The 69,919-nt window shown below is 45.7% G+C and overlaps 3 protein-coding genes and 2 pseudogenes across 6 annotated transcripts; 2 read left to right on the top strand and 3 right to left on the bottom strand.

Annotated features, from left to right (window-relative positions):
- Positions 1-9,297: 9,297 nt before the first annotated feature.
- Positions 9,298-16,025, bottom strand: LOC109434212 (F-actin-capping protein subunit alpha-1; annotated as a pseudogene).
- A 142-nt stretch (positions 16,026-16,167) lies between these two features.
- Positions 16,168-18,643, bottom strand: LOC109434255 (transmembrane emp24 domain-containing protein 9). 2 transcript variants are annotated; one of them, XM_019711052.2, is made up of 5 exons: positions 18,373-18,643; positions 17,872-17,972; positions 17,427-17,552; positions 16,743-16,889; positions 16,168-16,643 (listed from the first exon to the last, which is right to left on the bottom strand). In XM_019711052.2, the coding sequence occupies exons 1-5, from the start codon at positions 18,524-18,526 to the stop codon at positions 16,494-16,496; spliced, it is 678 nt and encodes a 225-aa protein (XP_019566611.1). In that variant the 5' UTR covers positions 18,527-18,643; the 3' UTR covers positions 16,168-16,493. The 2 variants fall into 2 exon arrangements, with proteins under 2 accessions (XP_019566611.1, XP_019566610.1); XM_019711051.2 differs by having other exon boundaries at positions 17,872-17,987; positions 18,373-18,639.
- Positions 18,644-26,490: 7,847 nt separating this feature from the next.
- On the bottom strand, positions 26,491-27,437 carry LOC109433926 (homeobox protein NANOG; annotated as a pseudogene).
- A 9,562-nt stretch (positions 27,438-36,999) lies between these two features.
- On the top strand, positions 37,000-40,685 carry LOC109434252 (transmembrane emp24 domain-containing protein 9). The gene is made up of 5 exons (XM_019711049.2): positions 37,000-37,236; positions 37,407-37,507; positions 38,268-38,393; positions 38,738-38,884; positions 39,832-40,685. The coding sequence occupies exons 1-5, from the start codon at positions 37,053-37,055 to the stop codon at positions 39,979-39,981; spliced, it is 708 nt and encodes a 235-aa protein (XP_019566608.2). The 5' UTR covers positions 37,000-37,052; the 3' UTR covers positions 39,982-40,685.
- Positions 40,686-43,396: 2,711 nt separating this feature from the next.
- Positions 43,397-53,179, top strand: B4GALT7 (beta-1,4-galactosyltransferase 7). 3 transcript variants are annotated; one of them, XM_074313389.1, is made up of 6 exons: positions 43,397-43,555; positions 47,293-47,655; positions 50,310-50,535; positions 51,561-51,644; positions 51,896-51,984; positions 52,470-53,179. In XM_074313389.1, the coding sequence occupies exons 1-6, from the start codon at positions 43,506-43,508 to the stop codon at positions 52,501-52,503; spliced, it is 846 nt and encodes a 281-aa protein (XP_074169490.1). In that variant the 5' UTR covers positions 43,397-43,505; the 3' UTR covers positions 52,504-53,179. The 3 variants fall into 3 exon arrangements, with proteins under 3 accessions (XP_074169490.1, XP_019566605.2, XP_019566606.2); XM_019711046.2 differs by having other exon boundaries at positions 51,880-51,984; XM_019711047.2 differs by having other exon boundaries at positions 43,541-43,673; positions 51,880-51,984.
- Positions 53,180-69,919: the final 16,740 nt, after the last annotated feature.

The following is a 69,919-nucleotide window of genomic DNA, read 5'->3' as shown; positions in this document are numbered from 1 at the left end:
TTTTTAAGTGTACCATTTAGTAGTGTTAAGTGTATTCACATTGTTGTGCAACTGAGCTCTAGAACTTTTCATCTTGCAAAACTGAAATTCTGCATCCACTACACAATTCCCCATTTCCCCCTCCCCTAGTCCCTGGCAACCACCATTCTCCTTTCTGTGTCTATGAATTTGACTACCCTTAGCTACTTTATGTAAGAGGTATCACACAGTATTTGTCTTTTTTGTGACTGGCTTACTTCACTTAGCACAATGTCCTCAATGTTTATCCATGTTGTAGCATATGACATGATTTCCTTCCTTTTTAAAGTTGAATAATATTCCATTGTATGTATATACCACATTTTATTAATCCATTCATTCCTCAACGGACACTTGGGTTGCTTCTACTTCTTGGCCATGGTGAATAAAGCTGCTATGAACATGGATATGTGAATGTCTTTTTGAGAGTCTGCTTTCAATACTTTTTCATGTATAACCAGTAAGTAGGATTGCCAGATCATATGGTAATTCTAATTTTAGTTTCTGAGGAACTGCCATACTATTTTCCATAGTGTTGTACCATTTTACATTTCCACCAACAATGCCCAGGGGATGTTTTAGGTTCACAGCAAAATTGAGCAAAAAGTGCAGAGAGTTTCTATAAACCCTCTGCCCTCATAGATGCACAGCCACATCCACTTTTAACAGCTCATACCAAAGAGATACATTTGTTACAGTCGATGAACCTGTGCTGACATATCATTATCACCCAAAGTCCATAGTTTATATTAAGGCTCACTTTTAGTGTTACATGTTCTATGGGTTTCGACAAATGTGTAATGACATGTACCCATCATTATAGTAGCATACAGAGTAATTTCACTGCCCTAAATATCCTCTGTGCTCTGCCTATTCATCCCTCCCTTCTTCCTCCTCCTACCCTCTGGCAACCACTGATCTTTTTACTGTCTCCATAATTTGCCTTTTCCAGAATGTCATATAGTTGAAACCATACAGTATGTAGCCTTTTCAGGTTGGCTTCTTTCAGTTAGTAATGTGCATTCAAGTTTCCTCCATGTCCTTTTATGGTTTGACAGCTTCTTTCTTTTTAGCACTGAATAATATTCCATTTTCTGATGTATCAAAGTTGACTTATCCATCCACTTACTGAAGGACATCTTGGTTACTTCCAAGTTTTGGTAATTATGAATCAAGCCACTATAAACATCTTGTGCACGTTTTTGTGTGGACATAAGCTTTCAACTCATTTGGTAAATACCAAGGAGCATGCTTGCTGGATCTTATGGCAAGAGTATGTTTAATTTTGTTAGAAACCGCCAAATGGTCTTCCAATGGCTGCACTGTTTTGCGTCCCTGCAGCAGTGAGTGAGAGCTCCTGCCGCTGCACACCCTCCCAGCACCTAGTGTTGTCAGAGTTCTGGATTTGGGCCATTCTAATAGGTGGGTGGTGGGATCTCATTTCTGTTTTAATTTGCATTTCCCTGATGGCATGATCTGGAGCATCATGGAGCATGTGCTTTTTGCCATCCGTATATCTTCTTTGATGAGGTCTTATTCAGGTCTTTTGCCATGTTTTAATTGATGTTCATTTTCTTATTGTTGAGTTCTAAGAGTTCTTTATATATTTTGGATAACAATCCCTTATCAAATATGGCTTTTGCAAACACAGGAACACCTTGGAGATATTGAGGGTTTGGTTCCAGACCACCACAATAAAACGAATATCACACTAAGCAATTCACATTAATTTTTTGGTTTCCAAATACATATAAAAATTATGCTTACACTACACTGTAGTCTATTAAGTGTGCATTGGCATTACATCTGAAAAAAACAATGTACATACCTTAATTAAAAACTACTTTATTGGTATAAAATACTAACCATCATCTGAGCCTTCAGTGAATTGTAACAGGCAAAAGGGTTAGTATTCAGCCTGTCTTGGCTTTTGACATGCTTTCCTCACTAAACTTAATTATTTCTAGCTTTTGATTTAAGGTGAGAGACATGCGGCTCTTCCTTTCACTTGAACACTTAGAGGACATTGTAGGGTTATTAACTGCTCTAATTTTAATATTGTTGTGTCTCAGGGAATAGAAAGGCCTGGGGAGAGGGAGAGTCAGTGGAGCAGTTAGAACACACACACATTTATCAATTAAGTTTGCTGTCTTAAATGGGTGCAGTTCATGGCACCCCAAAACAATTACAATAGTAACATCAAAGATCACTAATCACAGATCTCCGAAACAAATATAATAATAATGAAAAAGTTTGAAATATTTTGAGAATTGCCAAAATGTGACATAGGGATACGAAGTGAGCAAATGCTGTTGGGAAAACGGCACCAATAGATTTGCTCGAAGCGGGGTTGCCACAAACCTTCAATTTGTTAAAAAAAACAAACAACACAACACAACAGTACCTGCAAAGTGCAATAAAGCAATGCTGCAACGAAGATGGGGGTGCAGATATCTCTTCAAGATAGTGATTTCATCCTCTTCAAAGATATATCCAGAAGTGGGATTACTGGGTCATGTGGTAGTTCTATTTTCAATTTTTTGAGGAATCTCCAAACTGTTTTAAGTAGTGGCTGTACCAGTTTACATTCCCACCAACAGTGCACAAGGATTCTCTTTTCTCCGCATCCTCTCCAACACTTGTTATCTTTTGTCTTTTTTTTGTTTTTAATTTATTTCTTTTGTCTTTTTGATAACAGCTATTCTAACAAGCGTGAGGTGATATCTCATTGTGGTTTTGATTTGCATTTCCTGGATGATTAGTGATGTTGTGGTCATTTGTATGGTTGTCTGTTCATCCATTTTGAAATCATCTTGTTTTTTGCTGTTGAGTTGTATGAGTTCCTTATATATTTTGGATATTTACTCCTTATTAGGTACATAATTTGCATTTTTTCCCCATTCCGTAGGTTGCCTTTGCATTTTGTTGTTTCTTATGCTGTGCAGGAGATTTTTAGTTTAATATAGTCCCACTTATCTACATTTGCTTTTGTTTCATGTGCTTTTGGTGTCATATCTAAATAAATTCTCGCCAAGATTAATGTGAAAGGGGTTTTCCCGTTATCTTCTAGAAGTTTTACAGTTTTAGTTCTTATGTTTAAGTCTTTAACCCATTTCAAGTTAATTTTTGTGAGGGTATAAAATAGGGATCTTATTTCATTGTTCTGCTTGTGATTATTCAGTTTTCCCATCAATTTATTGAAGAGACTACCCTTTTCATATTGAGTATTCTTGGCTCTCCTGTCAAATGTTAGTTGACTGTATATATGAGAGTTTATATCTGAGCTCTTAATTATGCTCCATTGGTCTATGTGTCTGTGCCAGTACCATACTATTTTTATTACTATAGCTTTGTAGTATAGTTTGAAATCAGGAAGTATGATGTCTCCAGCTTTGTTTCTCTTTCTCAGGATTGCTTTTGGTTATTCAGGGTCTTTTGTAGCTCCATATGAATTTTAGGATTTTCTTCTTTTTCTTCAAAATGCCATTGGAATTTTGATAGACATTGCATTGAATCTATAGATGGCTTTGAGTAGTATGGATATTTTAACAAGATTAATTATTCTAATCCATGAACTTAGGATATTTTCTCATTTATTTGTGTCTTCTTCAATTTCTTTCATCAAAGTCTTACAGTTTTTCAGTGTACAGATCTTTCACCACCTTGGTTAAATTCATTCTCAAGTATTTTGTTGTTTTTGATATTATTGTGAATGAGATTGTATTATTTCTTTTTTCTTTTTTAAGATTTTTATTGGGGGAGGAGAACAGGACTTTACTGGGGAACAGTGTGTACTTCCAGGACGTTTTTCCAAGTCAAGTTTTTGTCCTTTCAATCTTAGTTGTGGAGGGTGCCATTCAGCTTCAAGTTGTTGTCCTTTCAGTCTTAGTTGTGGAGGGCGAAGCTCAGCTCCAGGTCCAGTTGCCCTTGCTACTTGCAGGGGGCGCAGCCCACCATCCCTTGCGGGAGTCGAATGGGCAACCTTGTGGTTGAAAGGATGCACTCCAACCAACTGAGCCATCCGGGAGCTCAGTGGCAGTTCAGCTCAAGGTGCCATGTTCAATTTTAGTTGCAGGGGGCGCTGCCCACCATCCCTTGCAACACTCAAGGAATTGAACTGGCAGCCTTGTGGTTGAGAGCCCACTGGCCCATGTGGGAATCAAAATGCCAGCCTTCGGAGTTAGGAGCGTGGAGCTCTAACCACCTGAGCCACCGGGCCAGCCCCTGTATTATTTCTTTTTATAGATATTTCATTGTTAGTGTATAGAAACACAAATGATTTCTGTATGTGGATTTTTTTTTTACTGGGGTAGGGGAACAGTGTGTATTTCCAGGACTTTACTGGGAAACAGTGTGTTTTTCCCGGAACCCATCACCTCCAAGTCAAGTTGTTTTCCTTTAATCTTAGCTGTGGAAGGTGCAGCTCAGCTCCAGGTCAGTCACCGTTTTCAATCTTGTTGCAGCAGGGCACAGCCCACCATCCCATGCAGAAGTCAAACCAGCAACCCTGTTGTTAAGAGCTCGCACTCTAACCAACTGAGCCATCTGGCTGCCCCTCGGCAGCTCAGCGGCAGCTCAGCTCAGGTTGTTGCCTTCAATGTAGTTGCGGGGGCCTCAGCTCACTGGCCCATGTGGGAATCGAACCAGCAACCCTGCTGCTCAGAGTTCTCACTGTAACCAACTGAGCCATCCGGCCGTCACATGCATGTGGATTTTGTATTCTGCAATTTTCCTGAAATTCTTGATTAGTTCTAACAGGTTTTTGATGGAGTCTTTAGCATTTTCTACATATAAGATCAAATCATCTGCAAACAAAGGCAACTTTACTTCTTCCTTTTCAATTTGAATGCCTTTCATTTCATTTTCTTGCCTAATTGCTTTGGCTAAGACTTCCAGTACTATGTTGAATAGGAGTGTTGTGCCAGGGCACCCTTGTCTTGCTATTGATCCTAGAGAAAAAGCTTTCAATCTTTCACTGCTGAGTATGATGTTAGCTGTAGGCTTGTCTTATATGGGTTTTATTATGTTGATGTATCTTCCTCCTATACTTAACTTATTGAGTATTTTTATCACGGAAGGATGTTGTATTTTGTTAAATGCTTTTTCTGCATCTATTGGGGTGATCATATGATTCTTTTCTTTCAGTCTATTAATGTGTATCACATTTATTGATTTGTGTATGTTGAATCATCCTTGCATCCCAGGGGTAAATCCCATTGTATGCTCCTGTTAATGTTCTGTTGAATTCAACTTGCTAATATTATGTTGAGAATTTTTGCACCTATATTCATCAGGGATATTGGTCTATAGTTTTTTGGGGTTTTTGTTTGTTTGTTTTTTGCTTGTTTGCTTGCTTTTCTTCAGTGTCTTTATCTGGCTTTGGTATCAGGGTAATGCTGGCTTCATAAAATGAGTTTGGGAGTGTTTCCTCCTCTTCATTTTTTGGAAGAGTCTAAGAACGATTGGTGTTAAGTCTCCTCTGAATGGTAGAATTCACCATGGAAAACATCTGGTCCTGGACTTTTCTTTGTTGGGAGATTTTTATTACTGATTCAGTCCCCTTAATTGTTATTGGTCTGTTCAAATTTCCTATTTTTTCGTAACTCAATCTTGATAGGTTGTATGTTTCTGGGAATTTATCCATTTCTCCTAGATTATCCATTTTGGGGGCATATAATTATTCATAGTAGTCTCTTATGATCTCTGTATTTCTGTGGTATCAGTTGTAATGTCTCCTTTTTCATTACTGATTTCATTTATTTGAGTTTTCTTTCTTTTTTTCTTAGTCTAGCTAACAGTTTATTAATTTTATCTTTAAAAAAAAAAAAAAGACAGCTCTTAGTTCCATTGATCTTTTCTATTGTTTTCCTGGTCTCTACTTCATTTATTTCTGCTCGGATCATGTTATTTCCTTCCTTCTGTTAACCTTGGGCTTAGTTTATTTTTATTCTAATTCTGTGAGGTGTAAAGTTAGGTTGTTTATTTGAAATCTTCCTTTTCTTTTTCTTAATGTAGGTGTTTATCACTATAAACTTCCCTCTTAAAATTGATTTTGCTGCATCCCATAAGTTTAGGTATATTTTGCTTCCATTTTTGCTCAAGATATATTTTTAAATTTCCCTTTTGATTTCTTCTTTGATCCATTGATTTTTCAGGTATATGTTGATTCCTTTCCACCCTCTTGTGAATTTTCTAGTTTTCCTCCTGTTATTGATTTCTAGTTTCATACAATTGTGATCAGAAACAATTCTTGGTATGATTTCAATCTTCTTAAATTTGCTAAGGCTTGTATTGTGACCTATCATGATCTATCCTGGAGAATGTTCTTGAGATCATTCTTGTGTGGTTGATGTGTAGAACATACACAAGAATGTGTATTCTGCTCTTTTAGATGCAATGTTGTTTATATGTCTTTTAGGTTAATTTGGTCTAATATATAGTTCAAGTCCAACGTTTATTGATTTTCTGTCTGGATGATCTAGTCATTGTTGAAAGTGGGGCACTGAAGTCCCCTACTATTTTTGTATTGTTGTCTATGTCTCCCTTCAGATCTCTTAGTATTTATTTGCTTAATGTACTTAAGTGCTCCAGTATTGGGTGCATATATATTTATGATTGTTATATGTTCTTGATAAGTTGACACCTTTATCATTATATAATGATGTTTTTCTTTTATTATAGTTTTGGTTTAAAGTCCCTTTTGTTTGCTATAAGTATAGTTTCCACTGCTGTGTTTTGGTTACTACTTGCATGGAGTATCTTTTTCCATTCCTTCACTTTGAGCCTATGTGTGTCCTTAAAGCTGAAGTGATTCTCTTGTAGGCAACATATAGTTGGGTCTCATTTTGTAATCCATCCAGCCAATCAATTCCTTTTGATTGGAAAATTTAGTCTATTTACATTTAGAGTAATTTTTGATAGGTAAGGACACTCTAATGCCATCTTATTTTCTGGATGTTTTGTACATACTTTGTTCCTTTCTTACATTCTTGCTGCTTTCCTTTATGAAATGATTAATGTCTGTAGTGGTATGCTTTGATTTCCTTCTGTTTATCTTTTGGGTATCTACTATAGGGTTTTACTTTGTTGTTACCACTAGCCTTTCATAAAACATCTTAGAAATATAAATCTATTTTATGCTGATAACTTCAATAACATACAAAAATTCTGCTCTTTTCCTCCCCTTTGTATGTTTTTGATGTAACAATTTACCTCTTTTTATACTGTGTACTCAATTAACAAATTATTGTAGCTGTAGTAATTTTAATACTTTTGTCCATTAATCTGTGTAGTAAAGTGATTAATATGCCACCATATTACAGTATTGGAGTATTCTGAATTTGACTACATACTCACCTTTATCAGTATGATGTATATTTTCATACATTTTCATGTTGCTAAGTAGCGTCCTTTCATTTCAGCTTGAAGAACTCCTTTCAGCATTTTTTGTAAGGCAGGTCTAGTGGTGATAAACTCCTTCAGCTTTTGTTTGTCTGGGAAAGTCCTTATCACTCCATTTCTGAAGAACAGCTTTGCCAGATGTTCTTGTTTGACAGTTTTTTCCTTTCAGCTCTTTGAATATATCATCCCCCTCTTACCTGGCCTGTAAGGGTTATTTTTGCTAACTGAGATATTTGCTAATAGTCTTCCTTTGTAAGTTACAAGCTTCTTTTTTCTTGCTGCTTTTAAGATTCTCTTTGTCTTTGATTTTTGACAATTTTATTAAAAAGATCTTCTCCAGGACACATTATAAGTTGAGTTTGTTTGATGACTAATGATGAACTTCATGAATGCGGATAACCAAATCTCTCTCCTGATTTGGGAAGCTCTCAGCCATTATTTCTTTAAATATACTTTCTGCCCTCTTTCCCTCTCTTCTGAGATTCTAATAATTTACAGATTGTTTCTTCTGATGTTATCCCATAGATCACATAGGCTTTCTTCACTCTTTTTCATTATTTTTAGTTTGTTCTCCTCTGACTGGATAATTTTAAAAGTCCTGTAATCTAATTCAGATTCTTTCTTCTGCTTAATCCATTCTGATGTTGATGCTTTCTATTGCATTTTCATTTCATTCACTGTATTTATTCCTTAGCTCTAGAATTTTGGTTTGGTTATTTTTTATCATCTCTCTCTCTTTGTTAAACTTCTCATTTATTTGTGTATTGTTTTCCTGACGTGGTTCAAATATCTTTCTGTTTTCTTGTAGGTCATTGAGATTCCTTAAAGGAGATATTGTAACTTCTTTTTTTAAATTTTTATTGAGGAACAGTGTGTTTTTCCAGGGCCCATCAACTCCAAGTGGTTGTCCTTCAATCTAGTTGTGGAGGGCGTTTTCAATCTTCAGTTGCAGGGGGCGCAGCCCACCATCCCATGTGGGAATTGAACTGACAACCTTGTTGTTGAGAGCTTGCGCTCTAATGCTCTAACCAACTGAGCCATCAGGCTGCCCCTCCGGAAGCTCAGCAGCAGCTCATTGTCTTCAATCTAGTTGTGGAGGGTGCAGCTCACTGGCCCATGTGGGAATCGAACTGGCAACCCTGTTGTTCAGAGCTTGTGCTCTAAACAACTGAGCCATCTGCCACCCCTGTAACCTCTTTATTAGGTAAATCACAGATCTCCATGTCTTGGCATTAGTTACCAGAAAATTATTGTGATCCTTTGGTGGTGTCATATTTCCTTGATTTTTCATGTTCCTTGAAGTCTTGTGTTGCTATCCTGACATTTGAAATAGCAGTTACCTCCTGCAGGCTTTACTCTTTGATTTCAGAAGAAAATTACCTTCCATCAGCCCTGCTAGTGGTTCTGAGGCTCTCTCAGACCTTCTGTGGATATGCCTGCTCTGCATTTCTTGATCCATCTTGTGGCAGAACTCTTAAGCTCGTATGCCTTCTCTCAATCCTGCAATGCATCAGGACAGATACTGATAGCCTCCCTTTTACTTTTCCAAGGGTGGAATTAAAGCTCAGGTTTGTGGTCTCTCCCCTGGCTGGCAGATTTAGGCCAGCTTTCTGCACATGCACACTAGCTGTCTGCCAAATCTTTCTCTCTTGCCATCGGGAGCACACACAGTGTGCTAGCCACAGGGTGGGTGTATGTGTGGGTGAGGCACACAGAGCACTGGCAGTGCCTGTGGGCCATTTGGGGGGACAGGTCCACAGGCACAGTGACAGGTGACAGCTCATGGGTAGGCTTTTTTTTTTTTTTTAGAACAGAACAGGTATAATTCTATTGGACTACCTGTACAGAGGATAGTGTGGTATGAATGGATACCAGGAATGACAAGTAATACTAATATGTTTTATTTGAAATAACACAAATGCTTACACAGTTCAGCAGGTCACTTGGAAACAAACTCTTGCTTGACTGCATTATTGAGCAAAAACAAAACCGAAGCACAAACACCCTTCTTTTTTGACATGTATATAGAGATAGGTAGGAAGACACAGCTTGGTTTTTAAAAAAACTGACTTTCACGGGTGGCCGGTTAACTCAGTTGGTTAGAGCGTGGTGCTGGTAGCACCAAGGTTGCCAGTTCGATCCCTGCATGGGCCACTGTGAGCTTGCCCTCCTTAAATTAAAAAAAAAAAAAAAAAAAAATTTGACCTTTCCTTAAGGCCTGGTCATAGGATGGTAAGCAGTGTAAATGAATCCACCATTTTAGTTGTCATATCATATCCATGTCACCTGTGTATTCCTTTTTTTTTTACTGGGGAACAGTAGTGTGTTTTTCCCAGGACTCATCAGTTCCATCCAAGTCAAGTTGTTGTCCTTTCAATCTTAGTTGTGGAGGACACAGCTCAGCTCCAGTTCCAGTTGCCATTGTTAGTTGCAGGGGGCGCAGCCCACCATCCCATGAAGGGATCGAACCGGCAATCTTGTGGCTGAGAGCTTGCGCTCCAACTAACTGAGCCATCTGGCCACGCAGGAGCTCAGCGGCAGCTCTTTGACTTCATTCTAGTTGTGGAGGGCGCAGCTTGCTGACCCATGTGGGAATCGAACCTGCAGCCCTGTTGCCCAGAGCTCACGCTCTAACCAACTGAGCTACCCATCTGCCCTCACCTGTGTATTCTGAGATCACACATACACCTGCCAATATTCCTGGGAAGTGTTATTATATCACAGTTACATTTGATTCTTGGCAGGTAGGACTGAGAAAAAGTAATTTGGAACAAGTTTATATCCTATTTAGAATAAATCACTAATATTCCCTTAAATAACAGGTTAGAATACATAGATACTTTTTGGAAATTATCCTTTTCACTTTGGTTCATTTTTAGGTTTTGTTTATGATTTATGTAGTTGTTTGATTAATTTGCTTATAGTACAATCCTGCTACAAAGTATTACAGCACAAGATACCTATTATTTCTTCAACATCTGCATTTTTCAAATTTGATACTCTACTATATCCCTGGTATGTTAGCAGTTCTTAAATATTGAAAAATAATAATAAGTGGGTAAAACTTTGCTAAAAATATAGATGTCTGTAACTATAATGATGCTAGATGAGAAGGAGACAATGAGGGAAGGGGGGAAAGCAGACACGTTCATGTGCAGGGAATGTGGTTCAAGTCTCTGGATTTAAAAATAACTTCCTAGAGAAGCTGCCTATAAGGGAATTTCCAGAAACCTTCTTTTTCCCTCAAAAGGACCTGAAAAGCCCCAAATCAAACTTTTGAAAACTACAGTTATGCGATGCTATAAATGATCAAAGCATTAGAAGGAGAAGGATGAATGTGTCTCCATTCAGCTACAGTTGGTGGTGTAGCCTCTTTAGCTGTTGGTGAATCAGTAGAAACCATGGAAGTACCAGGAGTATTTTGAAGGACAGGGGTAGAAAAGTGCTGAACATATTACCTGTCTATATCACTAACAAGGCTTCATGGCTAGGAAAATTTTCTAAACAGTAAAATGACTCCAGGATACATCCCTCTCTCCATCATTAAATGTGGCAGAATTAAAGAAAAAAAAAAGACACAGTAGATCTAGTGAAAACAGAAAATTAGAAGGCACAGAAAATAAAAGTATCAAGACAATGCCATAGGATCAATAGTATTCCCTGAGGCAGAAAACCTGTGAACTTTGAAAGCCATAGCAAAAGATCACTCTTATTTATAAGTCACTTACTTATCAAGCACCACATGTTGAATCCTTTCTTTACACAGAAGAATCCTACATTCAGCCTTTTAAGCCTTCTTCATTTCTTTGCCAATCTTGTACTTGAGTATCTTGTGCCAGTTGATTGCAGTGCGGGGACTGGAAGCTGCCAGCACAAGGCACTGAATGTGGTGTCTGACATTGTCTGATAGTTTTCACTAATTGCTGTCTGATACTCATTTTCTGCACACACTGATTTTCATAAATGCCTTGGCAGTTTGGACTTCATTCCAAACAGTTACTGAATCCTGTATATCTTTATGACTAACCAACTGAACACTGTCATCTTCATAGCAGTGAACCTAAATCTTAAGTACTCGAGCCACCTGGGCTGTGATGGTGAACTCTCATTCTGCTCTCCAACGACCATTCCAGAAGTTTTCAGTCTGAAACTGGTGTCTTTGAATACACACAGTAATGGTCGGTTGCCCATCTATAGTTTTAGCATAAATAGTACAGAAGCCATTGGAATAATGATCTTTCACAGAAGCCTTTAAAGCACAGTCACAGGATTCTCTCCAAGACTTCAGACCTCCACCTACTTCCTCTGGCTGGGTGTGTGTGTGTGTGGGGGGTCACTTGCTTCTTTCCATAAGTGATGAAACTTAAAGGAAATTTTGCTTCTTTGATTTAAAATCTGCTATTACCGGGCCGGCCAGGTGGCTCAGGCAGTTGGAACTCTGAGCTCCTAACTCCGAAGGCTGCCGGTTCGATTCCCACATGGGCCAGTGGGCTCTCAACCATAAGGTTGCTGGTTTGCCTCCTCGACTCCCGCAAGGGATGGTGGGCTCTGCCCCCTGCAACTAACAACGACAACTGGACCTGGAGCTGAGCTGTGCCCTCCACAACCACCATTGAAAGGACAACTTGATTTGGAAAAAGTCCTGGAGGTACACACTGTTCCCCAATAAAGTCCTGTTCCCCTTCCCCAATAAAATCTTAAAAAAGAAAAAAAAAGAAAAAGAAAAAAAAGAAACCCTGGGGCTCAAAAACAAATAATAAAATAAAATAAAATCTGCTATTACCCAGGGCACCATGTTCTGTAATTAAGACCTGATCTTCATAGCCTTCTATCTTCACGGGCATGAACTGAGAGATCCATGTTATGCTGGGCAAATGCATGTGTTGCCCTTTCCCTGAGGAGATTGTCATTATTAAGTAGTAGCCGGACATCGCTGAACGCTTCATTAAATTCCCCAGAGGGTGCATGAGTGATGAATTTATCAGCGATGGTACCTTCTCCTCATCCAACACCTGATCGCTGAAGTCTTGGGCAGCTCTTGTGGGCAGGCTTAATGGAGTTCGTGATACAGTTAGTGAGATCCATGTCCCACTAATGCCCTCTAAGCATCCCATCTGTTGCTCTCCCAGCCTCTTCCCCACTCCCCAGTGCTCTGGGGGCCTCTTTGGCAGAGTGCTGCACGACTGGGGAAGCCCAGTGCTCACACACATGCTCTCACTTTGTCCCGCCGGAGAAATCCCTGGACAAGAAAGTGATTCCTTGGCACAGAGCTGTGCTGCCTTTGAGGACAGACGATGCAGGTAAGTCAACCTGTTCCTCTTCCCTTCTCCAGTGTGTTCAAATGTGTGGGTTTTTGCTTTGTTTTTTTTCTCCAACTATGTGCTGGAACTTCTCCTCTGGAAAACTGGACTTCCACAAAGTCTCTTTCATCCATGAGTGATTGTCTAAGACAGTGTTCAACAGGGCAAGGGGCTCACTCCTTCCTCATAATCTTCATCGTGCCTCCTGGATATGCACAACTGGCATTTTCCCCCATTTATATCAAGTGTTGCAAAACAGCATCAAGCTGCTTCATCCAACCAGTTTGCCTATTCAAGATTTCCTTAAATGTATACTACAAGAACTGTGGCACGATTACTGCTGGCAACTAATTTTTAAAAACTTTAAAATACTGTGCAGGGCAAACAAAATATACTACAGGCCACCAATCTGCAGCCTCTGATTACAGCCTGCTTCTGGTTGTCCAAATTGTAGTAAGTATATTAACTTCCACCCATTGTTTGATCTGACCTCTCTCCTGGCTTCATCCCATCCATGTACAATCTATTTCTTTCTTCTAAAAAGCCTCTATCTTACCATGTTATATAATTCAGGGGTGTTGAACATATTGAAATACTTTGTACATTTGCACCGCTACAGGCTCCATTTCCCCCATTCTTCATATTCAAACCCTCCCATCTTTCAATGTGCTACTCAAGTGCTGTCTCCTTTATAAAGACGTCTTTGACATCCTTTTTCCATCCGTCTGTCCATCCATCTATCCATCCATCTGAGTCTCACCCCATTCTGAATTCTGAGAGCTCTGATTACCCCATTTGTTAAGTCACTTGGTACCGTATCATAAGTACACTTCCTACTCTGTTGTGGGTTGAATGGCAGCCTCCCAAAAGATATGTTCACGTCCTAAGCCCCAGACTGTATGAATATGACCATATTTGGAAAAAGGGTCTTTGCCGATATAGCTAATTTAAGGACCTGGAGATGAGATCATTCTGGATTACTGGGTGGGTCTTAAATCCAAATGACAAGTGTCTTTATAAGACACAGAAGAGAAGAGAGACACAAGAGGAGACAATGGAGGTAGAGACAGGAATGCTTAGAGCTTACAAGAAGCTCTACAAGAGCTACAAGAAGCTTTTTTGTTTGTTTGTTTGTTTTGTTTTGTTTTTTAAGATTTTTATTGGGGAAGGGGAACAGGATTTTATTGGGGAATAGTGTGTACTTCCAAGCCTTTTTTCCAAGTCAAGTTGTTGTCCTTTCAATCTTAGTTGTGGAGGGTGCTGTTCAGCCTCAAGTTGTTGTCCTTTCAGTCTTAGTTGTGGAGGGCACAGCTCAGCTCCAGGTCCAGTTGCCGTTGCTAGTTGCAGGGAGCACAGCCCACCATCCCTTGCGGGAGTCGACCCAGCAACCTTGTGGTTGAGAGGACGCGCTCCAACCAACTGAGCCATCTGGGAGCTCAGCGGCAGCTCAGCTCAAGGTGCCGTGTTCAATCTTAGTTGCAGGTGGTGGAGCCCACCATCCCTTGCGGGACTCGAGGAATCGAACTGGCAACCTTGTGGTTGAGAGCCTACTGGCCCATGTGGGAATCGAACCAGCAGCCTTCGGAGTTAGGAGCATGGAGTGCTAACCGCCTGAGCCACCGGCCGGCCCCAAGTTTGTGGTAATTTGTTACAGCAGCCACAATAAACTACTGCTCTTCTCATGCACACTGCCAGCTCTTTAAAAACAGAGGCAGTGAGCCTTACCTCTTTGTATGGGGTCCTTCCTCTACTTCTAGAAAAGTGGCTGTGGCAGAGAACAGAATGCCAAGAATTGAGTTGAATTTGCCAGAATTTAAAATGGCCCTCCCCTTACTAGTTTGCTCTCTTTTCTAAAATGGGACATGTGTCATTTCCTCCACAGTGACTGTGAGGGCTCATAAGGAAATGCACGGGGAGACTGACACTAGGAACTCCCTCCCGCTGTGTGTGTGCAGCTGTCCCATGGCTTTGCTGTCACTCTTCTGTGACTTGTTTCCCTATGAAGTGTAGGGACAAGGTCCTAGCCCATGAGTAGAGGACAGGGTCCCTCTGAAAATGGTGGTCACTCTGGGGTTAATCACTGGGGAAGAGGCAAGTCCCAGACAGGAAATCATAATGTGAGTGGCTGGCAACAGGTGGCCTCTCTGGAGTAGGGATTTTGATACAATGGCCCTCTTTCTCTTTCCCCAAATCGCCATATTCTTTCTTGTTCTACGGCTTCTGTATGTGCTATTCCCTTTAGCCAGAACACTGTTCCCTCAGCTATCACCTATTACGAGTCTCAGTTCTTAAAAGCAGCCTTCTCTGACCAAGCCGATGAGGCCAGGACTCCCGTCATGTTGCCCTTAGCTGTGCCCTTCTCCTCACAAACATGTATCACCCTAACGTCTTGTTTAATGTCCTGCCTCATTTGGCATCAGACCACAGGTTCCATGGGGAAGAATGTGCCCATCTGGGTCACTCTGCTTCCCCTGCAGCAGAAAGCAGAGCACACTACTCCCAGCTTCAGGTGAGGCAAGTGGACCCTAAGGTCACATTCTCTGGGCAGTTCCTTCTCAGTGGTTCCCCCTCCCTCCCCAGCCTTCAGTTAAGTCTCGTACTTTCAGAGGCCAATCATGGCATGGCCAGACCCACAAGTGAACAGTGCCCCCAAGGCTTGCAGTCATCCCCTAAGAATATCTCAGGGGAGGGTGCATCTACTTCAGGGGTCAAGAGCCAGAGCTGTCACAGTTGCCTTTCCTCATGGGGAGTCTCCTTTGTTGACATCCTTGGCCTTGCTAATCTGGACTTGATTTTGTTTAGGGTGCCAACCAGTAAATTTCCTTATAACAGAAAATGTCAAATTCACATGAGGGGTGACTATATTCCAACAGGACCACCAGCATGGGGCTTGGTAAAACATGGGCTAGATCAGGCAGAAGCAACGGGAAACATGGGTGTCTGGCCATCGACACCTGTGTATATATGTGAATGTTGAGTTACGGGAGATGCTGATTAATGGAAACAGTGACTTGAAATCCTACAAAAACAAGCATCTGAAAAAAATTAATCAATTACATCATAAAGAGAGACACAGGTTCACTGAAAAATAGCAGGAAGATAGAGGTGACCATTTGACCTCCTGGAAGAATCAGCAATCCAGGTGACTAGGATGCGATAGAAGATGAGCCTGACCAGAGCCCAGAATGAGAGAGAGAGGAAGAGAGAGAGAAGCACAAGACCACCACCAGCACTCAGGTTACCAAAAAGATGGGTCCAAAATGGACTTTTCTGGAAAGGGCTCTACATGTTGCTAAAGCTCCTGGGGTACAAGCTCTCTAAACCCCTTCCATTTTGGGTTCTGCCCACCACCAATGCATGCAGGGCCTCAAATACTAACATCTGATTGGACACATATAACAGAATGAATTGTAGAGTAGGAGGCAATAAATGTTTAGATCAGAAAGTCTGCAGTCATAATTTATATTCATCTTATTCCTTATTCCTCCATCCTGGGATCTCTATCCTGTTTAACATGGGGGTTGTGGACACCCTCACCCCCTTCCTACTCAACATCACACAGCCACAAAGGAGCCTACAGCTACCCCACCTATGTGTCAGCTGGAAACCCATCCTCTCCCCAGAGGTGGCTGAGAAACCAGTTCAAAGAGGTCCTCTGTCTCGCTGCCAGTAACAAGCAAGCCCTACGTATTGGGTGGGCTGGAGGGAACCAGGAGATAGCCCAGTCAGCAGCAGGGGAGTGAGGAGGTTAGGCCTCTGGTCTCTGGGGCCCATCTACACCAGTTTCTTGGCTTTAAAGAAGTTCTTGAGGTGTTGCATCTGCCAGATGCCAGTGGCCACAAGGATGAGGGTCTGCAGAATGGACCACCACAGCACCCGTTGGTTGGTGCTCTCGCTGGTCTGCCGGAAGCGCTCCTCTCGCCACTGTGGGAGGGGAGAATGGAGAAACCGCCTGGCTAGAACTGAATCCCCTCCCCTGAGGTTACACATTGCCTGTCCCACTGGGCCGGGCCAGCCCCTCACCCGCTGGTACTCCTGCTCCTTCTGGATCTGCTCCACCTGTTCCACCAGCTGCTGTACACGCAGACGCAGCTGGGTCAGCTTGTCTTTGGCCGCAAATTCTGCATAATCATTGGTGTGTTCACCCAACTTCATGTCCAAGTGAATAGCCTGGGGACAGGGGAGCCAAGCGTGGGGGTCAGGGAACTCAGCTCCATGCACCTGCCAGAAACCCAGTTTCCACACTCCAGTCTGGGTCTGAGATTGGCAGTTCAGTTCCTTATACTCACTGACAGGAGGACTGGCCCTGCCCTGGGTGCCCAAACACCAGATCAGCACCCTGCCTGCATGGACTTTCACGTTCAAAAGATAGACGAGACAGGACAACATGTGCAGAAGCAGGTATGACTCAGTGTTTGAGACAGGCAGTTACTAGAAGTTGTGTTGGTGGAAGGTGGTAGTGGAGAGCCTGGGAGCCCTCAGACGCTGAACAGCTCGTGAATTCTCAGTATGAAGCTTGGTTTTTATCCTACAGGTGGCAGGGGGCCAGGGAGAATTTTCAGTCAGAGAGACTCCAGCCCGGTTCGCCTTTCACTCCTCAGGAGTTGTTCTCTGCATGCTTACTTTATGTTAAGTATCAGCCTTCCTCAACTGGCACCACCCTCTGCACCCCTCTCACCCAGGGGACCTCCCGCCTGCCACACTCACCAGCTTGCCATCATAGAAGAGGGAGAAGCGGATGGACTCGAGGTGCAGACAGATCTGGTGCTCTCCCGGAGACTGGGAGGTGAAGGTGAAGCTGCCCTGAGGGCCGTACTGACGGGCCAGAAGGTTCTAGAGAAAACAGCCTCCAGTGAGCACAGAGAAGCTAGCCAGGAACCTGCTTCCAGGAGAGGAACTCTGAGGCTATCCCAGTCCTGCCCCCCACAGGCCAGGCCAGAGAAGAGAGTGTGAGGGAACTGGCGTCAGTTTGGGCTGGAAAGTCTCAGATCCCAGCATCGCCAATACTCTACCTTTGGCAAACAGCGTGGCCCTCCTTGAGCTTTCCTGCCTGTGAGGAGATGGGCCCTCCTCTGAGAAATGGAGGACGAAGGAGGACTAGTCATTGACGCTGGAGGCCTGGGGGGCTGCAGGGAATCAAAGCTTGCCTCACCTTGTTCTCGGGGTCCTTGACAAACACGAACAAATTAATCCACTGCGGGGAGGGCTGGTACTTTTCCATAGCGGGATCGTATAGCTCGGTCTTGTAATTACCTAATGAAGACGAAGCTGAGACGCATTCCCATTCACACCCACTACCAAAGGCCCACCCAGGACCTCCCGCAGCCAGGAGGGTTGGGGTAGGTAGAGGAAGATCCGGGTGTCTGAGTGAGGGGCCTGACCACAGACCTCCGCCTCTCTCCTCCCCTCTCCAGCCACGGTTTTCTCTCCTCATCCCGGCCTGGATCAGATTTGCCTCCGAGAAGCCCCCAAACCCAGAACGGGCATGGGCGGGGTTGCTTTAGGCAGACTGCTGCCCACCTATTTCCCACCCATGCCCACCCCGTGCGCGGGGGAAAGGTGCGGGCCTGAGCTATGCCGCGGCGCCCTACCCCACCCCCTCTCGGGACTCTGGGTGAGAGGCGGGTAAGGCCAGGACTGGCCGCGCGCGCACCTATGACCACGGTGCCATCGGGGATCTCCTGGATGAAGCACTTCTCCTCCAGCTCGCGGACCTCAAGGTACAACGCGCCGCCGCCGCCCAGCAGCGCCAGCAGCTGCCCCAGCAGCAGCGGCAGGGACAATCCGAGCCCCCGCGCTCGGCCCATCCCCGCCCCGGGCCGGCGCTGGGTCCGGCGCCTCGCGCCTCACAAGCCCCCGCCACCTTCCCCCGCTCGTCCGCGGACCTCCGCGCCCGCCAAGCGGAGACTGCGAACTCCGCGCGGACTACAACTCCCGGCAGCCCGCGCGCGGCCCCGCCCCAGGAGCGTTTCACCACCCTACGCTGCCGAGGGGCTACGCGAGCCCCCACCTCACAGTGCATCCCTGTGGTGCGCTTCCCCTGCTCCGTCTCGTTTAATCCATGCAGGAACCCAGGGAGGCGAGGGTGCTGTTAGCTCCATTTCGCTGATGTAGTAGCTGAACCTCAGAGAGGGAAAGGGGCTTGCTCTCTGCAATTTGCGGGGCAGACGCCTGAGGTGGGCGCTGAGAGGGAGGGGATGGGGAAGAGTTTATGACCTGTACCTGAACCTCGAGGAGCTTACAATTGATGGGGGTGGCATGATGAGATAGAATGAGAAATGCAGAGAAGCCCTGTGGGTTTTAGAGGCTGAAGTAATAGTTCCGGAAGGGGAAGGAGAAATGTGGAGGCTTTCAGGGAAGGGGTAGATTTGACCCATGCCCCGAAGGATGGTTAATATCTCCTTGAGCATGGGTGCCGGGGGACAAGAGCAATTTAGGCAGAGGGACCTAGGATTGCCTTGCAACCAGTAGAGCAGTTAAGGGACTAGGGGCAGAAAGGTTATGGAAACACAGAGGGAGGAGGTAAGTGGGGCTGAAACAGCGAGGGGTAGGATCCGCCAGGCCTGCTTGCTTAGGTGGGGCTCTTAATGCGTATCCTTCCCTCTGCACGAGGGACCAAAAAGAAGAGGTTGCGGGTGAGCCTGAGGGTGCAAGAAGGGGTCAGGAATGCAACTGGAAAAGGAAAGTTGTGTACACAACTGAAAGCGGCGGGAGAGTGGGGCCAACATGACAAGATGAGGACTCAGGAAAAGCAAATCTCAAGAATTCCAAAGCTCAAGGTGCCTTGGGTACAGCAGTGTAGAATCTGACATGTCAATATAAAGCTGTGGCCCTACCCCTGTGGAGGGATGAAGTCTGGTGATAATATGCGCTCATTGGTTTACTTAGCAACGTTTAATGATGATGATGGTAATACTTTTTATTCTTCTGTGCCAAACACTGTTCTAAGTACTTTTAAGTGTATTAAGTGAATTAGTCATTTAAAAAATTATATAAGGTACACTCTAATGCTATTCCAATTTAACAGCTGGGGAAACAGTGGCAAAGAGAAGTTGAGTAATAACCTACCCAAGGTCATCCAACTGATATGTAAGTAGCAGGCATTTGCTCACACAAAACTCTGGGCCGGGCCTTATGATACGTGTTGGACAGAAAAATGTGTAAGACCCATCTCTTGCCCTATAAGAGCCCACTGAAAAGCAAAGGAGCAATGTCAATACAGAGTTTTGAGATTAATAATATGTTTTAACTACCAGGAAGTGTCCCCTCAGTTTAGTGGTGTGATTTGTTTTATCATCTCAGGGAATGTCTTTTATTCCTTCAATGGGAATGATCTTCAAACAAAAATGACAGATGCAGATGTTAACAAAAGTCGAACTCTTTAGAAAGACCAGTTAAGACAAGGGCTGATAAGCGTCTGTTGGATTTGAGCTGTTCACTAGGGGCTTTCATAAGAGCTGGGGGCAGAGGCGGAGAGGTGATGACTGTGTTCCGGAGGCGGGGTGAGGTGCTGTCCACGGTTCTGAATAGCGATTGCGTTCTAGACCAGTGTCACCACCTGTAATAAAGGACTGGTTTTGTTTTGTTTGCAATAAAATTTCCAATCCCTCATGAATCAATACTTTTAAAAAAATGATTTTATTGGGGAAAGGGAACAGGACTTTATTGGGGAACAGTGTGTACTTCCAGGAATTTTCCAAGTCAAGTTGTTGTCCTTTCAGTCTTAGTTGTGGAGGGCACAGCTCAACTCCAGGTCCAGTTGCTGTTTTTAGTTGCAGGGGGCGCAGCCCACCATCCCTTGCTCTCCAACCAACTGAGCCATCCGGGAGCTCAGCTCAGCAGCTCCGCTCATATTCAATCTTAGTTGTGGGGGCGTGCAGCCCGACCATCCCTTGCGGGATCGAGGAGTCGAACCAGCAACCTTGTGGTTGAAAGCCCGCGCTCCAACCAACTGAGCCATCTGGCCACCCAGGAGCTCAGTGGCATCTCATTGACTTCATTCTAGTTGCGGAGGGCGAAGCTCGCTGGCCCATGTGGGAATCGAACCAGCAGCCCCGTTGCCCAGAGCTTGCGCTCTAACCAACTGAGCCACCCATCCGCCCCATGAATCAATACTTTTGTAAAATACAATAAAAAAAATGAAACTGATCAAGTGCTTGATGTTACATTAATGTTAAATTTGTATACAAGTTCTTAAACAGTCCGTCAGTTTCTGTATTTATCTCATTGCAGACCTATAGCACGCACTCATGGACCAGCACTGGCATGCAGAGCACACTGTGAGTAGCAGTGTTCAACAGTAGTGGTTCAGTAGTCAGGCTGCTCATAGAAATCCCCTAAAGAGACAGACACAAGTGGAAAATTCTTATGCCCAGCAGTGACATGCATATAAGGTGACAGGGCACTAGTGATTTCACAGCAAGATTTCAAGGCCCAGAACCCAGACGTTAGAATGAGGGATGTGGCTTCCTAAGTAACAGAAGTATTATGTTGATGAAAGAACAACCTGCTTCTGATGTATGGCAGTATTGGGAATATAAGAGCAGTGAGCCTGCCATTCTTCGATCCTCCCACTCAGCAGAGATCTCATTCCACACCGGCTGCTAAGACCACTGAACATGGGTGCCATTTGTGAAATTCAAATGAGACACTGGGGGGCTACATCTACTTGCCCCATCTCTGGTTTCCCCAAGACCTCAGACTCTGGCAGGCCTATACTACCTGCTGTGCCCTTTCTGGGGGATGCCTTGATCCCACATCCATGCCCCTTTCTCCACCTGCCTAATTCCTATTCATCCATTAAAGGCTCAAGTCCAGCAGTACTTTCTTACGTGTTTCTTCCCCTGGGCTCTTTGGGGCCTTTCAAATCTCACTGAATTGAAATTGTCTATTCACAAACAAATCCCTCAGGGGCTGATAACTGGAAGAGATAAAGACACAGGTTTCTGCTATATATTTATCTCTGTGCTCCCCAAAACCTAGAAAAGAACTAGGAACAGCATGAATGTGAAGTGGATGTTTGGTTAAAGAAATGAAGAGAGAAGAAGGGAAGAGAGTATGGAGGGGAAAGGGAGGTGAATGAGAGGAAAAAGAAAGAAAAAGGTGGAGGAAGAATGAGAGAAGAAGGAAGAAGGAAGGAAGAAATCAAGGATGAAGGAGGGAGGAAAGAAAGAAGGAAGAAGAGTAATTATGAGTCATAATTACAGGAAAAGCCAAAATTTCCATATATACCTGGCTTTTTTGTGACATCCCCTCCTGATTATTCCCATTAGGTATCTTGAGCTGGGGAGGGTGTGGGTGGGAATGCATCAGGGATAGAATGTTCTGCATATAAAATCAGAGCTTCCGTGTACAATTCTTTTGCTCTGGTGTTTGGTGAATTATTTCAGTTTACTGGTGACCTCCACACCATCCCCAGGAAACCAACACACCACTGTCCCCTCCTCTGAACCACTGTCCAGTGCAGACTCATCTTCCTCCCTGGCCTGTGGATAAACACCTTATGACCATCTCTATAAAGGGGTTTTCTATGAGAGTGCTTTCCCCTGTGCTCTCTATCTCAGAACACCGAAGCCCTGGAGGGAGTGTGTGCTGAATCCAGGGACATCAAAAACTGTCCTGCTAGACCTTGAATCATCCATTGGACCTGCTTCACCACCCCCTAGGCTCACACTGGTCCCTCTGACAGAATCCTTCCACTCCTGGTGTTTTCTCAGAGGTCCCATTGTGTCCCCTCCTCAGTGCTTTGGGCAGTCTGCCCCACAGGTCTGTGCTTGACTGAACCCTAATTGAAGGCTTGGTCTTCCCATCCTCCAGCACTATGGGGGTTCCCATAGGGAGGGCAAATCAAGGGGAATGGCTGAGCTATGCTTCAGTCCCTGAGTCAGAAAGCCGTCGATCCCAGGACTCAGAGGACCTCTAGGGTCAGTATGGCCAAATACCACATACCAACCCACCTGAGTCTCAGCTCTACCTGAGCCAAAATGCCATTACACTTTCCCACAGTAAATGTTTGCAGTTTCCACAAAGGTCTCCACTGTTTTCCAAACACCTATTCTGGATGGGTAAAGAAATGCATAGACTTGGCCGAGGCACCAAGACGCCTCTCTGGGTTCAATATTCCAAGGGAAAATCCTCTCCCTTTGTGCCTGAGGTTGTATAGATGAACCTGGACATGGGATGCAGATTTCTCAGAACATCTTTTAATCACCACCCTTTCTGTCAAGTTCTCTAACCTGCAACTTCTTCTGCCCCTGAAGGGAGACTTTCTCTCCAACTTTCATTCACGTGGGAGGCCTCCTTCTTCAGGTTCAAAGATCATTCATTGTCTATGAGATAAAACCCAGGGGTAAGGGAGGGAAGGGGACATGATGGGGAGACCAAGGTGGAGGGAAGAGAGAGCAGGAAGATGACAAATGCAGAGAGTGACAAGGGTATCTTATACTTCCCCTTTCTCTCACTTCTTCCCCACTTTTTCCTCCCCTCTTCACCCACACCACTTTCTACCTCTCTCTGCTCTCTCTTTTGTAAAATGTAGGTTTTATTATTTAAGTATGGTGAGGCCAACAGATCAGGAGATGATTGGCACTGAAAAAGAAAACAGTTTGTTACAGTTCCCAAGAGGAGAGTTACACCATGACATGCAAGGCTACATAGGAAACACCAGGGTTGGTCAGAAAGCAGAGGGAGTAAGGAGAAAGCATGGATACATGCCCTATTGTGGCTTTCATGGGAAGGAATGGGTGAGACAAGGCATTCATGCTTAGGGTTGGCTAGTTTGAATAATTTCAGTGAGCTCTGGGGTGTAGGGACTTGTCTGGTTGGACAGGTGGATGAATTCTCTATTCAGTTCCACTGGTCTATATGTCTTTGTGTCAATACCACACTGTTTTGATTACTGTGGCTTTGTAGTAAGTTTTGAAATCAAGAAGGGTAAGGCCTCCAACATGTTATTCTTTTTCAAGATTATTTTGCCTATTTGGGGCCCCTGTGAATTTTGAGGCTCCATATGAATTTTAGAATGGGTTTTCCTATTTGTGCAAAAAAACATTATTGGGATTTTGATAGGGATTGCATTAAATCTGTAGCTTGCTTTGGATGGTATTGACACCTTAACAATATCAAGTCTTCCAATCCATGAACATTTATTTATGTCTTCTATAAATTCTTTCAGAAATGTTTTGTAGTTTTCATTGTACAAGTCTTTCACCTCCTTAGTTAATTCCTAAGTATTTTATTTTATTTTTTGATGCTATTGAAATAAAAATTTTAAAATTTGTTTCCTTTTCAGGTTGTTCATTGTTAATGTGTAGAAATGCAATTGATTTTTTTTTGTCTTGACTTTGTATCCTGCTACTTTGCTGAATTTGTTTATTAGTTCTAACAGTTTTGGGGTTTTTGTTTGTTTGTTTGTTTGTTTGTTTCTTGGTGTGTGTGTGTAATCTTTAGGGTTTCTACATAGAAGAGCATCTGTGAACACAGATAATTTTACTTCTTCCTTTCCAATTTGGATGCCTTTTATTTCTTTTTTTTTGCCTAATAGTTTTGGCTAAGACTTCTAGTACTATGTTAAATAGAAGTGATAAAAGGGGGCATTCTTTTCTTTTTCCTAGTCTTAGAGGAAAAGCTTTTAGTCGGTCATTGACTATGATGTTTACTGTGGATTTTTCACATGTGGCTTTTATTATGTTGAGGTAGCTTCCTTCTATTCCTAGTTTGTTGAGTATTTTTTATTATAAAAGGGTGTTGGATTTGGTCAAATGCTATCTCAACTTCAATTAAGGTGATCATGTGGCTTTTTTTCCTTTATTCTCTTAATGTGGTGTATTACATTGATAGATTTTTATATGTTAAATTATCTTTGCATTCCAGGAATAAATCCCACTTGGTCATGGTGTAAAATCCTTTTAATATGCTGCTGCTGAAGTTGGCTTGCTAGTATTTTGTTGAGGATATTTGCATCACTTTTCATAAGGGATGTTGGTCTGTAGTTTCTTTTCTTGTAGTGTTTGTTTTTTTAAAATTTTCATTGGGGAATATTGAGGAACAGTGTGTTTCTCCAGGCCCATCCGCTCCAAGTTATTGTCCTTCAGTCTAGTTGTGGAGGGTGCAGCTCAGCTCCAAGTCCAGTTGCCGTTTTCAATCTTTAGTTGCAGGGTGCGCAGCCTACCATCCCATGTGGGAATCGAACTGGCAACCTTGTTGTTGAGAGCTTGCGCTCTAACCAAATGAGCCATCAGTCTGCCCCTCCGGAAGCTCAGCAGCAGCTCATTGTCTTCAATCTAGTTGTGGAGGGCGCAGCTCACTGGTGCATGTGGGAATCAAGCCTTGGGCAACCCTGTTGTTCAGAGCTCACACTCTAACCAACTGAGCCATCCCGCTGCCCCTCTTGTAGTGTTTTTGTCTGGCTTTGGTATCAGTGTAATGCTGAATTACCCACAATGGATGAATGAATTAGAAATGAATTAGGGAATATTCCCTCTTCAATTTTTTGGAAAAGTTTGAGAAGGATTGGTGTTAGTTCTTTAAATGTTTGGTAGAATTCACTGTTGAAGTCATCAAGTCCAAGGCTTTTGTCTGTTGGGAGATATTTTATGACTGGTATCCTTACTAGTTTTATGTTCCTTCAGATTTTCTATCTCTTTGTGGTTTAGTCATGGTAGGTTTTTTGTTTTTAAGAATTTTTCCATTTCATCTAGGTTATTCAATTTGTTGGCATACAATTGCTCATAGCACTCTCTTATAATCTTTTTTATTTCTCTAGAATCGGTAATAATGTCCTCACTTTCATTGTTAGTAATGATTTTAATAATTTGAAACTCTCTCTTAGTCCATCTAGCTGAAGGTTTGTCAATTTTGTTGACTTTTTTCAAAGAACCAACTTTTGGTTTCATTGATTTTCTTTATAATTTTTCTATTCTCTATTTGTTTACCTTTGCTCTAATCTTTATTATTTCCTTCCTTATGTTAGCTTTGTTATTGAACTCAAGGGGTTCACCACTGGGGGTATTCTATTCAAGAACTAGACGTTAGGTAATTGTATTTACTTGCAGCAAGTAAAGGAGACAGGGATTCACATCCAAAGCTCTGTCTCCCCAAAGGGAGGTTTACCCATTGCTTATCAGTTCTTCTTTGCAGTAAGCCAAATGTATCTGGTTGGGTTCTGGTCAAGCTCATCAGGTTACGCCTGCATCTGCAAAATACTGTGCACATTTTTTTTTTTTAAATAGACGTTGTATTTATTTGCACTTAAACTTATAAACCAACCAGCCAAACTGGTACTATTATCGTGATACAGCAAAGTACAAAAACATCTTTTACAAATACTTAATTAACAAATTAAATGTTGTAGTAAAACAGCAAAAGGGGCAGAGGAAATCAATGAAGCATATTATAGCTCATTAACCTCTCACCTGAGTTGAGGTTTTTAAGCAAGCCTCCCAACCCCAGAATATGTGACTAATCCTTCATCACACATCTTTATACTTTTACTTTCTATTCTTGAGACAAGATTCTAGGTCCTAAAGATATCCAAAATATTATTATATCTAGTTATCTATAGCCAGAGACATTTTTTATCATCATTTTGTTTATAGCAGTAAGGCTACAGGAACCTCTTTGATTAGACTCCAGTCATACCCTACACTCCCACCCCTCCAAATTAACACAATAGGCATAATGAGAAAGAAGCAGGATATCAAGGCAGAGATAATAGAAAAATCCTAGAAGTGATGCAGGCACTGCCCAAATTGATTGCATAATATACTCATCGTCACACATCGTCAGGCTGTATATTATGGAGTAATTTGGGAATAAATCCATGATTTGCTGTGTACCACAATACTTAGGGGTTTGCTGTATCACATCATAGCTTTCCTCAGCAGTTTCCAAGGTGGCCTCCAAATCACTGACAGGTCGATTTTGCTGGAACTGGATCTGTGGTGGTAGGGCTTCCTCCCCATAACCGTAGAACTGATTGTTCCAGGCCTGATTGTTCCAGGCTTGGTTGTTCCAAGATTGGTTATTCCAGGATTGAGGGCACCAAGTCTGACTGTTCCAGGAATGGTAGCTCCAAGATTGGCTGTTCCAGGAATGGTTGTTCCAAGTTGGGTTATTGTAGGCCTGGTTGCTCCACATTGAAAAGTTTCCAGAAGCGTTCACCAGTCATCCCTGGTGACAGGAAGAGAGGCCCGGATACTCTGCAGTTGCTGAGCCCTTCCGAGTCATATAGCTGCTGTTCTTTGGCCAGTTGTATTTCTGCCACCTCTTACATTTCATTCTCTGGTTCTGGAACCAGGTCTTAATCTGTTTGTAGCTAAGGTTCAGAATGTTGGAAAGTTCTTGCATCTGCTGGAGGCTGAGATATTTCTGTCTCTGAAATCTCTCATTGAGTACACAGAGCTGGGTCTGTGAGAACACGGTTCTGATCTTCTGTTTCTTGACCTGGACCTTCTCTTCCTTCTTCACTGTGTTTTCTACAGAAGTGGGTAGTATTACGCTGGGACTGGTGGAAGAATCAGGGCTGTTCTGAATAAGCAGATCCATGGAGGAAGGAAGAGGAGAGACTGCATTCTCCGTGTGGAGTGTCTCAGCAGATGACATTTGCAAGGATGCATAATTTTCTTCAGGCCCATAAATCTCAGGCTCTGGTGAAGAGTCCCTAGAATTGGATGCTTCGGGGCAAGGCGGGCTTTGGGGACAAGCCAGATCCACACTCATGTTGCGGAGTTGAAGGAAAGAGAAAAAACCCAACAACCTAGGTTGTAAGAAATGCCCGGGCTTAAGTATCTAGGTGGAAAAGCTTAAAGAAATAACGAAGGTCTCCAGATATGGAAGTATCAAAAAGATGGAATGATACCTTTGCAGTAACAGGACCCAACCAGCCCTATCTAGCAAAAAAAAAAAAGTCTGTGCACATTTTAACATTTAGCAAGAATAGCATTTCATGAGAACTGTCCAGACCCTTGTTCTGTCTAACAGCTTTGGCTTTATTTTGTTCTTTTTTTTCTAGTTCTTCAAGTGTAAAGTGAGGTTATTGATTGAGAACTTTCTTGTTTGTAAATGTAATAAGCATATGTAGCTATAAATTTACCACTTAGCGTAGCTTTCTCTGTGTCCCATAAGTTTTGGTACGGTGTGTTTTTATTATCATTCATCACTAAGTATTTTCTTAGAAATCCCTTGTAATTTCTTCTTGATCCATTGTTTAAAAAGAAGAAAAATATACAATTACAATCATGCAGTCCCCTTTGCTAGACTGTTTTTGAATCACCAACATATTTCTAACACCAAGCATAGGACTCGGCACAAAATATATGCTCAAGCCATGGTGGTTAAATAAATAAATGAAAAGCTCTAATCACCAAAAAAACCCTATTGTTTAATTTCCACAAATTTGTGAATTTTTCCATTTTCCTTTTGTTATTGATTTCTAACTTCATCTCACTGTTGTCAGAGAAGATGTTTTGTATGACATCTATCTTTTAAAATCTAATGAGACTTAATTTGTCTCAATAAATGCCTAATATTTCATATATCCTGGAAAATGTCCCATGTACACTTGAGAAGAATGTGTATTGTTGTTGTTAGGTTGCGTATTTTATGTCTGTCTGTCTGATATTAGGTATGTAAATGTATGTAATTGTTATATTTTCTTGCTATATTGAGCCTTTTATGAAAATAATGTCCTATGTCTCTTGTAACTTTTTTTTATTTAAAGTCTACTTTGTCTGGTATAACCACTCGTGCATGGAATATCCTTTTCCATTCCTTCACTTTCAAATATTTTTGTGTCTTTGGATCTAAAGTGAGACTCTGATAGGCAACATATAGTTGGATCATGTTTTGTGTGTTTTTAAATTCATTTTACCAATCTTTGTCTTTTGATTGGAAAGTTTGATCCACTTCATTTAAAGTGATTACTGATAAAGAGAGACTTCTGTCGTTTTGCTATTTGTTTTCTATTTGCCTTATAGCTTTCTTGTCCCACATTTCCTGCATTTATTATCTTCTTTTGTGTTTAACTTTTTTGTAGTGAAATATTTAAATTCCTTTCTCATTTCCTTCTGTGTGTATTCTTTAGCTATTTTCATTGTGGTTACCATGGGAGTTACATTTAACATCCTAAAGTTGTAACACTCTAATTTGAATTTATACCATCTTAACACCAAAAAAGTACAAAAAAATTCTCCCCCTTTAACAGCTCTGTTCTCACCCCTTTCAGTTGTGATATTACAAAACTATATCTTTATACATTGTGTGTAATGTTTATTTTTTACTGTGAAGGAAACTAACTATTGATACATGCAACAAACTGAATAGAATTATGCTGAGTGAAAAAAAGTTAATCTCAAAAGGCTACCTACGGTATGATTCCATTTATGAATAATTTTTTTAAAAGATTTTATTTTGTTGGAGAAGGAGAACAGGACTTTACTGGGGAACAGTGTGTACTCCTAGGACTTCTTTCCAAGAGTCAAGTTGTCCTTTCAGTCTTAGTTGTGGAGGGCGCAGCTCAGCTCCAGGTCCAGTTGCCCGTTGCTAGTTGCAGGGGGCGCAGCCCACCATCCCTTGCAGGAGTCCAATGGGCAACCTCGTGGTTGAGAGGACGCACTCTAACCAACTGAGCCATCTGGGAGCTCAGCGGCAGCTCAGCCCAAGGTGCCGTGTTCAATTTTAGTTGCAGGGCGCGGAGCCCACCATCCCTCGCGGGACTCGAGGAGTTGAACCGGCAACCTTGTGGTTGAGAGCCCACTGGCCCATGTGGGAATCCAAAGGGCAGCCTTCGGAGTTAGAACGGAGCTCTAACCACCTGAGCCACCGGGCCAGCCCTTATGAAACATTCTTGAAATGGCAAAGTTATAGAAATGAAAAACACAGATTAGTAGCTGTCTGGGATTAAGGAAGGGCTGAGGGAGTAGAGAAGTGTTGTGACTATAACAGGATATGAAGGATCCTCGTGGTGATGTTCTGTATCTTGACTGTATCAATGTCCATATCCTTGTTATGATATTGTATTATACTTGGGCAAGAGGTTACCGTTGGAGAAAACTGGGTAGTGGGGACATTGAATCTCTGCATTATTTCTTACAACTGCATCTGAATCTGTAATTACCTCAATATAAAAAAATTTGGGTAAAATTCAGGAAGAACACGAAGGGCAGACCCAGACCTCTGCTGATCTCACACTTAGTGCGAAGCTCTCCAAAATGGGGCAGCTCTGCCCCAAGAATCACAGTAACCCTTAACCTGCCGGCCACTGGGGCACCGAACCCTGGTCCGGCGACGAACTATCACAGCCGGGAATCGGCAGCAAAGCCCGAGTGGAGGAGTATGTGGTGGTGACGGTGGGATGCCTGGGACCATACAGACCAGATTTAAGAGTGACAGGGCTTTGGGGGGGGGGGGTCAAAAAAGTCATAAACAAGAGACTATGACACTTCTCTTTTGTTGTTTTGGGGGAAAAATTGAAAATAAATTCGAGAAAAATGGCGGAGTGAGGTGAGCCTCTGTAAAGCTCCCCTGGAATTATCGAACAACAAAAACTCCACAAAGGACTCCCTGCACAGCAGACAGGCAAGATGAAGAGGCCCACTACCGACTGAAATCACCTACAGGTGGGAGATTCGCGTGAAGGGGGGGGGGGGAGAAAAGGGAGAAGTGCGCGGAGCCGGAGCCGCGCGGACGCAGACCTCGCTCAGTGCGCCGAGCTCGCTGCTTCCCGGAACTACCGCAGCTGCGGGAGAGGGAAGAACTCGGACTGCTAGGGCTCCGCCAGGGCTCCACAGGGCTGAGGGGACAGCATATAACACGGCTGAACCCAACGCTCACCGCAGAGACCTTGGAGAAAAGACTGAGGGAAAAAGGCTGAAAACGGTGGTTTAAGCCGCACTGCTGAGCAGAGAACGGAGCCTTAGGCACTGAGACTAGCCGTCCCCTCCCTCCCCTCCCAGAGCTCGCCCCGCCCCCACCTGCCCGGTGCTAGAGGAGAAACAGTAGCAGTGTCAGATCAAAACAACAGAAAATTTGCTATATTTGAGAACTGTGGCCCACAAACACAAATCCACAGCCCAACTAGTTCCGGCAAAGAGGAGAGAGCTGTGGAAGCAGCACCGGCTGTGGTGGTGGTCGCCATTGCTCTGGGCCACCTCTCACAGCTCACCCCGCCCCTGGCCCCACCTATCTGGGCGGATCCCTGCAGGAGTAAACAGAACTGCTGAAACATACAGGCTCTGAATCAGGAGCTGGAAGAGCTTTGGAACATCAAAAGCTCTCCGCATACCCACCGGGACACTGTGCCCTGTGACCTAGATGAACTATTAACAGAGGAGAAGCCCGTCTCCCAGGGAATCCCCTCAGTGTGTGAGAAGCTGGAATAGTGCAGAGAAAACATAGCACTACCTTGTGAGAGAGGGAAAAAAAAGCCTGCAGTAGGAGAAAAAGTAAAACGTTCTACCAACAAGTACTGGAAAACAAAAGAAAGACCTCTTCCTATCAACTTGTTGCAGAAGTCACTCCTGTAGATGTCTAGGAAGAGAAATAGTAAACCAGTAATTGCCATGAATAACCAAGGCAACAAGATAGCTCAGAAAGAAAGTGAAAAATCTCCAGAAAAGGCACTTAAAGATACAGAAATATGTGACTTAAATGACAGAGAATTCAAGATTGCAGTTCTGAAAAAACTCAACGAGATACAAGAAAACACAGATAGGCAGTTAAATGAACTCAGAAACTCAATTAAAGAACAGCATGAGCATTTTACAAAAGAGATTGAAATTTTAAAAAAGAACCAAATAGAATTTCTGGAGATTAAGAACTCAATAGAAGAAATTAAGAATGAAATAACCAGCTTAGGTAGTAGAGTTGACCAGATGGAGGAAAGAATCAGTGACATCGAAGATAGAAACCTGGAAATGACACAGATAGAAGAAGAAAGAGACTTGAGACTTAAAAGAAATGAAAGAACTTACAAGAACTTTCTGACTCCATCAGAAAGAGCAATATAAGAATAATGGGCATACCAGAAGGAGAAGAAAGAGAGAAGGAACAGAGAATATATTCAAACAAATTGTCGATGAGAACTTCCCAAATTTGTGGACAGAACTGGACCCTCGAATCCAAGAAGCAAATAGAACACCTAGTTACCTCAATCCCAACAGGCCTTCTCCAAGGCACATTGTATTGAAGCTGTCTAAAATCAACGACAAAGAAAGAATCCTCAAGGCAGCCAGGGAAAAGAAGACGGTAACTTACAAAGGAAAGCCCATTAGATTATCATCAGATTTTTCAGCAGAAACTCTACAAGCCAGGAGGGAGTGGAACCAAATATTCAAACTATTGAAAGAGAGAAATCATGAGCCAAGAATAATATATCCAGCAAAGATATCCTTTAGATATGAAGGAGGAATAAAGACCTTTCCAGACATACAGAAGCTGAGGGAATTTTCTAATACACGACCTGCACTACAAGAAATACTAAAGGAGGCTATTCGACCACCATCAACAGGGACAATTTGTGGCAACCAAAACTCAAAAAGGGGAGAGTAAAGGCCTGAACCGAATATGGGAATGGAGAAAGTAAGCGTGCTGAAGAAAATGGAATACTCTAAATATCAAACTTTCTTTTACATAAACTTAAGGGTAACCACTCAAAAAAATCCAGAACTGAAATATATACTGAAATAAAAGAAGAAACAGAGGGAAACATCATAGAATACCACCACACAGAAATAATAGACAACAACAAAAGGCAAAGAAACAATGGAGACACAGCCTTACCAGAAAACTAAAGATAGAATGACAGGAAATCCTCACATATCAATAATCACCCTAAATGTAAATGGACTGAACTCACCAATAAAAAGGCACAGAGTAGCAGATTGGATCAAAAACTAAACCCAACCATATGCTGTCTCCAAGAGACACATCTCAGCTACAAGGACAAGCATAGACTCAAAGTGAAAGGGTGGAAATTGACACTCCAAGCAAATGGTACCCAGAGAAAATCAGGTGTAGCCATAATGATATCAGATGAAACAGACTTCAAGGTGAAAAAGATAACAAGAGACAAAGATGGACATTTCATAATGGTGAAGGGACTGTACAACAAGAAGACATAACAGTCATCAATATTTATGCCCCCAATCAGGGAGCACCGAAATACACCAAGCAACTACTAACAGAACTAAAGGGAGAAATTGACCAAAACACAATTATACTAGGGGACTTAAATACATCATTGACAGCTATGGATAGATCATCCAAACAGAAAATAAATAACGAAATAGTAGCCCTAAATGACACATTAGATGAAATGGACATAATTGACATTTATAGAGCACTTCATCCTAAAACATCAGACTATACATTCTTTTCTAGTGTACATGGAACATTCTCAAGGATAGACCATATATTGGGACATAAAATCAGTCTCAACAAATTTAAGAAGATTGAAATCATACCATGCATATTCTCTGATCACAAGGCTTTGAAATTGGATATCAACTGTAAAAAGAAAGCGGGGGAAAAACACAAATACATGGAGACTAAACAACATACTTTTAAAGAAGGACTGGGTCAAAGAAGAAATTAGAGGAGAGATCAAAAGATACATAGAAACAAATGACAATGAAAATACATCCTACCAAAATTTTTGGGATGCAGCGAAAGCAGTTTTAAGAGGGAAATTTATCTCATTACAGGCCTATCTCAAGAAACAAGAAAACTCCCAAATAAATAACCTCATGTTACACCTTAAAGAACTAGAAAAAGAAGAACAAGTAAAACCCAAGGTCAGCAGAAGAAAGGAAATAACAAAAATTAGAGCAGAACTAAATGAAATAGAGAACAAAAAGACAATAGAAAAAATTAATGTGACAAAGAGCTGGTTCTTTGAAAAGATTAACAAAATTGACAAACCCTTGGCTAGACTTACTAAGATAAAAAGAGAGAAGATACTGATTAACAAAATCAGAAACGTAAAAGGGGAAGTTATCACGGACACCACAGAAATACAAAGGATCATCCAAGAATACTATGAAGGACTATATGCCACCAAATTCAACAACCTAGAAGAAATGGACAAGTTCTTAGAAACATATAGCCTTCCAAGGCTGAACCATGAAGAACTGGAAAATCTAAACAGACCGATCACCAGTAACAAAATTGAATCAGTCATCCAAAACCTTCCCAAAAGCAAAAGTCTGGGACCAGATGGCTTCACTAGTGAATTCTACCAAACCTTCAAAGAGGATCTAATACCAATTCTGCACAAACTCTTCCAAAAAATTGAAGAGACAGTACTCCCTAACTCATTTTATGAGGCCAACATTACCCTGATACCAAAACCTGGTAAGGACAGCACAAAAAAAGAAAACTACAGACCAATATCTCTGATGAATACCGATGCAAAAATCCTAAATAAAATTCTAGCAAATCGAATACAACAATGCATTAAAAAGATTATTCATCACGACCAAGTGGGGTTCATCCCCGGGGCACAAGGATGGTTCAACATCTGCAAATCCATCAATGTGATACATCACATAAACAAAATAAAGGACAAAAATCATATGATTATATCAATTGATGCAGAAAAAGCATTTGACAAGATACAACATCCATTTATGATTAAAACACTTAATAAAATGGGTATAGAAGGAAAATACCTTAACATAATAAAGGCCATATATGACAAGCCCTCTGCTAATCTCATAATTAATGGAGATAAACTGAAGCCCTTTGCTCTACGTTCAGGAACACGACAGGGATGTCCCCTATCACCTCTGCTTTTCAACATAGTGTTGGAAGTCCTTGCCAGAGCAATCAGGCAAGAGAAAGAAATAAAAGGCATCCAAATTGGGAATGAAGAAGTTAAATTATCACTCTTTGCAGATGACATGATGCTATATATAGAAAACCCTAAAGACTCCACCAAAAAGCTATTAGAAACAATCAACGAATACAGTAAAGTTGCTGGCTACAAAATCAACGCACAAAAGTCCATTGCCTTCCTATATACTAACAATGAAATCTCAGAAAAAGAAATACAAAAACAATTCCTTTTGCAATTGCAGCAAAAGAATAAAATACCTAGGAATAAACTTAACCAAGGATGTGAAAGACCTATATGCTGAAAACTATAAGACATTTTGAAAGAAATTGAAGAAGACACAAAGAAATGGAAAGACATTCCGTGCTCATGGATTGGAAGAATCAACATAGTTAAAATGGCCATATTACCCAAAGCAATATACAGATTCAATGCAATCCCCATCAAAATCCCAATGGCATATTTTAAAGAAATAGAACAAAAATCATCAGATTTGTTTGGAACCACAAAAGACCCGAATAGCCAAAGCAATCTTAAGAAAAAGAACAATAATGGAGGTATCACACTTCCTGACTTTGGCTTGTACTACAGGGCCACAATAATCAAAACAGCATGGTATTGGCAGAAAAACAGACACATAGACCAATGGAATAGAATTGAGAACCCAGAAATAAAACCACATAAATATGGACAGATAATTTTTGACAAAGAAGCTAAAACATACAATGGAGCAAAGACAGCCTCTTCAATAAATGGTGCTGGGAGAATTGGATAGCCACGTGCAAAAGAATGAAACTGGACTGCTATTTGTCACCATGTACCAAAGTTAATTCAAAATGGATCAAAGACTTAAGCATAAGACCTGACACAATAAACTGCATAGAAGAAAACATAGGTACTAAACTTATGGACCTTGGGTTCAAAGAGCATTTTATGAACTTGACTCCAAAGGCAATGGAAGTAAAAGCTAAAATAAACGAATGGGACTATATGAAACTTAAAAGCTTCTGCACAGCAAAAGAAACCATTGACAAAATAAAGAGGCCACCAACTGAATGGGAGAAGATTTTTGCAAACAGTGCCTCCGATAAGGGGCTAGTATCCAGAATATACAAGGAACTCATGCAACTCAACAACAAAAAAACAAACAACCCAATTGAAAAATGGGCAGAGGACTTGAAGAGACATTTCTCCAAAGAGGACATACAAATGGCAAATAGACATATGAAAAAATGCTCAACATCACTAATCATCAGAGAAATGCAAATCAAAACCACAATGAGATATCACCTCACCCCAGTCAGAATGGCGATCATCAACAAGGCAAATAGTAACAAATGTTGGAGAAGCTGTGGAGAAAAAGGAACCCTCATACACTGTTGGTGGGAATGCAGACTGGTGCAGCCGTTATGGAAGGCAGTGTGGAGGTTCCTCAAAAAATAAACGAATAGAATTGCCATATGACCCAGCAATCCCTCTCCTGGGTATCTACCCAATAAATCTGAAAACATTTAGAGATAAAGACACGTGTGCTCCAATGTTCATTGCAGCTTTGTTTACAGTGGCCAAGACATGGAAACAACCAAAATGTCCTTCGATAGATGAATGGATAAAGAAGTTGTGGTATATATACACAATGGAATACTATTCGCAGTAAGAAAAGATGATATAGGAACATTTGTGACAACATGGATGGATCTTGAGAGTGTAATGCTGAGCGAAATAAGTCAGACAGAAAAAGCAGAGAACCATGTGATTTCACTGATATGTGGTATATAAACCAAAACAACAAAAGAACAAGACAAACAAATGAGAAACAGAAACTCATAGACACAGACAATGGTTTGGTGGTTGCCAGAGGGTAAGGGGGGTGGGGGGTGGGAGATGAGGGTAAGGGGGATCGAATATATGGTGATGGAAGGAGAACTGACTCTGGGTGATGAACACACAATGGGATTTATAGATGATGTAATACAGAATTGTACACCTGAAATCTATGTAATTTTACTAACAATTGTCACCTCAATAAATTTAATAATAATAAATAAATAAACAAACAAATAAATAAAAAAAGAAAATAAATTCGAGCACTGTTTGTATCATGTTTTTCAAAGTTCAATTTTTAAAAAGAGAAGCAAACCCAGAGTGGCAGATGCTATGCCGGGGATAGAATCCTGTCTCTGTTCATAATTTGCTCCGCGACCTCAAGCAAACTGCGTTAGTTTCATCATCTGTAAAATGCCAACAATCACCACCAGTCACCGGGCGGCGACAAGAATCAACCGAAAGAATTTTTCAATTTTCGGGTCCTAACTCTGTCTAGAAGCCGCGCCCCAATCAGGTACTGCCGCGCCACTGCCGCGAGGCATCTCGGGACTTGTATTCCCCGCGCCCCCCCCTCCCCCGCCCCACCCCAGGAACTCGCTGTCCCGGCAGGCCCCGCGGCGGCAGCGGCAGCGCTACGTGGCGCGGCTGGCTGCGGCTACACGGGCAGGTGGGGCAAGATGGCTGCAGAACAGAGTCTGTGGGTCTTTGGGCGCTGCCCTGGAGCAGGGCTGGGTCGGATGGTTCGGACCCTACTGCTGCTGCTGTGGTTTGCGGCTCGCGGAGGCGCGCTCTACTTCCACATCGGGGAGACGGAGAAGAAGTGCTTTATTGAGGAGATTCCGGACGAGACGATGGTTATAGGTGCGGGGGGAGGGGGAGAGTTGGGAACAAGACCGCGGTCTTGAGGCATGGGGTGAGGGAGGCAGCAGCGTTCCAGAGCCCGGAGCAGTCGGCCTCGCGGTGCGCTCGCGGTCGCGGACCTGGAGCCAACTCGCGCTCCTCTGACATGGGCTCCTCTCGCTTCTCTCCAGGAAACTACCGGACACAGCTGTATGACAAGCAGCGGGAGGAGTACCAGCCGGCCACCCCGGGGCTTGGCATGTTCGTGGAGGTGAAGGACCCAGAAGACAAGGTGAGCCTGCCCCTTAGCCCCACTAAGCCCTCCATTTCGCATTTCAGCGCCAGACGAAGCAGGCGCTGGTATTTCCCCTCCTAGTTTCCACATCCGCAAAACTGGTTTTAAAAAAACCCAACAAAACAGTTGGTGTTGTGGGAAGATCCCAGATTTTCACTCCAGGCCTAATTTAGGCTGTTGCAATGCTGGCTGCTCCTCTCAACTTCTTACAGACTGCTGCAGGAGTCCGCCAAGTCAGTTATCTTCCCTGAGCTATTTTCTTGGTCTGCGAAATGGAAATTCATCTATCTTATATAGGTGTGATGGACAGATTAATTGTGGTGCTGGAAAACAGAATTTTGTCAGCTCTGAAGCTGTGACATCTAGACTTTAGAATTTCATAGAGCAGGGTACTTTCCAAAAAGAAAGCAACTTTAAATTTTGACAAATAAGGATATTAAAACAAAAAACCCAAACCCTTTAGCTGTCACCTTTCACTTACAAAAAGAGCTACACCAAAATGGTCGAAAGGACATTAGCTGTGAATGAAGGAAAACCCTTCCCAAGAGTGGTCACATGTCAACCTAATGTCAGACTCTTCATTTCTGTTCCAAATAGTTTTGAGACACGCTTTCGCCAACTGCTGCTGAGCAGCTGTGGACCTTTTAGTGTTGTGGGATACCTGAGGCTCTGTTTGTCAAGTTTTGAGGCACTTAGAGCCTTAAGCACTGTCCAGCCTATGCCCACTGTAACACTCACTGAAGCACCTTCTCTCCAGGTCATCCTGGCCAGGCAGTATGGCTCTGAAGGCAGATTCACTTTCACATCCCATACCCCTGGTGAACATCAGATCTGTCTTCACTCCAATTCCACCAAGTTCTCCCTTTTTGCTGGAGGCATGCTGGTAAGTGCACTCAAGTGGGACTTGTAGCTTTTAGCCTCTAGCCCCTGGTCAGGACTGGGGACTGGCGATACTGTGGGTGTGAGATGAGTATGTTGGATTTTGTGTTTGCTAATAAAACTGGGTTTCCAGTGAACATCCAGCACATGGTTGCTGCGCTCTGTTTATATGCCTTGGTCAGGACATCAGCCAAGGCTTATTCTTGTGCCTAGAGCCCCATAGGGCTGGACACTGGGGAAGCTTCATCAGTGTTGGCTAAATGAACAAATGAAGGTGGGGGGACCAGCCGTCAGTCCCTGGCAGGAAGACAGCAGGGCTACCTGATTCTCTTCTTTGTCTGTCCCCAGAGAGTTCATCTGGACATCCAGGTGGGTGAACATGCTAACGACTATGCAGAAATTGCTGCCAAAGACAAGTTGAGTGAGTTGCAGTTACGAGTGCGACAGCTGGTGGAGCAGGTGGAACAGATCCAGAAGGAGCAAAACTACCAGCGCGTGAGTGGTTCAGTCGGGAGCGGCGGGCTTCTTCCCAGAAGCTGTCCGCTAGCTCAACCAGGAGGGGCATGTCATATCCATTAGGAAACCCAAGGGACATACCTGTTTGTGCTACTTTGCAAGTCTAAAAGATGGGATGGCTATTACTAACTCTACTTTGTAATTAAGGAGACAGTCTCTTAAGAGGGTCTTATTGCCCTATGTCACATAGTTACAAAGTAACAGAGCAGGGAATAATCTCAACACCTTGGGTGCTATTTCTGGGGCTCTAAGTGCTTCCAGGACCAGGGTTTTCAAACTCACCTGTGTCCAGGAGTTAGGCAGGTACCATGAATGGATCTATGACCATAAGGATTGGTGGGACAGTGACCTATCTGAACAGGAACAGCTGCTATTGTCAGCTGAGAACAGCCTTGTAGAAATGCTAGCCCGCCCTGAGTTTTAAGAGGAGCCATAGGTCCTGCTTTTTTTGTGAAAATTTCCTGGGTTTTAAATGTTGGCAAAACACTTGTGTGAGTCAAACAAACACATGTATGGACCAGACCCATCCCTGGGGCACCAGTTTGCAACCTGTGCCCATAGTCTTCAAGTAGCAGCTTGGGAGACCTGGGCAGAGGGCTCAGAACAAGTCCACTCCAGAGTGCTTCACGACAGTTCTGTCTGATGGTGATGCCACAACTGCTTTACTTCTCCCCGGGCACCAGGGTAGGACCAGGTGAGGGCTGTACCTGACAGGTGAGCAAACAGACTTAGGTTACTTGAGGTCATCTGACTGGTGAGGGTGAAGGTAATCCCCACATGGGGTGGCTCTTTGCAGGCACTTGACTAGAACCTGGGCCAAGCGGATTGGCCCTGGGCCATCTTCCAGGGAGGGAACCCAGCAGTTCTAAGGGCCCCAAGTGGGGCCCAGCCATCTCAGACTTTTCTTCAATTCTCCCTTCCCACAGTGGCGAGAGGAGCGCTTCCGGCAGACCAGCGAGAGCACCAACCAACGGGTGCTGTGGTGGTCCATTCTGCAGACCCTCATCCTCGTAGCCATTGGCGTTTGGCAGATGCGGCATCTCAAGAGCTTCTTTGAAGCCAAGAAGCTGGTGTAGCCATCCTTCTTCCCAGGCTGGGGGAGAAACGGCCTGCTGGGACTGATTTCTCTCTGGCAGGAGGACTGGTTCCCAGCCGTGGATGTTCTGAAGGGGAGAGGGGCCACAAGCACCCCAGGCACAAGCTGAGGGCAGCAACTCGGCTGGCTGTTACTGAGCAGGTGGTGGGGCAAATGACTGCCCTCACCTCTGGGCTCTGAGCCCTTTGCAGTAATCTCCTAGGGGCTGGTGAAGCCACTGGGAGCTCCACTGGCACCTCAGAATCACAGTGTTACTGATCAGGGATGTGGGGCCGTTGTCTGGGGTAGCTGGGGGGAAGGGAGTGGGTGGGCAAGCAAGTCTTCCTTTTGTCTTCCTTTGCTAACTTGGGATTTTGAGCAGGTTGGGCTATAGCTGTGATTCCCTGCCATCCTGGGACCCTCACTGTTCCCTCCTTGGGTCTAGATGCAGACTCCTGATCTGGGGAGTGGGGGTGTCAATTGAGGGTGGGTGGACGGGGGTTGCAGTGTGGGAAAGTGGCCCTGAGGTTGACCCTGGGTTCTTCACATGGTTGTCTTTAGAGGCTTGAGGTACTGAGGTCAGGATAAGCAGAGGTCTTGGTGCTGGCTGGGGATGCGGCCTGCAGAGTCTTAGTTACTGATTTCATTTTCAGTTAGCCTAGGTTTGTTACATTGGTTTCTCAATTAAACGGAAAAAAAAATAGACTTATTGTCCAGTGTAAAGTTACTCTACTATCAGTAGGCATAACACTGCGAAGTGCTTCAGGAAATGTCAGTTCTTCCAATGGCCAAAGCTTTTCACAGTCCACAATGAGTACCCACCTGTGAACTTCATTCTTTCCGTCCTCTCCATATCTCCCTACAGTGGAGGTCAGTGATTTTGCCCAAGATCATCCAACAAGTAAATTGTGGGGTTGGTGCTCAGATCTACAGCCTTTTCTCTGCGCCAGCTCCCTCATGAAGTACCCTTCCCACCTTTCCAGGGTAGAATTGTGGTACTGTGTTTACCCAAAAATAAGACCTAACCAGAAAATAAGCCCTAGCATGATTCTTCAGGATGACATTCCCTGAATATAAGCCCTAATGTATCTTTTGGAGCAAAACTTAATATAAGACCCGGTCTTATTTTCGGGGAAACACTGTAGAACTGCAAGGAAGTGCCTAGTTAGAATAGTACATTGAACAGGAATGCTGCAGGTGTGGGAAGGACAAATCCCTGAGCTGGTGGGGATGAGGATACTGATGGATTTAACAAGTAGCAAGGACCTTGAAGGAAAGGAAAGATTCTGATGAAAGGCAGGACGGGGGTGGTTGGGGAAAGCAGAGGCAAACAGCTGGTTTGGAGATGGATGGGCATTGTTTCAGCTGGAGTTGGGGTGGAGGAGTTGTGAGAAGGCTGGAAAGGAAGGTTGGTTAGAGATAGAAGAGCCTTGAGCCTCATGTAAGAGATTTAGACTTTACCCATTGTTCAACAAAGTTCTGAGTAGAACATCCCCTGAATATAACTTGGAGGAAGGGTGATAGAGCAGTGTATGAGAGGGGGTGGGGAGACAATTTTGGGAACACTTGACCTAATGGGAGTATGTACTCTGAGCTCATATTACCACCTAGACCACCACATTTAGAAAAAAGTAAACATGTTTTTGGAATTACCAAAAAATTACGAAAATAGTTTTCCCTATTATTAACGTCATGCATTATATGGTACATTTGTTAATTAATGAATCAATACCAATACATTATTTTTAACTAAAGTCTATATGCAGTCTATACTTAGTTGTTACCTAATGTCTTCTTTCTGGTCCAGGATCTCATGTAGGACACATTACATTTAGTTGTCTTCTTGGGCTTCTCTCTTAGCTGTGACAGTTTCTCAGAGTTTCCTTGTTTTTGATGACCTTGACAGTTTTCAGGAGTACTGGTCACGTATTTTGTAGAATGCCCCTCAATTGGGATTTGTCTGCTGTTTTTCTCATGATTGGACTGGGGTTATGGGTTTTTGAAAGGAAGACCACAGAGGTAAAGTGCCCTTCTTATCCCATCATTCAAGGGTACTTAACATGACTGGGGATGTCACAGTTTAAAATTTGGATTTTTATGTGAAATCTGATTTCTTGAGATAAATTGGATCTGACAGTAGTAGGACTTCATCCTGATGTGACAATTATCTGTACTGAATGGTAGCTGTCCCCTTTAGATGGGCTTGTACATTCCGGGTCACAGTCCCACCTCCCTGCCACCATCATTGGCCTTACCTGACTGGTCTCTGCAGGGGCTCAGCCTCATCTTTGTCATCAGCCAAACCTAAACTGGATTTGCCAAGGTTCTGGGAAAAGGTGCAGTGCCCTGGGAGAGTTCAGCAGGAAGGGGACCAGTGAATTGTATGCTGCTGGGTTTAAGGGAGAAAGGGGACTCCTGGGAATGATTAATTTCACATCCACAGTGAAGTCCTCTTAGAAGGAGAGTAGTTGAGACCGTCGATTGTGCAACCAAACTACCTGGTCTTGCATACCGAATTGTCTGTGTGCCTCAGTTCCCTCATCTTTAAAGTGGGCATAATAAGCACAATACTCAAGGACTGAATGAGATAATAGTAAAGAATTTAGAACATGTGACTGCACATAGTAAGAACTCAATAGATCTTAGCTACTTACTGGGAAATTTAAAATTTGCCTGGAAGAGCGGAGGAGATTAATAACTGCCACTGTCTTTTCCCAGGTGGGAAACTTGGCCTGTGAGGGTTCAGTTCCCACCGAGATGGCAGATACTGGAACGTAATCTCTTTACAGTATTCCCTTCAGTTCTAACCTCAACTCCACCAAAGTACCCTTCTCCTGGATGATAGTTATCATTTATGTAGCGTTGATTATTGTGCCTGTTGCTGTACCTAGTGCATTTTCTCCTTTAGTCCTCATAGCAACCATGTAGATCAGGAAACACGCTCAGGTGAGGGAACATGAAAAGAGATTGTGCCTTGCCCCTAAACAGCTGAATTGGCAGTCAGGTTTTGAATGCAGTCTATCTTTAGTGCCTGACTCCAACCTATTCCTTGGGGTAGAACCCAAGACTGAGCCCTGAGCTTGGCTTTGCCCTCCTCCAAGCTTGTTGCAGAGGAAGAATGCACTTGGGTTGACAACAGGGTATCCCAGACGTTGCCCGTCTTCCCTCTAGAAGAGAAGGAAGATACAAATTATCCCAGGGCGCTGGTTTGGAAGTCTGGAGTGTAAGTTCAGTCCCAGCCCAGTGACTTGAGCCCCTTTAGGGTCTCAGTTTCTCGGGATGTTAAACGGGCAGGGCAGTTGGCAGTCAGGCGGTAGGGGCGCTCACGAGTTCCTCGGCATGCGGAACCTTTGATGCCGCAGCTCCGGGGAGAAGATGGCGCGGCCGGAGCAGCGGACCCGGAGGACCGAGGGGCGGGGCTGACGGGCCTGGGCGGAGCGGGAGGCGGAGGCGCCGCGTAGGCCGGGGAGGCCGGGCCCGCCCGGCTGGGAGCTCAAGCCCCATGCGCCGCCGCCTCCCCCCACGATGTTCCCCTCCCGGAGGAAAACGTCGCAGCTACCCTGGGAGGACGGCAGGTGAGCGGCGGCGGCGGCCGGCACGGTCCCGGTCCTCCCGGATGCCTCTCTTTTTCCGGGCCGCCCCGCGGAATCTGGGAGCCCGAGGTCGTCGCGTCTCCGTCTCTGCGGTCTGAGGGTCTGTGGTTCTGTGGGTCACTGGCTCTCTCCGTATATCGGCGTCTATCTCGCTCTCAGTGGGTCTCTGTCTCTACCAGTCTTCGTCAGTCCGCAGGTCTCCGTCACCCGCGGGTCTGTATTTCTCCTCTGACTTCCCTTTGTGAGTTTCTGTCCTTCTCTTCGCAAGTCGCTGTCCCTCATTATGGGTCTCTCTGTGTTTCTCCACCGGCGTCTCTTTGTATGGGTCTCGGACTCCGTGACCTCTCTCAGTGGATCTCCCTTTCTGTCTGTCCGTGGTCTCTAAGGGTCTTTATTCCGTTTCTCAGGTCTCTGCCTCCCCATCCCATGTAGCCTCAGACCCTCCCCTCCCTTCCTCATGCTTGCTCTTCCTTGCTGGCTGCCCAGAAGAACACACCAGACAGAAGCTCTGTCTACTCTGCCTGGCTGGCCACTGCCTGGCACTTACTAGGCGCTCCTCACACATAACACTAGTTCATTTCCGGTGCAGCTGTACTTAAATGGGGCCTGATCCATGTGTTAGGTGTGGGCTTGGCCTAGACCTTAGCTAATGATGCTTCCCACTAAAGTAGAATTGGGGTGAGGGAACTATTTGGTTGCCAGCATTTGGGAGGACACTTCAGTCTTGAGATGTGCCCCCAAAACTCTTCTCACCTAGAACACATAGTAGGTCTCTACCCAGTGAATCACACCTCATTCCCTTTATGCCTCTTAAGTTTGCCAGGTGCCAAAACAGTCTGGAATATGATGGGCACAACTCTTCACCTTTGGGGTTTTTTTCAGAGTTGGTGTTAAAGTAAGAAGAAAGGAACATGATAGAAAGGAAACCTGAACTGTGGAATCAACCCTGGGCAAGAATCCTCTTTAATAGCCATGTGACCAGAAACGGGTCACTTAATCTTTCTGACTTCAGCTTTTCCATCCCTGAAGCAGGAGTCATAACTACTCTGCAAGGCCATATGAGGATTAAAGGAGATAATATACGTACAACCCTTGATGCTGTGCCTGGCACAGAGGCGGTAGCTTCCAGTCAGCTTTGCAGTTTGGAGGTGCTGTAACCAGAGCCATTGAGAAAAGAAAGGAAAAGTGATGGAGGAAAATTTCCATTTCCTGGTCCCTTTCCATAAACCTTTGGATCATAACTGTGTTCCCAGAAACAGTTGCTGATGTCAATTCTTGCTGTCGACACAGGGGTACAAAGATCAGTGCAACAGATGCAGGCTAATGCAGCAATTAAGAGTGCTGGCTCTGGGGCCAGCCTGTCTGGGTTCGAATCTCCCCTTTCCTAGCATTGGGCACAGATTGATGAAGGAGACAACCTCATCTGGTCTGCCCCTCAGAGCTGGGTGGCCTGGGCCTGGGAGCAACTGGGACTGCAGACCTGGAGTTTGCCACTAGGTGGCACCAGCAGGAACTGTTCTCAGTGGCCACTGTCTTGAGGAATTAGGACTCAACTCTAAATTCAGTTGCTCAGCCGTTTGGGCCCTTAGAGCGCAGGATATGAGTGCTCACGGGACATGCTCCTGGTAGGAAGGGAAAATTAGACCGAGGGGACAGCATGTGAAAGTGCATGGAATGTCCAATTCATGCCATACCCCTGGATAATGGTCACTGCTTCTTCCCCGAAGGTGGGATAGTTCCCCATGTCCATCTCCCCGGTCTCCACCCCGCCCCCAGAAAGAGCCCAGAGGGAGAATCTGTAGAGGGTCCAGCCTTCCCAGGCCACTGTCAGGATTGGGCTCTGCTCCTCCCCAGCGGAAACCCCCACCACAAGACAATGGGGGGTAAGTCAGAAGCTCCCTGTGACGGTGACCTATGCAGCCTCCCCTCTGCTGTGTGTGGGACTTGGGCCTGGCTTCAGGGCTGCTGGCTTCCAGGTTGGCAGTTGTACCGCTAGAGTCAGGAGTTGGTGTGGCTCTAGTGTGTGACTTAAAGCATGCCCTGACTGCTTGAACCCTTCCTGTAACTCACTTAGCACGTCCTCTGCTGTGTGACTTGTGTGCGGCCACAGATGGGAGTCTCATTACCTGTGGGGAAGACAAGCAGGGACACAGGCACTCTGAGTGCTCCAAAGAGGGAAGTATCAGATGCCACAGAAACACAAAAGGGGGCGTGTGCACGTGGGTGGGCAATGCTGGCCATGACATTGGAGCTGAGGGAAAGGGACAATGTTTGCCTTGACATTGGAGTTTGGCCCTGAAGGCTTTCAGGCAGATAAAATAGGAAGGGCATTTCAGGCAGAAGCAACAGGCTGTGTGGGGGCTGGAGCAGGAAGGAACATAGTGAGTGAGAAACACATGAGGGCCGGCCCAGTGGCTCAGGCGGTTAGAGCTCCATGCTCCTAACTCCGAAGGCTGCCGGTTCGATTCCCACATGGGCCAGTGGGCTCTCAACCACAAGGCTGCCAGTTCAATTCCTTGACTACCGCAAGGGATGGTGGGCAGCGCCCCCTGCAACTAAAAAAAAAAAAAAAAAAAGAAGCACATGAGTGGTAGGGGGCAGCTGGAGATGGGGCCAGGTCACAGAGGGGTTTGACTATCAGGCCAAGGAATTTGGCTGTTATCTTATAAACAGAAGAGGATCATACATGAGATCAAAGGCGTCTGAACCAGGCAAGGAACAGATGAGACCTGAGATAAAAGAGAGACAATGAGTAAGGAAAGGTGAAGGGGTACTTAGGAGGTAGAATCTATAAGCCTGGGAGCTCACTGGTGACTCTTAGAGGTTATAAAGCAGATTGCTTGGCAGATTATTCGGGGTGGGGGGGCTTCCCTTTTTTGGATTCCTCAGTTCCTCCTCCATTATCCTCAGGAACTTCCAGAGAAAGGGGCAAAGGAATCAGGTAAATTCCACCTGTTTCTTTGTTCTTTCGAACCCACAGGGCAGTCTCGCCCAGCACTATGCCAGGGTCTGCGAGATCCAGCTCTCTTCCTGTTTCTGAAATGAGCCTGGGTGTTGGCCCTAGCCCTCATCTTTCTTCCCCTCGTCCGTCTTTCATCTCTCGTCACATGGGCTGCCTGTTGGACTAAAGCTTTGAGACTTGTTCAGTGGCCTGCCACTGTCAGTTTGGGTCTTGCATTGGTTTGGGGACAGATTTGATCTTCCCAGAGTAAACATTGGGGACTGACACCAGCACCGGCCCCTGGTCTTGGGGAGATTTCTAGTGTGAGAAGCAGGACAAAGCCAGCGTTTCAGTTGGCAGTGAACCTGCAGGGGAGCAGATGTGGAAGGCAGTGGGTGGGATCTCTAAGGTGGGCTCCTACCATCAGCTCAGGACAGGAGCCACTGTCCTGGGGAAAGGTAAGTGCAAGAGACAAGGAGCCTCGTCACTGCCCTCATGGTCTGACCAGGACTCACTCGTAGAAAATAAGGGAGCATCATGGAGCCGGGGCAGCTCTGTGACCTGGGAGTGAGCAGAGGCTTCCCGAGGGGGTTGGGCTGGGCCGAGGACGGCAAGCAGGCCGCTGATGCACAGTAGCAGCATGAGCAAAACCATTAAAGTTGCTTCTGCACTCCTTGCCGATGCTCGGGGCGGACCCATCATGTGTGTCCTAGTTGTGGTGAAGCCGAAGGGCTCAGGCTCAGCCCGTCCTTCTGACCCGTTCCTGCTCTTGTCCCAGGTCCAGGTTGCTCCCTGGCAGCCTCCGCCGGAAATGCTCCGTCTTCCATCTCTTCGTTGCCTGTCTCTTACTGGGCTTCCTCTCCCTGCTCTGGCTGCAGCTCAGCTGCTCTGGTGACATGGCCCGGGCAGCTAGGGGGCAAGGGCAGGAGACCCCAGGCCCACCCCGGGCCTGCCCCCCAGAGCCACCTCCTGATCACTGGGAAGAAGACCCGTCGTGGGGCCCCCACCGCCTGGCGGTGCTGGTGCCCTTCCGCGAACGCTTCGAGGAGCTCCTGGTCTTTGTGCCCCACATGCACCGCTTCCTGAGCAGGAAGAAGATCCCGCACCACATCTATGTGCTCAACCAGGTGGATCATTTCAGGTAGGGCCCACCTGACCCAGCTCTCCCTCTCCGGGGCCCTCACCTTGCCCAGGCCTTTCAGGGCCTGCTCCCTTTCCTGGCAGCAGTCCACTGCCTGGTGGGCCTCAGGCCTGTGAAGGGTCACATGGGGCAGTGGCAGGAGGGTAGTAGGTGGTGGCAGGCATCTTTGGGAAGAGCTTGGGGCTGGGAAGGGCCCTAATCTGATTTCCATATTAAAAAGAGCCCCGTAGCTGCTGTATGTAGAATAGCTTATCCCATGACAAGGAGGAGCAGGGAGAGCTCAGGGTGCTGGCGGCTTGGCCTGCATGGTAGAAGGCATGGAGGCAGCGCAGACAGGGCTCGCGGGGGGGATTGGCTGTGGGGACCAGGGAAAGGGAGGGGCAAGGCCATGGCTTTAAAGTTGTTCACAGTCCGGCGTTATTCTGAAATCCTTACCCTTTCCAAAAACTGCTCCCCCCCCACGATCACCATGGAAGCATCTCACACTCCACCCCCACCTTTCCCTCCAACACACTCCTGCTGGAGACAGACTCCAACAGTTCTTGGACCCCACCGGCCTGGTCGGTCGTCTGTGATGCTCACCTCCTGATCTACCTTGGATTCCATGGTCCATCATTAAAATCACTCCCGTGCGTACACCTCAACTCCCCTGCCCTTTCTGCTTGGCACAACTTCCACTTGATGAAACCTGACTGCTCGCTCCACCCCTGCTCCTGGGCAGCTGGATGTGGCTGGAGACAATGCGCCTTGGCCCAGGCAGCCCCTCAGCCCTGCCTGAAGCCTCCAATTCCTCCATCTGCTATTGTTCCCGTCTCCTCCCCCACCGTCCCCCCAGCTGATGACTTTGCTTCCTATTTGAGAAAACAGAACCAATTGGAAGAGAACTTGCCCAGGTCCCCACCCCCTGGACCACGTACCAGCTTCTGTGCAGGACTGCTTTGGATGCCTTGTCTCAGCTCTTCCACGGCCACCAGATCCCTTCTCCCCCCACCCCCCACATCACTGCAGCTGTGGGCCCGTTTCTCTCCTGCATGAGGGATTTTTTCTTCCCTCCTGGAGCATTTGCATCAGCTTACAACACAATGAAGTAGCTCCCATCTAAAAAGGAAAAGACCCCGGCTTGATCATACATTGCCCACAGCTATCATCTCATTTCTCTGCTCTCCTTTATAGAAAAACTTCCCCTTCTCCCCCTCGCTCTCTTAAACCTCTTCCACTCAGATATTTACCCTTATTGTGCCACAAAAACAGCTCTCACTGACATCACCCATGAGCCCACCTCGTTAACCAGCCTTCATCCTGTGGACCTCTTGTCAGCATTTGCCAAGTGGATTACTTTTTCCTTCCTCACACACCTCCATCTGACTTCTGGGGCGACACTCTCTAGGTCCCCTCCTCCTTCACTGGTCGCCCTCCTCACCTCCTCTATGGGTTCTGCCTCTGCCTCATCTCCTTGATCGCTCAGTCTCGGTGCTCCTTGGGGCTCAGTGCTGGTGTCCCCTTGCTGGCTACACTCACTTGCTGGGGGATCTTGTCCAGGCCCAGGGCATTAAGCCCTGTCTCTACCCTGGTGATTCCCAAGGCTGTGTTCCCAGCCCAGACCACATGTCCAGCCGCCGGAGCAGCCAGCCCTCCATTTGCTGGTATCAGAGGCATCTCGAGCGTAACATGATCAAAGTTCCTGATTTCCCACCCACCCCAAACCTGCTTCCCTGCCGCCTTCCCCATTTCAGGAAACGGCAATTCCATGCTGCCAGTTGCTCAGGTCAAAAAACCTTGGAGTCGTCCTCCACTCCTCTTCCTCCCTCACATAACACGTCCAGTCCATCAGCAGAATCCATCTAGAATCTGCCCACTTCTCACCGTCTCCACTGCCACCTCCCTGAGCTAAATCACCATCATCCCTTGCCTAAATTATTGTAATAGCCTCTTACTTCATCTTCCTGCTTCCATCTCGGCCTTCCAGTCTCTTCTCACCCCAACTAGAGTGATCCTTTTGCGCCCTAAGTCACAGCACGTTGTGCCTCTGCCCTGAGCCCTCTGGTGGCTCCCCATCTTATCCAGGGCCAAAGCCCAAGCCTGTCATGAGCCCATCACCTTCTTACCTCACCTCTACACACCCCTCTCTCACTCTGCCTTGCTACGTTGGTGTCTGTCCTGCCTCAGACCTTGGCAGGCGTGGAGCCCCGCTCCCAATTTCCTATGGCTCATTCCCTCAGGCCTTCACGTTTCTGGCCCTCCCTGGCCACCTGTCTAAAAGAACAGCTGCCTCTGCCCCAGCGTGCGTGGTCCTCACCCTGCTTTACTTTTCTCCACAGCACTTAGCATTATCTGCCTTGTTACGTATTCACTTATTTGTTTATTTTTGTCTCCTCTTATTAGAGTATCAGCTCCTTGAGGGCAGGGCTTTGGTTTCTCACTGCTGCATCTCCTGTGCTCTGAACAGTTTCTGGGACATAGTAGGTGCTCAGTAAACATTTGTGCAATGAGTGGAGGGGCAGACGTGCATCTGGGAAGCTTCATAGTGACTAGTGTCAGCCTGGAGGGCAGCGTGGGCACTGGGGTGGGTGCTGTGGGGGACAGGCTCTCATGCAGAGTTTGGGGGAGAGCCAGCTCGCTGCCCTCCCCTGCCCAGCTTCGGCCACCCTTCGCAGGTTCAACCGGGCAGCACTCATCAACGTGGGCTTCCTGGAGAGTGGCAACAGCACGGACTACATCGCCATGCACGACGTGGACCTGCTCCCTCTCAACGAGGAGCTGGACTATGGCTTTCCCGAGGCAGGGCCCTTCCACGTGGCCTCGCCCGAGCTCCACCCGCTCTACCACTACAAGACCTACGTCGGTGGCATCCTGCTGCTTTCCAAGCAGCACTACCAGCTGGTGAGGCCCAGCCAGCCTGCTCTGCCATGCCAGGGAGTGCCCGCCTGGGTTGGGGGCACTGGCAGGAGGCATAGCAGTTCTGGGGCCCAGCAGGGGAACCCAGGAACATCCAGAGATAGGAGAGAGGAGCGGGAATGAGCAGGTCAGTTAGGGAGCATTCAGCCATAGTAACAGAAACTCAGATACAATTGATTTCAGAAAAGTGGGGAACAGTGGGTCTCAAAATGGAAATGTCTGGGTGGGGCGAGAGGAGGGTCTGGCTTCCGGTGTGCCTTGCCCAGCCTCTCGGACAGTGTCAGAAAGGCACCGTTTCTCTTTCCGTTTCTCATTTCTGCCTTCTCTAGGCTGGATTTCTTTCCAGACATTCGGGGTGAAAGGTGGTTGCCATGGCTGCAGTCTGCATCTGTCTAGGCCCAAGTCCAGTGGAAGGGGGAGCTCCTTCCCCAGCAGCCAGCGGGAGTCCCCGGGCTGCACCACACTGGCCCATGACTGGCCTAACTTGGTCCTGGGCCCATCCCTGAGTCTGTCTGTGGCTGGGGGCAGAGTGGCAAGAACCAAGTGGCTTCCACCTGGTCGGCTGAAGGCAGCTTTAGTAAATGAAGCCCTGAGTCTGATGGCAAAAATCAGTGTCTGCCGTAGAGCCCAACTGTCCCTCTCCCACACGGAGGAAGAGACCAGGGCAGAGCCACCTCAGGAGAAATAGGAAGGCAGAAATCCAGCAGGAGCTGGCATTTCTGCCCACCACCATCTCTCCAGAGAGGTCCCTTCCTACTGATCAGATGTTTTTGTGAAACTAATCATCTCACACAAGTTCAAGGCCCCATAAGACCAAGCAAACGGACGGGGGTGCACTGACTATCCCCCCAGTACTGCAGAGGTTGTGGGAACTGTAAGCATCTGGGTGTGTCTGTCCCAAGCTGCCAGGAAAGGGGGCCCAGCCCAGCTTGGGCTGGGTACTCCGAGTGGCAGGAGGCCAGAGAACGCCCTGGGAGGATGGGGCAAGTGATGCTGCCTGTCTCTGTTAGTGCAACGGGATGTCCAACCGCTTCTGGGGCTGGGGCCGTGAGGACGATGAGTTCTACCGGCGCATCAGAGGAGCTGGCCTCCAGGTAACCCCCCACGCCCCACCTCCTTGACCATCAGGGCCTCCCCGAGGTTCCCTTCTCTGCTCTCAGATGAAGTTCCTGGGACTTGGCACCCTGATCCTAGCCCTGCCCCCAACCAGCAGACCTTTTCTGCAGAATGGGAATGTAGGCGGCCGCCTGTGGCCTGTGGCGGGACTGACTAGTGAGGGCCAGGACTCCAGGAGGGGTGGCCTGACCCAACTTGCTTTGGCCTCCTTAGCTATTCCGCCCCTCAGGAATCACAACTGGATACAAGACATTTCACCACTTGCATGACCCAGCCTGGCGGAAGAGGGACCAGAAGCGCATCGCAGCGCAAAAACAGGTACTGGCTGGTCCCCTGATGTGGGACAGATAGGCCCAAGCATTTCTCCAAGTTCTTGGGTCTAAATGGTCCCATCCTCCCCTGCTTGGCCCAGCTCAGTTGATGGCATTCTGCTTGGGCACTCTGCCTGCTTTGTGGCTGCCATGGGTACCTGGGCACTGGGTTGGCTGACCCTCACGCAGGCTGGGTGAGGGGGGCTCAGCTGAAGGTGCCAGAATCCTAGACAGACCTTAGACCCAGGAGTCCCCATCCCTCAAACAGCCTCTTCTCTAGGAGCCATACTAGTCAACTGAAAAATCCCTGCTCTCCTGCTTAGGGGGGTACGGGGGGGTGCAGCCATGGACGAGAACCTTCACAAAACTGAGCTTCCCTCCTCTCTTCAGTGGGGTCACACAGGAACTCTGATGACAAGATCATGGTGCATCAGTGGGCAGCTGGCACCCACAAAGCCCTGAGCATATGCTCTCTCCCCCTTTCCTTCCCAGGAACAATTCAAGGTGGACCGGGAAGGAGGCCTGAGCACCGTGAAGTACCATGTGGATTCCCGCACAGCCCTGTCTGTGGGAGGGGCCCCCTGCACTGTTCTCAACATCATGTTGGACTGTGACAAGGCTGCCACCCCCTGGTGCACATTTGGCTGAGTTGGCTGGACAGTAAGGAAGCCTGTACCTACTCAGGCCCTGGACAAAGCCTCAGGCCCGCGCCCAGCTCCTATAGGATGTGGAATGGCCTGAAGCAGCAGACGGCAAGCTGCACGTTTGTAGCAGCCTGGCCCCCGGAGGCAGGCTTGAGTGAGGACAGGACACAGGGTACCTGGGATGCTGCTAGCGATAAACAGTGACAGAGAAAGGCTGGGATGTGGCTCCCGACTGGGCCTGTCCACCCTCCTGTTTGCCCTGCTCTGCCGTCCTTTGCGTACCGAGACCTGCGGGCTTTCATCCCTTCCGCCAAGTGCCTCATGCAGAGATGCAGCTCGGAGGCCAGGCTGCTGACCTGGATGCCAGGGTGACTGGGAGGTTTTCACTGCAGAAACCAGAGTGCAAGCCCCACAGCGAGGGAACAGCTGAGCAGCTCTGGCTGGTTGTCACTGGCACGTATGTGGGCCTGATGTTGCCGGGTCTTCTCGTTTTTCAAAAGAAACTAGACTCCTGGATTCTTAAGTGAAATTACTTAATTATTAAATGATAGCAGCTAATTGAAACTTTAAAAAAGTGTGGCAGTCCAAACAAAATATGTTGACCACCGGTCTGCCACCTGTGGCTGAGGGGAAGGGGATGGGGCACAAGATGGCAGCTCTTAGTTATAAGCTGCCAGGGAGTTGGGGCAGAGCTGGGGATGACAAGGGCCTGGGAAGCTCAGGTGGGGGAGCAGCCAAAGGCCCAGGCTCCTGCACCTCCTGCCGCCGCCCAGCCTTCATGGCCCTCTGGGCAGTCTGACCACTGCCAGGCTCTGGTGGGCTCCGACTCTGGGAGGGGCTTCCTCCTTCCTCACTGGGATGGACAGACACAGATCCACAGGACTGGACTTAGGGCAGGCAGGATGCTTCGGCCATGACTCGGTTCTGGCCTAAGGGAAGGAGGGAGGACCATGTTTCCGAGGCGGGAGGAAGATGAGAAGTAGGCAGATTCTTCTCTGAGGGGAGGTTGCCTGTGATCCCCCAATGCCAAGGGGAGGCAAAGGAGGGGAGCCCAGGAGACTGTGGGATTGGGATGTGAGCTTGGAGGGAAGCCCAGGGCCAATGAGAGTGAGAGGCCAGGGGCCTGTAAGGTAGAGCACTTCTTCAAGGCGTTCAACTGCCAAAGATTTGGGGCAGAAGTCAGGAGACTAAGGACCAGTTAAGACTGGTTTGTTTAACAATAAATAGGACACCTGAAATGCTGGAGGAAGTGATTGAGGTCCCGGAGTTCAGAAGGGTGGATTCAATAGCTCTGCTCCAAAAAGACTCTTCCTCTGAGGGTGTTCTCAGGGCTGCTGTGTGCAGTGTGGGGGTTGTGCACTGCGCAACCTAAGCATAAGCCAAGAGATTTAAGCAAAGATGAGTGAAGTGAAGGCTCAGGCTCCATGTAACTGTGCGGATGTATAACAGAGGGTCCTTGCGATCCTAAATTGATTTTGCCCAGTGATTCAGCTTCACTCACCACAGTGAGGGGCAAACAGACAAGGGTGGTGGATGGGACTTTCTCAACTTGAGGCTCAGGAGAGGGGAATGCCATACTTTCTGGGTGCCAGTCTGCTGGACAACCCTGACTGGACATTGAAGCCACCAGCTCTGTACTCCCCTGTCTCGTAGCAAGACCTAAAAACATAGGGAGCTGCTTCCTCTCCACCTGCACTGGGGAGTGGAACAACAGAGGAAAAGCAGGATCAGCTGACTCCGCTTGGGATGGGACACAACTCCAACCCCAAGCCCCACACTCCCCCGTGGCCACTGCCACCACCTCCATCACTGAGGCGCCTGTAGGCACCCCAGGCTGGGCCTGATGCAGCCTCCCTCACTCCCCAGCCCGGGCCTCCACTGGGCCACTGCAGGAGCGTGGGAGAGGGCTGGGCCGTGGTTGGCAAGGGGAAGAAGCAGGTGGCTTGGCTGCTCCCTCAGCGCCCTGGTTGCCTACTCATCCGAGTGGAACATCCCTGCCCCGCTGGCCAGGGCATGGATGCACTGGAACCCGGCTGAACCAGCACTACTGAGCATTCTTCACTTAGGCCTGTCTACCTCAGAGCTGCTCCGATTTTTTAACCTGTCTTATAGCTGAAGACAGTGAAGCACAGAGATAAGGAGCTTGCCCAAGGTCAGAGAGCTGATACCGGGGGAGCTTCAGAGCCAGAGTGCTTCACCCCTGGCCGGTATCACACGCCTGTGCACACATGTTCCTTCATACCTTCCCCTCCTCTCCCTAGCTGGCGATGGGGAGGGCCCACCAACGTGGTCTGAGGTCTCTCCCACCTTGCGATGAGACACAAATGTCTGCCCCATGCCTCTTCCTGGAGTAAGATGGGGATTTGGCTGCTGGAGAGGTCCCTTGGGGCATCAGTGGGACCAAGAGCATGGCACTGCCTGAGGAATGTACCAGGTGCTTTGGGAGGGTTTCCCTGAGGAGGTGGGGTCTTGCTGGCAGGCAGTTTGCTGTCATCAGGATGGGAAGGTTCCAGAGAAATCAGCACGTGCAGGCACAGAGACCAGAGCACGTTATGCTCAGGGCGTCTGCGGCCCCCAGCGTGCTGCAGGGGTGCGGGGGACGGGCAGCACAAGGAAGCTTAGAGTGACCACGAGGCTCTGTGAACGCCACACTGAGCGACCTGGACTTTATTCTCTGGGTGCAGGGTTTTCGAGCAGGGAGAGACATACAGTTAGGTCTGTGTTACAGAAAGATCCATGAGGGGAGGATCCAGGCGGACTGTGGGGGAGAGTCAGGGGAAGGGAGAGAGCCCAGGCCAAACGAGATGAAGCCAGAATGAGGCAGTGAAGGCCGGGGAAGGGGCAGGGTCTGCTGGGCCCCTGGGATGTGCAGCAGCCAGGGTCAGTGGCACACCCCTGGGCCTTCCTTCTCAGAGGATCTACTTCCCTACACACTTTCCCAAAAGGACAAATGGATCTACACAGCCGTTTGGCCATCTCAGCCCTCATGCCTTGAGAGCATTTTTTTAAAAAAACAAAAACAAAGGAAAAGCAACTTCCAGTTTTAGCTTCAACATGTAAAGGGTTTAGAAGTCATCATGCCCATCCTTAAAAGAAAAAAATCTCCAACTGAAAAGCAACCACTTTTCTTAGCCCCATCAGAGAACTGAGGTTGCAGCACAAACCACCAAATGTGGAGAGCCAGGCACACACGGCCACAGCAGGATAAGCTGGCCTGGAGCAGACACTGCTGCAGTCACGCTGGGAGGAATACGTGAGCGGTTATTGTGACAAATTGATGCTGCACTTACTTGCTGTACTATCGTACTCAAATCTCAACCTCCCTTCATTTTGGCCAGAGTTGTTGGAGAATCAAAAAAACACACTAAAAGGTAAGTAGGAAAAAAGAAGCAGAATGAAATCTAAATTTCTGTAGTTTAGTGTCTTAGTCCATTTAAGCTGTTATAACAAAAACACCATAAATTAGGTGCTTAACCAACAAATATTTATTTCTCACAGTTCTGGAGGTTGGAAAGTTCAAGATCAAGGTGCTGGCAGATTCTGTGTCTGGTGAGGGCCCACTTCCTGATTCATAGACAGCCTCTTCTGGCTATGTCCTCACATGACAAAAGGGAGCTTTCTGGAGCCCCTTTGAAAGGGCACTAATCCCATTCATGAGTGCCCCCCCTCGTGACCTAATCAATTCCCAAAGGCCCCACCTCCTAATACATCACCTAGGGGGTTTGGTCTCAACAGCGAATTTGCGGTGAACACAAACGTTCAGTCTATAGCATTTAGTTACTAGTACCAGTGTCAATTCCTTAGTTTTAACAAATGCACCATGGTTATGTAAGATGTTAACTATAGCGGAAGCTGGGCAAAGGCTATACAGGAACTTTCTGTAATATCTTTACAGTTTTCCTATAGCTCTCCAATATTCCCAAAGGTAATTGTTTTAAAGATACATGTGAGCAACATAGCAATTGCTCAGGAAATGATAGAATGTTGCCCTCCCCTTCAGGCTGACAGAGTTGAGAATTCCCTCTGCTACCACGTCTGTGTGAGCCGTGCCCCTCACCCCAAGTATGTTTTGGTTGTGGACTCCCAGGCTGTGCTATTGGACTAGCAGGAAGGATTGTTTTATTTAATGGAAAGGGTAACTGTTTTGTTAGTGCAGCACTGAGTGTTTCCTTCCCATAGGAAGGGAGGAAGATGATGTTGGTCCTTGATGACCATCCCCAGTGTCCCCTCCATCATAGAGGCCTCCCGTTCTCACTCACGCATGTATACATCACCTTGTTTTACTGCTCACACGTGCACGTGCACACATACACACACCCCCTTTCACTGCTCACACAGCTGTTACCATTAACTAAAATCTTATTTTCTCTCTTGTGCCCCACCCCACTAGAACATCACCCACCCTCCCGCCCGCCCTGAGCTCAGGGTCTGGTGTCGTGTTCACTGCTGTGTCCTCAGCGCCTAGCATGTGCCAACTGCCTCCTAGGCACCAGTTTTAACGGAACTGAACTGAAATTCCCAGGCCACCACCGCTACTGTTGCCCCGGCTTCCTCTGCCCTGAGGCTAATGTTTCGCATTCCTGTTGGGCCCTGAAGACCCGGCACCCCCACACCTGGACTCTGTCTTCTTTGTTCACTTGCAGTTCCCATCTTGTTTACCTGTCTGCCAGCCTTAATCCTGCTTCGTTTAAGCTCATTTGCACCAATTTCCTTTTTAAGAACAACCAACGCACCCCCTGAAGAGCGACACATGTTGTGGGCCCTTTGTCCCTTTTCCCAGTGAGCACAGAGCAGCATAGAGAAGGCGCTCTGCAGTTCCCTCCCCTTTGGGAACTCGCTGGTGCACAGCCCAGGTCACAGGCCCAACGTCAGGGATTTCCGGAAAGCCCTTCGCCAGGCCAGGAGGAAGCTGGAAGACTCAGAGGCTCGGTGGACATGAGGTCAGTGGCACACACTGTGAAAAGTCTGAATTCTAAGGGATGGGAAGTCCAAAGTGCTTTGGGGGCTGACCTGCCTCCTCAGGTGACTTTTCCTCCCTCACAGTTATGAGCTCAGACCCCCCCTATGTCCTCATCACAAGGACTTTCAACCTCAGACAGTCCTGGGGCCACAAGCCAGGAGTGGATCTGTTCTGCTCCCTGGAAATGGACGCGAGAAGGAGGTTCAGGAGCAGTGTCCTCACCCCAGGGAGTGTTCGTCTTGCCCTTGCAGCTGGCCACACAGGCCGTAAGGAGACGTGTGGCCCAACCAGCACTGCCCTTTCTGTGGACTGGCCTAGAATCCCAGCCCAGGATGGGAAAACACAGACTTCCTAACAGAGCGTCACACTCACCTCTCACTTCCTGCTGTGGCAGAAGACTCATTAACACATCATTAAATCATTTTGCTTTTTATAGGAATGAAGCCAAGGAAGGAAGTGGGGAAGGCAGAAAGCAAAGTGTCAGTGAGACTTATCCGGAAGAAGAGAAATCCCGGGGTTGGGTCAGCCAGGGTAGTGGAACTGGAACTTTGGTCTCAGCCAGATGAGGTACGAATCCTGCCTCCACCATTAGTCACTATGACCTCAGGCAAGTCACTACACCTCTCTGCGCTTCTGTTTCCACATCTCTAAAGTAGACATTTTAATACCTTGGTGGCTGCTGAGAATAAATGAGATAATGTACGGATCTGGGAGTGTATGGTATCTGACATGACGGATACCCACCAAATAGGAGCTTGAATTCCCACCACCAGTCTTCAATGAATGAGCTCATATTTACCTTCTTTCAGAGAGTCACATGACCTCATTATGTCAACCATTCTCACCTAAAAGTGCACTGGGGCTTGCTGAGGACTTAGAGGGCCTCCCAGAAAGATGCAGGCCATTTCCACAAGTACACATGAGGGACTGGCCTCAGACCTTGAGTTCACAGACATGAAACTAATTGCTATTAGCTAAATTGTGCTCCCTCTAATATTTTTAGTGGCCTAGATTAAAAAACAACAAACACAATCCACCTACGACAACAGAGAAAGAAATGCACATTTGCTGGGCCCTGAAGGCCCCCAGAGAACGGCACTATGTTCCAACACTTCGATGTTTCAGGATCTGGCTCCTCCTACTTAGTCCCTTTCTTTCAGCTGCTTTCTGCGGGCAAAGGAAAATTGATGACAAACTTTGAATGAAAGCAAAATATAATTTTAAATTAAATAATACATTAAGAAAATGAGCTATGTCTGAGGAGAACAAATTCAGTTATGACCTGGATTTTATGGGTTCACCAGCTAGTAGTTCTCAACCCTGGCCACCCGTTAGCATCACCCATGGAATATTAAAACTGATTGTGCCTGCTTTTCCCTCCAGAGGTTCTGAGTTGGTCCGGAATAATGTCTGGGCCCCTGGGATTTACAAGCTCCCAAGAAGTCCACTGGGCGGCCACGGTTGAGAACCCCAGTTCTAGCATATCCTTGGCCTTGTTTCTTTGGCCCAGGAACCAATTTACAAAGGACTGCAGTAGTTGGGATGGGGTGGGAGGGTGGGTGGATGAGTTTCCTCCTCTATGGAAACAGAGTGCATTTCAGAGGACATGTGGTTAGTCGAGTGTGTAAGGGCTGGTCTTTACCCAGGCCTGTGAGTGACCAAGTTCAGTTAAAGCTGGGAACGTCACGACTTCACACGTAAAAAACCTAAACAGCAAAGGCAAGACTGGTGGCAATTGTGGGGGGCCCTGCCATCACATAATAGCTTTTGTGCCCTGCTGTCCATCCAGAGGGTGTCCTGGAGAAAGAGCGTTTGGGGAGAAAGGGAACAGGTAGGAGGGTGCTGGGCGGCCTGCTCTGCTGGACTGCCTGCCACCCTGGATGTCAGCAAAGCTCCAGCCCTGGGCTCCCCTCACCCTTGGACACTTTAGGGTCCTTTTGTGGGGGTGGGGTTTCTCCCCTCCCTAGGTCTGCGTGTTCCATGGGAGTTGGCAGGGCAAGGGAGGGAGGGAAGGTTGGGTTGGACTTTGAGAGCCAAGCTGTCTGGCAGAGGTCATTAGGGTGTCGGTTTAAACCTTGGAATATCACTCGGCAGAGGTGAAGTTGGAAATCCAAGGAAGTCTTATTCTCTGGTGTCCCAGTATCTCTTTCAGAATCCACTATGACCAATGATGCTGATTGGTTAAAGAAACGAAGAAAATTTCAAGGCAGAAATCAGTGGATTGGACTAGAATAAAGATCTCACAAAAGTTCAGGAAATGATCAATGGTCAGATATGGTAAAAGGCACAAGGAGCTAAATAAAGATTTTGGTTGAAAGGGACCACAGAGACAGGCTGATTTGCTTTCAGTTACTCTTCTCTATAGTGACAAGAAGAAAAGTGGGCGGAAACAGCTGCCACTTACAGAAATCAAAGAAGGTAGATAGAAAGGCCTTCCCAAAAGACCTCTGGTAATCTCCCAACTGCGATGGTTTATCAGAGGCACTGCTTCCCTGGTGCTGAGCACGAGTGGGCAAGGGGCCAACTGACTGCTGGCAAACACAGAAACAGAGAGAACACATTTTGGCCCCGTGGCCAGGCTTATCTCTCAACTGTAATATTAAAAAAAGAGAGAGAGGAAAGAAATTTTCATCATAGTTTTTATTTCTTTTCTACTTCCTGTGGAAGTTTCTATTGAGGTTATCAACCATTCTGGGGGAAATGATTATGGACAGAATGATCACTACTACTGAAAGCTAATTCTTACTTTAAAAAAAAAGTGACAAAATGCTTCTATTGCTTAGAACATCTCAAATGTTCTGAACTAAATTCTTAACAGTTATGCCAGCATGCTCTCATAGAAATATCATATGAGCCACTTACGTAACTTTTAAAAATTTAGTAGCCACATCAATATATATATATACAGGCACAGTTGAAGTTCATTTTAATAATATATTTTACTTACCCCAATATATCCAAAATATAACATCTTAATATATAATCAATATAAACATTTCATTAATGCAATATTAGAAATAACGCACGCCCAGCACATGCACCACACTGTAATGTGTAACAAGACGCAATGTTAAGGTGAAATGTAGTCCTGCCAAGACAATAATGTCGTGCTTAACAGAAAGAAATATTTTCCACTGCTTCAGTTTTTAAATTAAAAAAGTCAGTCCTTCAGTCCCACGAGCCACATTCCAAGGCTCAGTGGCCACCCGCAGGTGGTGGCTGCCCTATGGGACAGTGCAGGTCTACACTAAGACCCGGACTCCATTGTCTTGTTCGTGGGCTTAGTATCATCGTCAGCAGCAGCATCACCAGGGCTTACCGAGCATGCGAGTGCCAGGCATTGTGCAAGGGTCCTTTGTGCAGGATGAAATTCTCTGGAATTAGACTCACTGGATTCATGCACTGGCCGTTCTATGTGCTGGCTGTGTAAGCCGGCACGAGCAGCCTCGATTTCCTCACCTGTGAGATGGGGACAGTAATGGCAGCTGCCCCGCAGGGTTCTTGTGAGGAAGATAGGCAGTGCTGGGCCTGGAGTAAGCTCCTGATAAGTGGTAAATGCTGGCAGCACTGACTCGTACCCTTGCTTGGGGGACCCACCCTCTCTCAAGGGTCTTACCTCTTCCAGGAAGTGTGTGTCCTGACGCACCAGAACAGCCCTACCTGTGACTTCTCAAATTCAGTGACCTGAGTGTAGGTTAGCACAGGGCACAAACCACAGTTGGACAGGTGGTTTGCATGTCCTTTTTCATCTGATCTCCTTTTTCATTCAGCTCCCATCTGATCTCAACCTTCCTGTTACAAAGTCACTAGCCTTGGGCTGAATCTCAGTGCCTAGCAGTGGCTAGGCATAAAACAAGTGTCTCCCTCAAATTTCAGTCCTATGAGACATTTTTTGGTTTTTTCATTTATTTATTTATTTATTTATTTATTTATTTATTTATTTATTTATTCATTCATTCATTCATTCATTCATTGGTTTCAGGTGTACCAAACAATGTAATAGTTAGACATTTATACACCTCACAAAGCGACAATCCCCCTCCCCCAATCTGCTACCCCTCTGCCATCGCGCACAGCCATTATGTCTCCACTGCTATGAGACATTATTAGAAAGGCGATGCTGTGGTATAGTAGAAAGGAAGTACGGTGGCCTGTGTCTGAATCCTGGACAGGCAGGTTACTTTGGATCTCTGAGCCTGTTTTCTCATCTGTGAATTGAGGCTAATAGCATGTACCTGGCAGTGTTGCTTTGAGGTTAAATGGGAGAGTGTATTTAAGAAAGCCTCTGACACACTGGGGGGCCCCCTGTTCAATAGTCAACAACCGTGGGTGAATCTATATAATTAGATATTTTATGTTGGGGTGCTTTTGAAGTCTCTAAGATGGCGACCTCATGTGCATAAAGGCCAGACCCTCCCATAATCTATAGCCTATTCACTTTGACCTTGATTCAAGGAACGTTTTTTATAAACTTTATGATTACCACAAGCTTCAGCTTGGTTAAAAACAGTGAGGAAGATGAAAACCTTCCTGCTGTGTTTTCTGTCAGATAACTATTTACCTGTGGTACACTGGAAAGAGAATAGGGTTTGAAGTCAGAAAGACCTGGGTTTCAATCTGCCTCACCCACTGACTAGTGTGTGACCTTGGGCAAGTTACTGAACCCCTCTGAGCCCGAGTTTCTCCTATCAAAAACTGGGCTAATATGCATCTGACAGAATTGTTACGAGGTTCACAGGAAATTGGAATACCTTATTTTGTTCCCTACAGATATTGTCAAGCTTGTCTTTTGTTCTTTTAGACATATTTGCTTTACAGTTTGTTTCTAGTAAACCCAATTCTAAACTCTTTGTTGGTTTGCTTTTGGGGGGGAGTCTGTTATTACTCTTCTCACGCATGGCTTTGATTTTTTTGTGTGTCTAATTATTTTTGGCTAGTGGAGGTTACTCTTAAAAATCACTTGTAGAAATAATTTGAAGCCTCGGGTGTGGTAAAGATTTTTCTTTGCTCATGGTGGGCACCTGAGGACACATGGTGGGCACTAATGCAGGACCACCTAGTTCAAGCACAAGGCTGGAAGATTCCCATCCCACCCAGGGAATGTGAGCCAGGTAGTAATTTCAGGAAGACTCACTTCTGGTTTACTTCTACCCTGAACCAGTTAGCCGTCTGGAGTCCCAGTTTTTATGGGGAGGGTCTTCTATTACACTCCCCACTTGGAGAGTGTTTTCTGGGATTTCATGTCTCTCCCCTTTGGCCCTTCAAGGTCATCAAAACTGAAGTCAAACTTTGAGAGACTTAGTCAATACCTTAGGGTACAGGTGGCTTTGGTGCTGGATTAACTCTGTTTCCATTGTCCTTCCATTTTAATCTGATTCTATCTAGTCAGCTCCTTACAGTTTTTTGTTTTTTAATTAAAGTTTATTGGGATGACAACTGTTAGTAAAGTTACATTGGTTTCAAGGTGTACAATTCTGTAACATATCTTCCACATATCACATTGTGTGGTCACCACCCAGAGTCAGTTCTCCTTCCATCACCATATGTTTAACCTCTTTTACCGTCATCTAACACCCCCTTTCCCCTTTGGTAACAACTAAACTATTGTCTGTGTCTATGAGTTTTTGTTTCTTCATTTGTTTGTCTTGTTCCTTTGTTGTTTTCAGTTTTATATACCACATATCAGTGAAATCATAGGGTTCTCGCCTTTTTCTGTCTGACTTATTTCGCTTAGCATTATAATTTCAAGATCCATCCATGTTGTCGCAAATGGCACTGTTTCATCTTTTCTTATAGCAGAATAGTATTCCATTGTGTATATGTACCACAACTTCTTTATCCAATCATCTATCAAAGGACACTTTGGTTGTTTCCATGTCTTGGCCACCACAAATAAAGCTGCAATGAACATCGGAGCACATATATCTTTATGGATAAATGTTTTCAGATTTTTCAGCAATCCAAGAGAGGGATTGCTGGGTCCTACGGTAATTCTATTTTTAATTTTTTTTTTTTAGGTTTTTGTTTTTTTTTAATTTATTTTTTAAATGTATTGGGGTGACAATTGTTAGTAAAATTACATAGATTTCAGGTGTACAATTCTGTATTACATCATCTATAAATCCCATTGTGTGTTCATCACCCAGAGTCAGTTCTCCTTCCATCACCATATATTTGATCCCCCTTACCCTCATCTCTCACCCCCCACCCCACTTACCCCTATTTTTAATTTTTTGAGGAACCTCCACACTGCCTCCCATAGTGGCTACTCCTTACAGTTTTCAAGAGGACATAACTAGCACTTTTAGTTGTTTTCAACTAAAATGCTTACTAGCAACTAAAGTGTTTATCTAAATGTTTATCAACTGATGTGCTTATCTGAATAGCTAGTTTGCCTTTCCTGAAAACTGACAGTTCCCCTTGCTCTCTGTGCTCCAGCCACAGTGACCTGTTTGTACTTGCCATGCTCCCTCCTGCCGCAGGGAGGCTGCACATGCCATTGCCTCAGACTGAAACCCACCCCCACCCCTTTCCCTACACAACTCCTCTTCAGATGCCACTTCAAGTGTCACTTCCTCAAGGAAGTTAATCCAGATCTCCTTAACCAGATCAAATTCCCACCCCACTCAATTGTACCTGAGAAACTGCTTTCTAACACTTGTCACTATTACAATTTTACAGCTGTTTGTGTGGTTATATATCTCCAGCCCCTGACTTTAAGCTTCAAGATAACAGAGCTTCTGTATTGGCTCACCACTGTATCCCCAGTGCCTGGCACAGAGTTGATGCTTAATAAATATTTATAAATATGCAAACCTCTTAAGATACCTCTACTTAAAATGGCAATTTACAATTTAAGGGAAAGGAGGACTAATTGTTTGGAAGGTTAATCTGCTCTAAACAGATGTCCTGCACAGTAAACTGATAGATCTATTTCCCAGAATCCCATGACCATAACTAGAGGAGAGAATAAAGTCAGAGACAATCACAGTGATTCCCTCCAAAGAGCTCAACCCAAGACTTGGATATACCGAAGGCAGAATTCAAGTCCAGGCTCTGGGCTCAGATTTTGGGTCTGTTTCCCACCCCAGAATATCTTCTAATTGTGGACTAGCAGCCAGGAGACCTGGGTTCTCGCCCTGGTTCTGCCACTACTTAGTTGTGTGACTTCAGACCAGTTACTTAACTTCTCTGGATCTCTCGTTCCTTGTCTGTAAAATGAGGAGGTTGAACTAGATTCATGTTGTAGTGTCTTATCTGCTCCTGTTGCTGCTTTTTCCTCTGGGGCAACAGTAGTTTTTCTGGCTCAGTTCCTCTTCCCTTCTGCCTTATGCCTGGGGTCCAAACTGACAATTACAATCATTTATCCATTTGAAAGATAATTGGAGACAGGAAACACTAGACTTAATGATCCCTATGATCTTTAACAACTATAAAGATACGAAATCTGGGGCTGGCCCGGTGGCTCAGGCGGTTAGAGCTCCATGCTCCTAACTCCGAAGACTCCCGGTTCGATTCCCACATGGGCCAATGGGCTCTCAACCACAAGGTTGCTGACTCCCCCAAGGGATGGGGGGCAGCGCCCCTGCAACTAGCATGGCAACTGGAGCTGAGCTGCGCCCTCCACAACTAAGATTGAAAGGACAACTTGACTTGGGGGGAAAAAATTAGCATTTAAAAAAAGAAAAGATACAAAATCTATCAGGTCCTTCATGACCTGGCCCGTTCTTTTTGATTGATTTCAGCTCAAAATATCACTTCCTCAGAGGCCTTCTCTGAACATCCTGTCTAAAGAATTGCTCCATTCCATTTACTCCATCAAGTCGTTTTATTCTCTTCACAACAACTACAACTTTCTGAAAATATCTTGGTGTTTTGTTTTTTTCTCTGCCTTCCTTCCCATCATAGTGTCAGCTGCATGAGAACAGGACTTTGTTTTGTTCATGATTCTATTCTAAGTGCCTAAAATAGTGGCTGGGACTAAGCATGAGCTCCATGAATGTTTGCTGAATTCATAGGGTAAAGTCTATGGTCATTCACTGGCTTCCCTTCCTCCCTCCTCACTGAGATAAAGTGTATTCCAGTGAAAATGTAATTAATATAAACCCAACGGGCCCTGTCTCCACTGGGCATGCTCACTCATTGTTCCCCTTGGAGCTACAGTGAAGGAAGATGTGGAACGCCCAAATATGAGAGGGAGTACCAGCTAGAGTGGCCTGGGGTCCCTAGACTCCGGGAAGCTGCTCCCTCAAGAAAGGAGAGCTTGGCATAGGGTGGAGGGAGCTCCCTTGTAGGGCTGGGAAGGTTGAGTTCATTTAAGAAATTCAGAGTTGTAGTGAATTTTCATGGGGCTGGCAGAGTGGAGGTGACCTCTTGCAGGAAGGGGCTGGCTACTAAATAGGTGTGGCCACCTGTGGACAGGTGGGAGGATCCCCTCACAGCGCGATGAACAAGGGGCAGGGCGCCGGATTCTCAAGAAAGAAGTGGAGACCAATGGCGGTGGGGACAGGGCTGGGGTGTCCCTGGTGAGGGCGGGAGGCTTCCCTCCCCATCATCCTCACACCCTACGGTCCTCAGGTGCGAACTGCCGCTCCACTCCTTCGGGTTCTTGGAAACTGGAGCCCCTCCGAGGCCCCGCCCTTCTTTAGCCAAGGCCCCGCCCCCTTCCCTTAACTGCGGTCTTCTCGCTCTTGCTTTCGCTCGCTCCCTCCATCCCTTTCTCTGTCGCTCTTGCTCTCTCCCTCCCTCCGCCCCGCCTGAGGGTGGGATCACGCACGCTCATAAAGAGCCTTTCCGACAGTCGGGCGGAACCTGGTGCCCAGGTGCCTGTGACCCTGAAGTTGGGGGACCAGGCAGGCCCTTCCCTGTCCTGTCGGGGGCCTGGGGCAGCGTCTGACCGGGGTTCTCTCCTCCTGAGATGAGTGCGGATGGTGTTTGGCCGCCGAAAGCGAGGAGGCAGCCGGGCAGCGCCACGGAGAGCAGCGTCACGCAGGGCAGCCCCCCAGGGGAGGCCTGGCTTGGCTGCGCCAGCTTCACCGAGGGGCCAGTCAGAGCCCCACCCCAGCCTGCCAGGTGAATTGGTTATTTGAGTGAGGAGGAAAAATAAGGTCCTTCTGCTTCTGAATAGGAAAGAATTTCCCAGAGTTAGTCTATATGCGCCGGGGTGTCACGGTTTGTTTCTTTTCTACCAGGTGTCTGGATCTTTCAGCCTCTTGAATGAGAGGGAAAGAGGCGGGAGTGTTTGCGAACTGCCCTTTCTCTTTGTCTTCAGAGCTGAGGGGATTTTCAGTCCTAGCTATGCTTCTGCTGTAGGAGAGTATCTTCCACGCTGTTGGCTGGATGGAGCACATTTAGACGTGGAACTGCTACAGGCTTCCTGTAATTTCTAAAAATAGCTTTGTTGAGATGTAATTCACAAACCATACAATTCAACCATTTAAAGGTTTTTAGTGTTGATGTAAGAAATGTCTAAACCTATAGAAACTTTTTATAAGATTTTATTTGAGCCAAATTGACATTATAGTGCCAGGTGAGTACTAGACTAATCAGGGGGATCACAGCATAAATTATAGAAATGTCTAATCACTATGCTGTACACCTGAAACTAATGTAAAATAATATTGAATGTCAACTGTAACTGAAAAAAATTAATAATTTTGTAAAAAGAAAGAAAATTAAAGATAAAGGCCAGTATCGAAAATAAGAAAAATAAGAAAGAAATAAAGGATTCATTGATCATACTTATAAACAGTTATAAAAAAACGTTCTTGGTGATTTGGGGAAAATGGTTCAGAGTCTCTCCCTGTCTCTCTTATCACCCAGTAAAACTGACTTTTGGGAGAGTACAGCTCAGTGCGTTTTAGCACATGTATAGTTTCATGGAACCAGCACCATTAACAGGACACAGAACAGTTTTATCACCCCCAAATCTCCCTTGTACTGCCCCTTCATAGTCACACCCTCTCCCCATCCCTGCCTCCTTGCAAGCACTGATCTAGTCCCCATCACTATAGCTTGTCTTTTCCAGAATGTTATATAGATGGAATCACACAGTTTGTAACCTTTTGATAATGGCTTTTTTCACTCAGCGTAATTCTCTTGAGATCCCTCCAAGTAGTTGTGTGAATCATAGTTTGTTCCTCTTCATTGCTGAGTAAAGTAGCCCGTGGTATATGATGTACCGTAGTTGCTTTATCTTCATTTTCTTTTTAACCCTGCTTGAAGTTATACACGATGCAACTCCTTCAGCTCCTTGTTATTATTATACCTAAGTTGTGATTCATCTTTAGCATATTACAGAGCTAGTCTAATCATAGTGGCAAGAACTAGGACTCAGAGCCACACAGCCTTCCTTCCTTCATCAAGAAGCAGTGTACTGGAACTGATAGAGACTGTGATGGTGGCCTGGAATGCCTGGAAAAAGTGGGGAGGTGGGCAGTGTGTGGTTCAAGTCTCAGGCTATTCTGTGAATGTTCCCACTGATTGAAGTGGTGATCAGAACACCCTTTTTAAAACTTAAATATCTATTTACAACACTTGCATGAATTCCCTTTGCAGTACTTAAAACTGGTTTCCTCCCTAATTTATGTGACGTTGCCATCAGTTGTTAGAACTGATAGGTACTGCTCCTGAGAACCTGGGTCCACATCTTGTAGTATATACGGTAGCTGTCAAAAAGGTCCATCTGTGTTTAACCTGTATGGTTAAGTGATAGCAGATAAGGCCAGTGGAAAGAAAAACACACTTGTGCCTTGAGATCTTTCCTCGAAAGCCTCAAGGTGAAATACTGATCTGTCCCATTGCCATTCCCTTCCCATCCAGAAGTCTTAACAAGGGTCTACTCTGTTCCTGACTGTACCTTTATTATCTTTCTTAACAATTATAGCTTTTAAATGGTATGGTATCTCCCTTTGATCAAATGTCTGAAAGGTCTGAAAGTTTAAATCCACAAAATAAGATAGGAGAAATTTTTTTTTTAACCATTTTTACCCAAGCTTGGAAAACACTTTGGGACTCTAAATTTAAGTTTTAAAAATCTAAAATTCTTTTATGTAATTCACTTTTTTCTACCACCCGAGTAATCTGTGTGTTGGTCTAAAAAGTAGGTTTTGCCATTGATTTAAAAAGGCCTTTGGAAGAGCAAGTCTGTTTTAAATACAGGGCTTGATCTGCTTCCCCCTTTTTTTTTTTTTTTGACACATTCCTCATGGCCTTTATATATATATAAATGGCTTTTATAATATAAATGAGAATGACACAGTTTATAGTAAAATTGGTAATAACATGTCATAAATTGAATAAAATCCTTGTCATGAAGCAGTTTTGTCTGTTTAATTGGACGGAGGTGTGTTGGATCTAACAGATTCACCGGTAAGTGTTGGCTTGGGGTTTCTCTATAGTTTTCTCAGATAAAGTTTTGAAAATGAACAAAAGATTTTTCTAAACCCCATAAACTTGGAATTTTAAAAATGCTTCTGAATAAGTCATGTGCTGAGTAAAAACATAATAATGGAAATTAGAAATAATTAAAAACTGAATTACAATGAAAATGCTAAATGTCAAAATATGTGGACACAGTTAAAACAACACTGAGGAAAGTACTAGAAAATACTGAGATCTGAAAACTAATAAGCTAAACATCCATCTTAAGAGATTGGAAAGAAAGCACACAAGTAGAAGGAAGGAAAAATAAAGAGAAGAGCAAGAAAATGAGAGAAGAAGCTGCAGAGGATCAAAAGAGCCAAAAGTTAGTTCTTTGTAAAGACTAATAAAATGGACACATTTTTTGGCAAGACTCATCAAAGGGGGGAAAAAGAGAAGGCCATGGAAAGCCGAGATTTAAAAGATCATAGTTTCTGGGGGCCGGCCCGGTGGCTCAGGCGGTTGGAGCTCCCTGCTCCTAACTCCGTAGGCTGCCAGTTCGCTTCCCACATGGGCCAGTGGGCTCTCAACCACAAGGTTACTGGTTCAACTCCTCGACTCCCGCAAGGGATGGTGGGCAGCGCCCCCTGCAACTAAGATTGAACACAGCACCTTGAGCTGAGCTGCCTCTGAGCTCCCGGATAGCTCAGTTGGTTGGAGCACATCCTCTCAACCACAAGGTTGCCGATTCAACTCCCACAAGGGATGGTGGGCTGTGCCCCCTGCAACTAGCAAGGGCAACTGGACCTGGAGCTAAGCTGCGCCCTCCACAACTAAGACTGAAAGGCCAACAACTTGACTTGGAAAAAAGTCCTGGAAGTACACACCAATAAAGTCCTGTTCCCCTTCCCCAATTAAAAAAACAAACAAACAAACAAAAACCACATGAGAAAATAAGAAAAAAAAAATTAACAAAG

The sequence above is a fragment of the Rhinolophus sinicus genome, linkage group LG10 (assembly GCF_036562045.2).
Source record: "Rhinolophus sinicus isolate RSC01 linkage group LG10, ASM3656204v1, whole genome shotgun sequence".
Taxonomy (NCBI): domain Eukaryota; kingdom Metazoa; phylum Chordata; class Mammalia; order Chiroptera; family Rhinolophidae; genus Rhinolophus; species Rhinolophus sinicus.
Note: the sequence above shows the minus strand (reverse complement) of the source record. Positions and strands in the feature narration are given on the sequence as shown.

What these genes read in the sequence shown, in the direction of transcription:
- LOC109434255 (XM_019711051.2), bottom strand. Translation starts at nt 18,526, where the DNA reads ATGGGCCGAGCGCGGGGGCTCGGATTGTCCCTGCCGCTGCTGCTGGGG. An exon ending in CGATGGCACCGTGGTCATAG is followed by an intron (nt 17,988 to 18,372) that starts GTGCGCGCGCGG and finishes AATGCGTCTCAG; the next exon opens with CTTCGTCTTCATTAGGTAAT. An exon ending in TCAAGGACCCCGAGAACAAG is followed by an intron (nt 17,553 to 17,871) that starts GTGAGGCAAGCT and finishes TGTTTTCTCTAG; the next exon opens with AACCTTCTGGCCCGTCAGTA.
- LOC109434252 (XM_019711049.2), top strand. Translation starts at nt 37,053, where the DNA reads ATGGCTGCAGAACAGAGTCTGTGGGTCTTTGGGCGCTGCCCTGGAGCA. An exon ending in GGACGAGACGATGGTTATAG is followed by an intron (nt 37,237 to 37,406) that starts GTGCGGGGGGAG and finishes GCTTCTCTCCAG; the next exon opens with GAAACTACCGGACACAGCTG. An exon ending in AGGAGCAAAACTACCAGCGC is followed by an intron (nt 38,885 to 39,831) that starts GTGAGTGGTTCA and finishes CCCTTCCCACAG; the next exon opens with TGGCGAGAGGAGCGCTTCCG.
- B4GALT7 (XM_019711046.2), top strand. Translation starts at nt 43,506, where the DNA reads ATGTTCCCCTCCCGGAGGAAAACGTCGCAGCTACCCTGGGAGGACGGC. An exon ending in AACCAGGTGGATCATTTCAG is followed by an intron (nt 47,656 to 50,309) that starts GTAGGGCCCACC and finishes CACCCTTCGCAG; the next exon opens with GTTCAACCGGGCAGCACTCA. An exon ending in TCAGAGGAGCTGGCCTCCAG is followed by an intron (nt 51,645 to 51,879) that starts GTAACCCCCCAC and finishes TGGCCTCCTTAG; the next exon opens with CTATTCCGCCCCTCAGGAAT.